This window comes from Ochlerotatus camptorhynchus, unplaced genomic scaffold (assembly GCF_037179485.1).
Source record: "Ochlerotatus camptorhynchus isolate MF236.1 unplaced genomic scaffold, CSIRO-AGI_Acam_v1.1 ptg000516l, whole genome shotgun sequence".
NCBI lineage: Eukaryota > Metazoa > Arthropoda > Insecta > Diptera > Culicidae > Ochlerotatus > Ochlerotatus camptorhynchus.
The window spans coordinates 60,573-132,661 of record NW_027041000.1 but is presented as its reverse complement, the minus strand read 5'-3'; the positions used below and the strand labels follow the sequence as shown (position 1 = coordinate 132,661).

Below are 72,089 nucleotides of genomic sequence, written 5' to 3'. Positions count from 1 at the left end.
ATAAATTGCTGTTTATTATTACGTTTCTGTTCGTTTTATTTTCCCACCGATAACCCGGCGTGGTTTGAATTGATTCCTCCTTTTTTCGTTGCTTTTCCGCTATACATACAAACAGTAGCAATGTGGAGGACATGGGCACGCGCAGGGGCACGTGCCTTATCCAGCTTGAAATTATGGCTATGGAATTCAAACAAAATCCTGAAACACCAAAAGCTTGTAAAGTTTGATGAATATTCGAAGTATAGCAGTGATTTTACGAAGTTTGCTATTTCCTCCATCACAAGCTTTGAGCTGCCGTTTGGAATGGGAAAACCCAAAGTGTGTTTTATTTCACAAATTCCTTTCGAAATTATTGCTTTCTACGGTGACCAAGAATGAAATCAAGCAGGAAAACAATAATAACGCTCTGGGCTTGCATCCAATGCGTTGACGTCTTCAGTGAAGTTTTTTGAATTACAATTTGTTGGATAAGAATAGTTCATGTTTCGGCCGCAAAGATGGCGCAGCGATTTAAACTTTTTTTAAATTCACAAGATAGAGGTCAGCTGTACTGGGCAAAGTTCTCGAACGTAAAATATATTATATGAAAAATTGCCCAAGGCATAAAAGTTGCACATCTTCAAACAACTGAGATACACAAAGTTTTATAAAATTTGTCTGAAATTCACGTTTTCAGTATTATATATTCAACATTCGTTCAAAAGAATACTTTTATAATTTTTCATTGATCGGTACTGATCAATTAAATCTTTTCCACATCAATGTTATTATTTTTAGAGTACTTAAAACTATGTATATATCAAATGAAGTTTGAACAAAATACATGATTTTCTAATAATTTTTCTAAAATATGCGTAAAATGTCAAAACACACATTAATTTCCTCAAAATATCTCAGATAAATATTGTGATTTATTTGAGATATTTGGATTTGAATGAATATATTTTATTTAAACAAATGCAGCTCATAATAGTTCTTCCGATCTGTATTGAGGTCCCCAACAACTGTGCCAACGAATTTGGTTATGGTCTGCCTTTGTGCAAATTTGTGTACTATGGGGATCTGGTTTTCATTCTACACACTATTCCCTCCTGCCTTAGAGTTTTGCAGATCTGTGACTTCGAACAACGGAACTTTCTGGACACTTCCTTGTTGTTGAACATGTTGAGCAGCTTATTATTCATTATCTTCGTTAGACGGCCTCTACCTCTTGTAACTAGCCCGGACGATCCGACTTAAATATACGTGGCTCAAGCGCCACACCAGAAGAGAGACCACACGTCCAATGTTATTTAGCCCGGATGAGGCTCTCCTAAGGGCGAGTCCACGACTTTCTATGAAAAGGGTTTACGGATCGTTCCAGACAGCTTCCAACTAAACGACCAAACGGAAATGCCCCGTGAATTCACACTCAAGAAAGTCATTCAGAGAAATGGTAGAGCTCATGCATATCCATATCATATGCCATCAGCCACACCAAACCGACCATCAAACGCGCTGCCCACAAAAGCAGACACGTCCCCTCGAAAATGCAATCAAGAAATGTATAAGCACAATCTTCAACTGGAACGTACTTACTAAATCAACATATCAGGGAGCGCGTTCCCGATGCTTCCACGCAAAATATTTCTTGTAGTATTTTAAAGTAGGACTATGTCTGTGATTTCTATATGGAGGTACATTCTGGGAAAACCAAGAATGGAACATGTAACGAAATCATGGAAGATTTTGAACGTTAATAACTCAGCTGCCCCTGGACCAATTTAAATAATTTTATCACCAATCGTTTAGAAATATTTCCACGCATCTATAGTATTAATTTCGACTGTTAAGTTTAATAATAAACTATTGAAAAAGTGATAAATGTCAAGCATTGTTAAAAACGTCGAAATAACTAACAAATCCACCAATTACGTACATGCATATGCTGTTTCTCCAACATAGTTATCAGTGAATCGTTTTTAGACAAAACATGTCGATGTAGCACTGCTGCTTCCCCAACACAGTCATCAGAGAGTCGTTAGTAGACGAAACAAGACGAAGTGGCATTCACCTCCGATCTTCGGTCGTGTGTGAATAGGGAGAATGTAATTGCGTAACATTTAGCACACTCATCGCCATATTCAGAACAACACGCCCCTAATGACCACACAACATGCTCTCCAGAGTTGTAATCTTGTGACCAAACTTGGAAGCAGTGGTGTAAGTGATTTTGATCGACTCTCTTCATCGACTATCTGTTTCGTTAATAACTCGACAGCAAACACATTCATTGATACGTTCGATGTTCAGGATGATTGAAGAGCATAGCAGAAATAGTGCGAAATAGGCCATGGTCGTCAAAGGAGGAAATCGATTAAGAGAATTGACTTTCACCTCTCTGCGTCTAAACCCCTTAATTCAGTTGTCTTCATAGCAATGAAAACTAGCATCGCACCGTTTTTGGTTCTAGGGTTACTCTTACTGGTTGCAATTCTGCTGTTCGACATTTTCGAAGGATCACCATAAAACATGAAATTACACTATTTTCTAAGGATGCCTGAAAGCTCAATTATTCGATTAAAGATAAATCGTAAAGATGTTTCCAGCTATTCAAATAAATATATCGAATTTTCATTTATTCAAGTGCGTAACCGACATCCCTTATTATTTCTACTACTAATTTATCTCGATAGATAGAGAAGAACCATGACGTGAAACAGGGTCATAAATTCGCCGCAAATTCAGCGTCTTTCTGCTAAAAACTAATATTTACCAACATGTTGAAAGAAGGAGTTTAACGAGAAAAACTAAAAAAGGGAGGAGCTTTAGCTGGGTTGGCACTGATATTCTGCAGCCTTTCAACCTGTTGCAGACACCAGTTCAACCCCTGTAAGGCAGCAGTCGGGCCAAGACTCTTGCGGTGGAAGAATATGGGATTGTCCAGTCAACATTTGACAGTAATTTTTTACCATCATATCAACTAGCAGCTGAGATATAAGTGGAGGTGCACACAATTTCACTCGTAATTAATATTTTATTATCACAACACAACAAAATAAACTATGATGTTCGCCATATCAGACACAGATTGAAATTAATTTCAAAGCTAGGTCCCGTATAAATCACAAACACCAGTCAGCCTCATATTGCACAACAGCTGCACGTGAACTTATAGTTGACTATACTAAAATGAAAACGATACAGCGACAATAAAGTTAATATTTTGACAACAACAACTCTCCCGAACACAAAAGCTGTTGAGCGTTTTCCCAAACATTCGATCGTATTGCATTTCCTAGCCACTCATACCTTCTTCTTCCTGACTTTTAACACTGTGAGCGATTTGCTTGTTCTCACCCTGTGTTCTCTGAAGCACTTGCACAGTTATAAATCGATAGCCAATGTGACACTCTGTGCCCAGGGAAGTCGTAATAATTTCCAGCCCGAAAGATGTTCTAAACTGATCCAGGAATCGAACCCACCGCCTGCGGCTTGGTTATACCGTACCTTAACAGACTAGGTTGTATGAGGCCCCACATACTTCCCAGTGTATACACAGCACACTATATCACTAAGCACTACAGTACTCTACACAATATCATTGCTACACATTTCAAGAACGAATTCCATCGAGGTGTTTATCTTGAATGCACATAAAGTTTCTAAGCGCTGTGTCAACATACGGCATGTGACATATTTTTGATATGTGGAAACCCAAGCTATGCGGTTTGCCTTACAGTAGGACCGGTTGCCATTCAAAGAACGAAAGCAAGTCGGAAATGCTCCCCAGAAAATGGCATTCCATAGAAGTTTTCAAGGCACAAAGCTTCCTTTTCCTTGTCGAAAGTGTAGGTACGTACGTCGTAAATTTCGCAAATTGGAAGAAGTAATATGATGACATTTGGGAAAGTTCGAAGAATTTTCGTTATTTTGGAATCCTAAGCCATGTGTGTGCATGGTTTAAATTTATAAGTTTAAGAACGAGAAATTTCCTACAGAGTACATAAATCTATTCTTACGATTTCAGTAACTACATATATAGCATCTAACTCTGAGCTGCAGAAAACTTATGTTTTTAAACTTTCTGACTGCTTGAATTTGCTCTTCATAATAAACCTTAATTAACTGGTAATCTATAAGGAAAGCAGGGAAATACATCAGTACAAGTATTGGAATAAGAATAGGATTGAAAAATAAATTGTAGGAAATTCATCCAGCATCTAAAGCAGAAAAAATAGCTATTGTAAAATGATCACATAGCTGTCGATGTCGTTAGTAAAGGTGAAAGCCAAAAAAAAATTCTGCAATGCAGAGCTGAAATTATGACCGAAAATTTGCCTAATTTCCAGTTGAAAAATCAACAGAAAAATTAAGACAATACTGGGTCATCAATGATAGGTCCTTTTCACATATTACGCAATAGATGTTTCCACAACCAGCGTACGCAAATTACACTCTGGAATCGCTTACCGATGTGATTGCTTCTCTTCTCTATCTGTGCAAAACAGTCCGCACTTGACATCAAAATGCATTCCATAAGCTGTGTGCTGTAATGGAACCTTGACATTCTTTTTCCCATCATCTGCAGCATTGATACTGAAAGGATGATTTCATGAATAACCCAACACGATTCATGCGGAAAGCTCAAAGGATTTCCTATTCTGGCCCTTGGCATCATTCGAGCATAACGTGACTGGGTAGCTTACGGATTCGAAATCTGGTCAGATTGAGACGTCATTTTGCAGCGGATAAGAGGGGAATTGCTCTGCAGCAGCATAAGTGGAATACCGTTCGCACTGATCATCATCGAGCAAAATCTGTGTTGTTAATGTTGAACGTTTTTTGAAAAGATGGTGTTGGTTTTATTCGTTTTTTTTTTTTTTTTATCTCCATTGCCAGAGAAAAATATTATGTACACTCCCTGTACTAAGTTTGGGGTCACCCTTTAAGCAAACATGTAAGTGTTTGTTGATCAACTCTGCCATTTTTCAACCGATTTTCGATCTTTATAGGTAATTTGAAAGGAATTAACTTAAATTCAGTTCATAAGTTAATGGTTTAATATATTTTACAATTGTTGTATACTGAAACTTCTCTTAAAGTATCAGCATTTTCCTAAATTCACACTGAATATTGATGACTGATTCGATGCGGCCAAATTTTAAAATGAAAATGGTAGTAGAACCCTTATTCAATACCCTTCGAGATACGTTTGAGAAAGATTAGTTAAAATTTTTAGAATATGCTTCAAATAAATAAAATAGTTTTTCAAGTTGTCTACGATAAGTGTGGGATCACCTCACAGTACAATTAATCGCTGTTGAAGATTGCTTGAAATTTTATTATAAATATATGGACAAAGATGATGGGCCACATAGCAACAAATTAAGATCCATTCTTTGTACTACAAAGAGAACTAAAATTGTACAAAACATTTTTTTCCTCTGTTCGGGACTGCGCTGCGACCAGAAATTTGATCTATTGTAGTATATCCCGTGTCCTTAGTTTAGTGCATGTCGTATTACTCTATCACTATTGAGAAATGATGAAGTATTCGATTTTTTACAGAGTTATCATTCTCGCATTTATCGCAAGAATCCGACTCTAATTGAAAGGTCCCGCTCTTTATACCCTTCGGAGTGTTGAAACACCCTCTAAAGGCACGCCCCTTTGTCAGTCAAAATTGGATTCCTTAGCAACAAAATTAAGGAATGACACCGATAATGACCATGCATCAGAACCCAAGTCTTAACCCTCCGTTACACTTGCCAAACTTGCCACTTACAAAAACTTGCCACGTGGTGAGAAAATTCTTAACTACTGTCTACCAGCCAAAAAGTCTTGACCCTCTAAACAACTTTCAAAAAGACAGCAACTCTCTAGCTGATCAAGATCTAGAGCTGAATATGCGAGAAAGGCACGTATATACTAGCACCACATAGTGAGAAAATTCTGAACTATTGTCACCCAGCAAAAGGATCTTGACTTCCTGAAAAACTATGCCGAATACATTTACTTTCTATCTGGACCTAGAGATATTTTATATGCGAGAATTTCACATGTATAGTAGCGCCGGGAAGTGAGAAAACTCGGTACCACTGTCCACCTGCGAAAAGGCCTTGATCTCCTATGAACTATGCGCGAGACAGTACCTTTCTATCTGATTGGGAACTCGAGATATTTTATATAAGAATTTCACGTGTATACTAGCATCGCGTAGTGAGCAAATTCTGAACTATTGAGCACCAAGCAATAGGCTGTAATCAATTCAGTCAAAGCCCACGTAGTATGCGGTTTCCATTTACATTTTCCCTATAATCCGCATTTTTTAGGTGTTTACTGTTATCAAAATTAAGCTTGTTTAGATTAAAACAAGTTTTTTGAGGAATACTCGTTGGTTTCAGATCGATTGGTAGCTCGGCTGCAAAATGGCAATGGAAAACTCATGTGTGTTGTACAAAGTACAACAGCGCGAGTAACGGAGGGTTAACCACTTCAAACTAGGGAACAACGAATAGAAGATTAGGAATCACATAGATGATGGTTGCTGCCGAGTGAACAGACGATCGCGTGACACGGCTCCTCCTCATTGTTCATCATCAGCAGTTCTTTCGGTCGATACGTCGTTGACTTTGTAAAGCAACCGTTTAGTGATGAGTGTGTAAGTAATGACCACGTTTTGCGTCTATTGCTGCCATGGAAGCACTCTACCCCCCGTTGGTGATACTGACATACAATGAAACCTCGTAGACTAAATGTGACGGCAAGGAGCACATGAGGGTGGTACCCAACAAACAATAGTCTATTGAAGAAACGGCTTCTTGGGCATTTTATTCAACTGCATGCTTAATAGTACTTGTACTATTTTTAATAATAACTTCTGTTCAGGCTTTGTTCACACAAATCTGGAGAATTTGTTCAACCACAACATTGAACTACTGGTGTTGTATAAGGTATGTCGAGAAGGTTTTTATTCGACTTATATGAGTTACGATAAAATTTTTGATTATTCAGCGTTTATTAGACATCACTGCTTCTTTAAAACAGTGATTGCTCTGTATACGCTTGATTCTCATGTGAAGTAACGTTTAATTAGACATTATTATACACAGAGTTGTGACCGATCACAATCACGATCGCCAAACAGCTGATGGTAGTAACGCTTTGTACATTCCTATCAATGTGCTCGTCGAAGCTCTCCCATGACCCATGACAATTCATAAAAAAGATTCAAGCAACAATTTTGGTTTTATGACGGTTCTTGAGACCACGATTTAGACTTGTAGCATGCTTTAAAACCTTGATAAAACTTGCAATGCTACTTGGGATGTATGAATTAGGATCTAGGACTAGCATATGCAAAAAGGTAGCGGTGTGGTTCTCTGGAAGATTTAGAACATCCACAAAAGGAGACAATTCGCGTAAAAATCCTAGTTTTATTTGCACTTTCGTGAGGTTTTGAATCTTTCCTGAATTTCATTAATCTTTTTGAAGACCTCGCATTGTTTCTGAAGCATCGCAAAATTCATGAAATTCTTGAAATATCCCATAATTCCTTTGAATTCCTTGAAATATCGTGAAATTTTCCGTTAATAAATGAAACTGATATGAAGATCTCTAATCATCTACGAAGTTCCGAGAACTTTCCAAAATATAATGAAACTACCAGAAAATCTACATACCCTGAAGGTCTCTAGACGTTCTTGAAGATTTCTGAACATTTTAAAAGATCGTCGCTGAAGTTCCTGCATTTTTTTTTTTTGCAGTTATTTAATTTGCATTGAAAACCATGGAACTCCCTTAAAATGATCTCACATTTTTCTGATGCTCATGTAACATCTCTTATGTTTCTGAAATTTAAAGAAAGGCCATGGTACTTTGATGAAGTTTCGGAAATTCCCTAAGTTTCTTTGAACTTCTTAAGTTTCCTTGAAATTAGTTTAACTGTTCTTAGTTTCTCTGATCAGTCCTTCTGCTCTCGAATAATTCCCGAAGTACTCTCAATGTTATTGAACTTCTTGGTATTACCAACAGTCAATTCGAAACCAACGATTTTAAATTGGCTCACTACTTGACTAGCCTATTGGTCCCAAGCAAAACGATTAACGTATCCCATTCTAGTTTAAATTCCAGTACTACACTATGTTTGTTTTGATTCGCTATGAAAGTTTGACAGATATAATGAGGGGTTCGTAGATTTTCCAATGTTTCGAGGGGTGCATCGATTAGCTTGGGACCGAAGATAGTACCAGAGCTGAGCCAAAATGTTGAGCTCGTTTCTTCGGGACCTTCTGGTCTTAGAGCTACGTCTATGGTATTACCATAGAGGTAACTCTAAGACCACTGGGTCCCGAAGAAAATCATTATTATTTTTGGCTCACTCAGTACCAGAACAACGGTCCCAAGCAGTCCCAAGCTATTTCACTCACCCCTGCATGTTCTGCATGAATCCACACACCCCTGATGTTATCTGTCAAACTTTCATAGCGAATCAAAACAAACATAGTTTAGTAATAGAATTTCAACTAGAATAGGGTACGTTAATCGTTTGCTTGGGACCAATAGGCTACTAAAGTGGTGAGCCAATTTAAAATCGTTAGTTTCGTATTGATTGTTGGTATTACCCTGAACTAAATAGAACTGTCAAAAATGTTCTTGAAGTTTTTCTGAAGTTTATGGAATTGACTGAAACTTATCGGACCTTACCCATACAAATCTTTGAACATCCCTTCTTTATTTTATTTCACATAACTTTGTTTTCTTTATTTTCACATAACTATGAAGTTATTGGGAGTGCCGTTAATATCTATGAAATTCTCTAAAGCTCTCTAGTCTAACTTCTTTGAGATACTTGGAAGTTCTTTAACATGTCAATTTTCCTCAAGTTATCTCCACATCTCTGAAATTATTTTGACTTCTTTAAAGTTCTCTGGGTATCCCTGAGTTTCTCAAATTTTCTTAAAAGTTCCTGCAGTTTCCTGAAGTTTTTGGCACCACTTTGAAAATCCTGAAGTTTGCCTGCTGTTCACCAAAGTTTCCAGAAGTTTTCTGAACTTCCCTTTTGCTCCCGCAGCTTGCCTATGAAAGTTCCTAAAATTCTCAGTACTTCTTTTCGTTCCTCAGACTCTCCTGAAGATCTCTATTGTTTCCTGAAGTTTACGGAACTTCCCTTATGTTATTCTGATGATGTTCCTGGAATTGATCAGATTGACGGTGACGAAATCGAGGTGGTCGATGAGTTCGTGTATTTGGGTTCACTGGTGACCGCTGAAAACGATACCAGCAGAGAAATTCAAAGACGCATTATGGCAGGGAATCGTGCCTACTTTGGACTCCGGAGGACGCTCCGGTCGAATAAAATTCGCCGCCACACGAAGTTGACTGTCTACAAGACGCTGATTAGACCGGTGGTGCTCTACGGCCACGAGACCTGGACTATGCTCGTGGAGGGCCAACGCGCCCTTGGTATTTTCGAACGGAAGGTGTTGCGTACCATCTACGGTGGAGTGCAGATGAATGACGGAACGTGTAGGAGGCGAATAAACCACGAATTGCACCAGCTGCTGGGAGAACCATCCATCGTCCACATTGCAAAAATTGGGCGACTACGGTGGGCTGGGCACGTCGTAAGAAAGCCGCACGACGACCCAGCGAAAATGGTTCTAGAAAGCGACCCAACAGGAACAAGAAGAAGAGGCGCGCAGTGGGCAAGGTGGATCGACCAAGTAGAAGGCGATATGCAGACCCTTCGCAGACTACGAGGTTGGCGAAGTGTGGCCATGGATCGAGTAGAGTGGAGACGACTTCTTCGGACAGCAGAGGACAACAAGGCCTTAGTCTGATTGGTAAGGTAAGTGCATAGGGAGCGATGCTGATGTTGATGAAAAATGTCGATGATCCAAAGATCGATCCAAGATCGCCCAATCCTATAATACAAAGAATTCACCACTTTATTCGAGCACTTAAAATGACGTTTACTACTACTTGAACTTTGAAATAAAACATTATTTTGAGATTTTTTTTTCTGAAACCACGAGAAAAGTAGCCATCATTTGTGCGTTTCATAAAATAATAGAAATTAGTTGGTCCAATTTTGTGGAATCGCTGGTTGAAATTCATTCCAAAACTGGTTGAGAAAGTGGTCAATTAAATTGCAGTAAATGTAACTGTAAATCGATGTTACCGAATCGATTCTAAAATTGAATATGAAATCGATCCTCGAAAACATCGAAAGAATAAATATCGATTTTTTTTTATGTTTCAATTACGCTTCTACCGGTGGAAACTAATGATTTTAAATTGGCTCACTACTTGACTAACCTATTGGTCCCAAGCAAAACGATTAACGTACCCTATTCTAGTCAAAATTCTAGTACTACACAATGTTTGTTTTGATTGGCTATGAAAGTTTGACAGATATAATGAGGGGTTAGTGGAATTTCCTATGTTTCGAGGGGTGCATCGATTTGCTTGGGACCGAATAGAGTACCAGAGCTGAGCCAAAAAGTTGAGCTCGTTTCTTCGGGACCTTCTGGTCTTAGAGTTACCTCTACGCTTCTACTATCAGATGAAATATTCCTTTTCCTGTTATTTTAGTGTATGTGTGTGAGAATTTATTTTAATAAAGCTAGTTCACAAAAACAATTGCACTCTATGTAACTATTGACATCAAATTAACAAAATATATTGCAAATCTTCAACCTTTGCTCAATATCTGATCTTTCAAAAAAAAATGACGATGAAATTAAAATCGCTTTAGTTTAAATAAATACATATTTCTGGGATAATGAAATACCATTTTGTTAATCATTTTTTAATCTGATTAAGTGAATAATCTGTCAACGTCAATATTAAAAGAGTTGGGCGATTTTATCATAAAGGTAGCTCTAAGACCAGAAGGTCCAGAAAAAATGTGCTCAACTTTTTGGCTTAGCTCTGGTACTATCTTCGGTCCCAAGCTAATCGATTCACCCCTCGAAACATAGGAAAATCCACTAACCCCTCTGTTTGTGCATCGTCGATTATTTGTGCCACTACCCTACCCTGTACGATTATAGAAAACAATATACAATACAATAAAACAGTGTCTTGTATGCCTCCGCCATGGCAGGACGACGAAGCAATCGGTGCGTTTTAATTCTATCCGTCTTCGTAATTATCACAAAAATCAACACAACGTAGGGATCCCGCTCGTGCGCGATCACCCTCATTTTATCTTATAGCGAATCAAAACAAACATTGTGTAGTACTAGAATTTCGACTAGAATGGGATACGTTAATCGATTTGCTTGGGACCAATAGGCTAGTCAAGTAGTGAGCCAATTTAAAATCGATAGTTTCGTATTGATTGTTGATTTTATTTTCTCCATTGGTAATTTAAGCGTTCGTTTTTTTAAATACCTTATAAAAAATTTAAATGAAAACAAAATTAATAGGGTAGAGCGCTACTTCGTCGTAATCGCCCATTTATATTCTATCGATCAGAAAAGATCAATAATATCAATGATTTCACCGTGCACAAATCAATAATACATATGTTTGTTCCGACGCCTAAGCTCATTAGCTACAACATAAATCCAAACGAAGTGACATACGACTAACTGGCGAAGAAATCAATTAAAATAATGTGATTCGCTGTAATATAATTTTCTTAGAAGCTTATGCCATCAGCCACCAGACAGGCTGGTATTTTTGTTTTGATTTGAACAAAGTTGATTTTGTGTGAAATGATCTTTGACCGTATGCAAAGAGTGTATCATTTTGTCATTTCAGGTTTGAGTAGAGTAAAAGAGATAGAACCAAAACATTAAAGTACATTTAGTGTTGCCGTGTGATACACAGCAAAAAAAGTTGTTGAATATTACATCGAAACTGCTGCAACCAGGTCAATCCATCGGTTGTGGAATATCACATTGTACGATGCACATCGATTTTGCGAACAAAATTACATCCATTGATGTAATATTGTATCTGCTTTTTGCTATTACATCATTATTTCATACGTCGGCTTGAATTACGTTGATCGATATTACATTTTTTTTGCTGTGTACAATCCAGTAGTATTGTTTCCATGTGGTACACTGAAAAATTGCAATCGCAGGTTCTTCTTCTTTCCTTTATTTAATGTCGGTCTCTGTTCCGCAATCTAGTGCCAATCCCCGACGGACATCGATTGCCATCCATTGACGGCAATCGAATGTGCAGGAAGGCAGCTTCCACACCTGCGTAGGATATCGCACCCATTCAACACACATGGGCCGGGACCAACGGCTTTACTTCCCTTCCGAAGGAAGACGTGACCAGAGATTTTTATGCCTCAGAAAAATCCCACCGACCTCGGCTGGGGATTGAACCCAGACCCATTGGGGTGTTAGAAAGCAGTCACGCTTACCACTACACCACCGGCGCCGGCTGCAATAGCAGGTTCGTCACCAAAGTTTTCGAGCCGCTCCATCTGTCACTTCGTTTGTGCTATTAGAGCGCATTGTATGAACATTTACGCTCATTGTCCCCAAAACAAAAGAAGCGCTCCTAGCAAATCTCCTTTTTCTACGTTTATCCGCAGGACGAAGAAATCTAATGGTGTTTCAATGCGTTAGGACGGAATTGAAACTCGTAGGACGAATTTAGAATCAAGAAGCAGTATTAGATTTTGAACAATATCTCAACAATTTGTGACTCTTTATCAAATCCAACGGTACGTATGGAAAGGTGTATAAATTCAGAAGTCATCTTATACCCCGGACAGACTATGGCTTATATCATGTAATATAGGCTAGCTTGCAATGAGCACTCATACATCTAGTTTTCACTGGAAATCCTATGTATGAGTGCTCATTTCAAGACAGCCTATATTACATGATATAAGCCATAGTCTGTCCAGGGTATTAGACAGAAATATTCCATTTTCTGATTAAACCCGTTCAAAAAAGAGGTAAAGTGCGGGGTGTGGTTAGCAGGACGGAAATTAGATCAAAACCCCTATCAACTTTAAAAATTGATTGTGTCAAACATCGAACAGAAAAAGACCGGATGTAAAAAAATCGATTTTACTGGGCAAAAAAATCGATTCTGTAAAAATCACATCGACATCGCCCATTCTAAAATGTAACAACATTAACACAAGTCAAAGAGAAACGATCCATCACCTTATCGATTAGAATTATCAAGTTTCCGAATGCGGAGCTGCATTCACCTGCGCAGCAGATGTATCTAGTCGGAAACAGTAACGTTGTCACCGTGAAATCCTGGTTCTGTCGAATGCAAGTGCCTAATCTATCGGAGATTATCGTTTACGGCTCTGGCAGGAAAATTGAGGATGTGAATTTGTTGAATATTGCATATTGCTCTGCTCGTATGCACCTCTACCTGGAGTTGGTTACTAAATAATGTAAGCACTGAAATGCATGCATTGTTCATATTCATTATATTCAATCATGGCAATTTAGTCGTACGAGTCCCTTTCAGACAATGTCGTGTTCCATTGCACTTTTGCTTTCGGTGGTCTGGCTGCTCGAAAAGCTCCAGCAGCTGCTGAATAAATAAAACATAAACAATTTGAGCTTCTCACATGTCATGCCGTGTCTCTCTTCATCATGGAAAATGCATGTCGTAGGTGTATAAACAACAGACTGGTTCAAAAATGTTGTGATTTTATCTCCATAATCGTGATCCTTCCTTAATTCGAACTTGGTTGATAATTAGCACGCTGGTTATTTATTCATTTACAACATTGCTAAAGACTAGGCTTGCTAATAGATAACAGTCGATAACATCTACGTTAACGTCTGCAATGCAAAAAGGCCATTTCAATACAGAGCTGGAAAAGGGTCTAACCGCTTTTTTTTTTCCTTGATTTGTTTTCCGTCGATCTTGTTTTACGTGCTGAGCAGCTCCCACACCTGAACCCTACCTATCGACCCATCAACTCATGAACCGGGGACCAACGGCTTTACTTCCCTTCCGAAAGAAGGCGTGATCAGAGATGTTGTGCCTCAGAACATCCTGGCGGTGCCGACTGGGATTGAACCCAGGCCTGCTGGGATGAGAGGTAATCACGCTTACCACTACACCACCGGCGCCGCTAACCGCTTTTGTAAACTATAACTTCTCCCGATGATTTCTAGGAATTCAAGACACGCCAACGCAAACCACCATCACCATCGGGTAGGCACGGTGTCATTGTTAGAATAGCTTTAAAACCAAAAAATCGGCATTCACGAAACCTTCACCATTTGAAAGAGGAGGCTTTGGCTCGTCATTTTGACAGTATTGCTTAAATTTTTCATTTCGGACACTTTTCATACAACATGAAGTGCCGTTCAGAATACGCCTGCTGTAGAATTATTTCGCTCTCGGTCTCGTTTTAACATACACGGTAATAAAAAAAACCCTAAAAATAGGTTTAAACTACTCAAATTGAGTATAATGCTTAAAGCCTCCCGGTGGGTAAAAGTTTAACTGACAGGTAAATACATTTTACTCTTAGGCTGAGTAAATATTGCAATACCTAGCTTTGAGTAAAAAAAACTTGTAATTATGCCCTTATCATAATCATGGTGATACCAAAATATTGGGGGCAAAAATACATAAAAAACTAGCTTTTCCAGCACATGCGTAATTCTCATACATTGCATATTAATAATGTGTATAAACGGTTTTTGCTAAATATACTTATTTTATATTATCCAAAATAAGCAAGTTCAAAACTACCCAACGCTAACTTTATCAACTATAGTTCACGTTGCGTAAAATAAACTTAAAATTTGATGAAAATTTTCTCCACAAGGCATGTTGGTGTTTTTCTGTAGGTCTGAGTTTTTGATTAGTTGATTTTTTAAGTATAGTTTTATTTTAACAACATTGACGTAGGACTACGTCTTTGATTTCTATATGGGGGTACACTTTATGAAAACCGAAAATGGAACATGTAACAAATTAAGAAAGATTTTGAACGTTAATAACTCAGCTGCCCCTGGTCCAATTTCAATAATTTTATCACCAATCGATCAGAAATATGGCTACGCGTCAATAACAATGCTTCGAAATGTTGATTTTTTACAATAAACTATTGAAAAAACTGGTAAATGTCCAGCATTGTCCAAAAGCGTTGAATTAACTAACAAATCCACCAATTACCTACCTGCATATATGCTGCTTCCCCAGCACAGTCGTCAGAGAGTAGTAAGTAGACGAAACAAGTCGAAGTGGCATTCGCCTCTGATCCTCGGGCGCATGCGAATAGGGAGGATGGAATTGCGCAATATTTTGCACAATCATCACCATATTCAGAACCACACGCTCCCAACGCCCACACCACTGTGTGGTGGTGTCCGGTCGTCGAAATTAGTAGCAGCAGTAGCAGTGCTTTCGGCGTGTGGCGTTGAAAATTGTTCTCCAGTAACAACGAAAGGCTACCTGCAAGCAGCGAGCTGCAGAGCCCACATAAGCAACCATCAAAGGAGGAAGAAGCTGCACCGCTATGCTATGGATCGAAATCAGTAGCTCTTCGTGAGTCGCTGCGGGTCGGTCATCTATGCCAAGCGTGTCACCCTCGCTCCAAACGACATACCGCTCGACAGCCTCATTCGTGTTGAACACCCAGCTCAGAATTACTCAACCATCACTACAAAACGGTCCTTTTCAGGGCCACCAAAAATTTGTTAAAGAGTATTATTTGGACATTGGTCAAGGTCATCAGTTCCCGCAAGCAGCTTGCTATCAAGGCTCAATCTGTCTATAGAAGGTGTGGAATTGTAGACCTGAATATATTGATGCAATCAGTTTTTCCTCGGCTTTCATTCCGCACGATTCGTTTCTTTCGTTTAATCAATCACCCTTGTAGTGACGTCGAAAATAATGTTTCAATCGACGCTTACATATGAAATTTGTGGATTATAGAATTTTTTGTATGTTACCAAAATTTATGAATAGTTTGCCTCTAAATGTTGAGATAATTTATTGATTATTAAATTATCACATTGTATACCATGAAAAAGCAGCCTGTTTGTGAGTTTTTGCCTGTTATGTTGTAAGGAGTTAGCATAAAAATCAAATCGCCAGCTGATATTTCCCGGCGACTTTACAAATAAATAGAATCAAACAAAATCATCATGCAGAACGAGCTAGGATTTGTTTTACTTCATATTTCACAAAATTGCTTTCGAGTGTTAAGACATCGTTAGCGTTAGCGTTAGCGTTAGCGTTGTTATGATATACTTCGTAGATTAGATACTATACGTCTCTTCTGAAATTCTCAGTTAGACTACTTTCAGGAATAATGCTGAGGAGTAAACATTGGTTCCAATCTAAACAAGAGTAACAGAAGCATGACTGTCGCTATTCCCGGCCACGCCCATCTTTACCATAACTAGGGATAGGGAAGGAAATGTTGATGTAGTACTTACTTAACGAGAGGCCACCGACTTCGAGTGTTAAGACATCGTCTCCCGCAAAGTTTACATTTTTCCCTATACCAACACATACATCAGGGCTAGATAGATCTCCACAGGATCTATAGAATCCACGCAATTTAAAAAAAAACCAAAATGCACAGCATTACGAAAAGAGGTCAGGTGTCGACCAATAGCAGATAGATTTTAATTCTAAACAAGCCAAACGATTGGAAATTTAGCTACCAATCTGCTAAAATGAACACTTAATTAATTTTCAATAGGTCACTATTGAAAAATACCAAATGTCCAACTGTTGCAATGGTGATCAAAATTATCACCGAATGTCTGAAAACAGCGCATTCCCTAACACAGACTTAAAAATCGAATTCGATGCGGTCCCACTGAACTATGCTCATTCAACCACTGTAAGTGGTGGTGTCCAGTCCAACAGCAGTATTAGTAGCAGCAGCAGCAGCAGGAGTGCTTTCAACAACATCAACAACAACGAAAGGTATGAGGTACCATAGAGAAGGAGGAAGAAGTCCCACCGCTAAGCTAGGATCGGAATCAGTAGCTCGTCGTGCTCAGCTCAGCATTACTCAATCATCACTACAAAACGATCCTTTTCAGGACCACCATAAATTTTTAAGAGTATTATTTGAACATTTGTCAAGGTCATCAGTTCCCGCAAGCAGTTAGCTATCAAGGCTCAACCTGGTCTCTATATAAGGTGTGGAATTTTAGGCCCGAATGTATTGGTGAGATTAATCATCGTCCGACCATTTTCCAGAACACGCTGGTAAGAAGTGTTAAAAATCCATATAGAATTTGAGAGAAGTGGGAATAATTCGCTTTGGGTGTATATTAGACTGATGCAAAATTTGACCTTTACGCTCCACAGTGCTTAAATGGTTTCAAATCGGGTCCTGATTAGCCTCCCAAAGTTACAACTCATTTGGTTAGAAACAGACTTCGCACAATCCATTTGAAGTTTACATGTAAATTACTATGGGAAATCTCAACTTTTGTTCATTGCCTTCTAGTCTTTTTCCATATTAAGCTACGAAATAGTTTGATAGCCATTCTTATAGAAAATTTTCTCAACTACAACTTTGCTGAAGATCGTTTCTATGTAAAAAAAGACAGGAAAAAGTTATTAATTATTTAAGAGATTGGTAAACTTATGACATGATCAAGCAGCTGCCCTGTAGGCAACACTATATTTTGCAGTGTGACATAGTAGCCATGATTTTTGTGTCCTATTCAACGCCCCAGAAACACCAATGTTACCTGCTGAGCAGTTGATTGAGCATGATCATAAGACATCAGCGCATTGAACCATTGATAACTTTCGATCCTTGCATTTAATCAAAAAAAGTCTTCAGCAAAGTTGTAGCTGGGAAAATTTCCTACAAGTAAATTTGAAAGCTTTTGAAGCAGACCGATATGGTGAATTATTAGATAGACATGAGCAAAAATCTTGGTTTCACCATAGTAATTCCCATACAAACTTCAAATGGTTTGTGCCATCTCAGTTTCTCACCAAATGGGTTCAAATTTTGAGAGGTTAGTCAAGACCGATTTGGAATCGTTCAAGTATTGTGTAGTACACTCTAGTGTATATCTTGTTAAAGCCAATAAAATCAAATTTGTGAGAAAATTAGCTCCCACGAAGTCCCTCCTTTTTTACATATTCTGCACAAACGATACTTTCCGCCCCGCCCCATTCATATAATTCGGAAGGAAATCCTGTGAGGGGTAAATTGAATTAATCTTTAATAACATGCATTAAAAATTCATAAATAACAAAAAATTCAAAATACACTTTTTAAAGTCGGGTAGATGAATCGAAAATACTCAAGTTGACAGTCCCTTGGACCCTCTGCATCAATTTCTCTTTGAAATAAATACTACAAATTTGATACGCTTACAAATAAAAAACGCAAAGAGCTAAGATAATTGACGATTGATCAATTAAAAGAACTAAATGTTCACATTTGTTCCGTCCACTAGCGGTCCTACGTCAAGCTTCCGTTCGTGCCCCTGGACACAGACCCTTCTACTTTTTTCTGGATTTGGCTGAGCTTCCAGCGGGCGTAGCAGCGGTTGTGCGATAACCGTTCGAGTTTACAGCAGCATCAGTGCTGTTTGAAATTACGCAGATTTTCTGGATTTGGCCGAGTCTTCGGCAGATTTGGCGAAGCCTCCGGCCAGCTATGATACAACTGTTCCGTGCGAGAGTATTTTGTAAGTATGATGTTATTTTAGCAACATTGATTGATATGTAATTCAATAATCAACTTCTCTCTAGCAGTGAGCCAGAATGCGCTTTCATCTCGCCTGCGGCGGTTTTTCCAGATTTGGATGAGCTTCCAGCAGGTCGAGAGTGGTTGTGCAATAGCCGTTCCAGTTGTCAACAGTCAACAGCTTCCACTTTCCTTGCGCCGGATTTCCTGAATTCAACTGAGCCTCCGGCAGCTTTTGATTTTGAAATGAATCTCAGAAGAAATTTTTACAGATTAATATCTAACATCAACCCTTTGAAAAAGTCTTCTATTGATCATTTTTACCCCCTATAGTAATCTAATTTTACCCAATACTGGATCTTCTTCTTATCATTTTTACCTACCAGTAAGTTAATTTGACTCAATGCTGGCTTTTTTTGTAACTGCTTCAATTTACCTAGTAGATTGTTTCGCCAATTTACCCAAAATTGGGTATATCTACTTTAACTCAAATTTACGTTAATGAACGATAGTCAAAAAGAAGCCAAATTTCCGTGTATCAATGCATTATCTATCTCGGATGCCTATGTTGGCTTTTTTGGTGCGGCAGTGATGTTGTTCGTTTTTTTTTTGGCTGCTGTGTTTCATTTTTTTATTCATAACATTGAAAGATTTTTGTTTTCACTTTAACTTTATCCACTACAGTCACTTTTTTCCGAGTCTTTTATATAAACAAAAAAATAGAAGAAAAGATTGTTCCAGACATCCCGATGAGAAATTTAAGTAATAATGTCAAAAGACGGGAAAAGTCCCGTCTTTAGAATGGAGAAGGTTTCGAGAAATGTTACTTTTTTTGGGAGCAGAGCTCTCCGTTACGGTAATGTCCCAGGTCCCTGGTCTAGAACCACGGGGACCAACGGGGTGGACTATCCACCAGCCTCTTTTGTTGGTTTACCTCAAGACTCTTCCCCAGGTTGACAAAGGCATGCACAGTGGTGCAAAAGACCAAATCCATGAACTTTTTTCATTAGCACCTTTCACAGAGATTTTTTCAATAGGGTGTCTTCAGAAGAGTTTTAGATCTAAACTTCACCACAGGTGGTGCTGCAAAATCTAACTTTTTAGTTTGACCAGATAGTCTTAAGTTTGATATAAAGTCTTCAGCTAAGTTGTAGGTTGCTTCATAACTAAACACTTTGTAGAAAACGCCATGTCTGTATCTGCTTGCCATTTTCAGTTATGAAGCGTTTTTTATAGAAGGGCCTCAAAAATCCGTTTTTGGTAAATATTTCCGAAACTGTTTGTTTTGCATGACTATAATGTTCTGCAACTTTTTAATGATCAATAAAATACCCAACTTTGCTCAAGACAAAAAGGTTCTATCTACAAAACATAAAATGTTATAGGCAATATCAGCTCAAAAATAGTCAAATTTCAAGCATCCACTAACTTCAAAGAGGCAAAAAGGGACAGAAGACTCCTCAATATGATGAAACTATAGTGAAAATACTATCATTTCCTCTAACAGTCATTTGTATCCCGTTGCATCCATGTGAGCCGACCAATGTTTTATTAAAACAGCATTCTAACCACCCACCATGTTTTGTTTGTTTATTTTTGACATGCCAAAGCAACCCATGATTGCCATTGTCATTGAGCGTTTTGGTACAAAACGTTCGTTGCATTTGCGTTCATCAGAGTAAAGCCGGTTACTGTTCAAAAAATTCTGATTCACGGATCTAAAGATGTGGAAAGCTTTCTAGTTCCAATAGGCCAATTGTCGGAACAGGCGCAAGAAAGTCGTAATAAAGATTTATACCCCGTACAGACTATGGCTTATATCATGTCTAATAGGCTGTTTTGCAATGAGCACTCATACATAGGATTTCCAGTGAGAACTAGATGATATAAGCCGTCTGTACAGGGTATTAATATTTGCTTCTATTATTCTACGGCTTGTGTGTCTCAAAAGAGCCCTAAGTTCCTGAGATCAGCAAGGATTCTTTTACGCAGTAACAACTTCTCTTTACATCCAACACTTTGTGGTATGAAGATAAAGGTTTGCGTTGCGCTGAACGGCCACCTTTACGCAATCTTTCCTATTGATTGTTCGTCAGATTCAGATCCATGACAAGAGCTTCATTATTTGTAAACGGAACAACAGATTTAGAAACTTAACGTTGCAATGACGACACTTGCGTTGCTCTTGATGGACTCCTTTGTGTAACATCTTGCACAATAGTCCCGGAATCGTGTTTACCCTCCTCTCTTAGTTTCATTTGAGTATCATTTGCTAACTCAGCCGTTGGATATTTGTTCCTTAAATCCAATGCCTTCCGTCTTTTTACAACTTCGCTGCTGTCTTCGAATGCCAGTAACTTTCTGCCACGTTTAGCAGGTGAGGATGACGAAGGAATGCCATTAATACTTTTCGAAGGAAGTTTAAACGGGCTGGTAAAGTAATCGTTGCTACAGGGTGCGTGACGAATTTTTGCAGTAAATCTCAAATAGTAATTTCTCATGCTTGTGCATCATGATTTAGAAATATTTGGCAGCACTGGATAGCTTATACTGTTAGGTGTAAGATTTAAACAAACAATGTTGAGTAAACGTAAAGATGTCGAAACAAGAGAGCAATCTGTCAGCCGTTGTCGCTTTGTTGCGCGCCGGAGTATGCATGAAAGAAATAATTCGGTCGGTAAATGTGTCTGAAAGAACAGTGTATAATATTAAAAAAGGCTTGGGAAAGTGATAAGACGGAGCACCTGCTCATACTGCTAATAAAGCACAGAAATGGCTTACGGAAAATATTTCGTAAATTTGGGAGGAAAAAATTTGCAAGCAGTCCCGATATCAATCCGTTGGATTATTTTGTATAGGGCGTCGTCCAACGGGATACCAATAGAACCCCTCACACCACACTTAAGTCGCTAAAAGCTAAAATCAAACAGTGATGACATCTATGGATCGAAACATTTTTAAACGTGCATACTGCAGTTTCCGGAAGCGTCTAACTACAGTCGTCGAAAGGGAAGGCAATTTTTTTGAATAAATTTACTTAAAACTTCCATATGTTGCGAAGGAAAATAAATCGCACAAAATTCATTGCTAGAATAACTAACTGGTGTATTTTTTCTCAAATATGCCATTTACTGCAAAAATTTGTCACGCACCCTGTATATACTTTTTCTTCGGTTCGGTTATGTTTTGCCATAGCTTTTTAAAATATTTATGCATCGATAGTACAATTTGTTTAGCTTCTATGACAGCTGCTACCATGAGCTGTTCAATTCCATAATGAGTGAAAACTTCGTTGCAAACGGAGGCAACCTTTTCATCTCCTAAGGAGTTTTTCCAAATTGAAAACAGCTTTCGTTTATCGATTTCAACTGAAATAGAGAATCGATAACCTCATTTTAATGTTGTTCAGTATATTTGACTTGTCTGCTTAAAAACCATTCCCCAGCAATAAAACACAAAAATTACATGAGTGCAGAATATCCAGAAAACAAAACACGCAATACCAATCATATAAGTAAACAATATTTGACTTACCTTCTGTGCAGTCAAAATTTTCAGAATGTTATTTGCAAACGAATTTTTACTCTGATGAACGCAAATGCCAATTTCAATTGTAACAAAACGCTCGAATGACAGTTTAAAAATGGCAATCATGGGTTGCTTTGGCATGTCAAAAACTAACAAACAAAACATGCTGGGTGGTTAGAATGCTGTTAATACAACATTGATCAGCTCACATGGATACAACGGGATATAAATGACTACTATATAAAATGATAGTCTGCCCCTTTTTCCCCCTTTGAAGTTTGTGGATGCTTGAAATTTAGCTATTTTTGAGCTGATATTGCCTATAACATTTTCTGTTATGCAGTTAGAACCTTTTTGTCTTGAGCAAAGTTGTGTATTTTAATAGTTATTAAAAAGTTGCAGAACACTATAGTCATCTAAAACAAATATTTTCAGAAATATTGACAAAAAACGGATTTTTGAGGCCCTTCTATAAAAAAACGCTTCATAACTGAAAATCGCAAGCAGATAGAGACATGGCGTCTTCTACAAAGTTTTTAGTTATGAAGCAACCTACAACTTAGCTGAAGACTTTATATCAAACTAAAGACTATCTGGTCAAACTAAAAAGTTAGATTTTGCAGCACCACCTGTGGTGAAGTTTCGAACTAAAACTTAACTTCGTTCAATGGGTCTTGTCATTTATAAAAACTTTTCTGAAGACACCCTATTGAAAAAACCACTGTAAAAGGCGCTAATGAAAAAAGTTCATGGATTTGGCCTTTTGCACCACTGTGGGATGGTGAGGCTGATCAGGGCGCAAATAACACGCTACTCGGTCTTCTTTTATGCACTTTTTATTCAGGGTTTTAGGTTGCTTACGAATGTGGGTATGTAACGGGGCGGGCCTCGTGCTGGTCACTGGGTATTACCAGTTGCCGTTCCCAACGACATAATAGCGATTTAGCGATGTCTCTGGACGCTCACTTGGAGGGTTGATCGCTCCGACGGTCTAGACAGCGATCGGTGGCTCGACACTGAACAGCGGAGACTTGAATTAAGGACAATGGGTCCTTGGGTGGAAAACAATGGGAGGTCTTATAATAGGGAAACTACTGGGCTTGTTGTGGTAGGTATGTTACCTGATTCTTTTGACTGGCATCGTTACATCGGAGAGAGAAGTAGTTCTCTTTCATACAAAGGCGGGTCAGCTTAAGGTACGTCCGAACCTTGTTTCTCCATGCGGCATCCTCTCGCTGTGTTAATAGTCAATCTTCCAAATGGTTGATCGCTTCCTTGATTGATACGCTGGGAAAAAACACTGTGACGTCGAAAGATACCATAATCTCGTCCTCATTGATGTCTCCTGAAGATTGTAGTTGCTGGGTGTTACTAACTGCTTTATTCTGGAACTTATTCGGCATACTCTGGAACTCTATGACTAGCCACTTCGCTAGTTTGTGGGTGGGGGAACCAACTGCAGACACGATCTCTCGCATTTCATTCCCCGGTTTGTGGACTTTGGGGAGACCTTTGATCCTGGGTTACCTTTGGAGACCTTTGGATTCCCGTAAACGACCTGCTCCATCTCCTAATATCGATTTGCACTCCTTCAGTGCTTTCTCCAAGCGTTTCACTATGTTCTGTAAGGGGTCTACTCGAAGCTGTCTATACGGTCCGTTGTTAATCTTCGTTTTCATCAGATTGTCGTAATCGTTCTTGTCCATGATAACGATCGCGTTGCCCTTGTCTGCTTTCACGTAGTATACTGCTTTACTTTTCAGCTCCTTTACAGTCCGAATTTCCTTTTCGTTGGAGCGACTTTGTTCCTGTCCGCCTTTGATTATGTTCGATGTTCTCCTAACCGTATTCTGTGATGATGTTGGAAGTGTCTTGGTAATCGATGTTTCTACATCAATGATGATCTGCTCCAAGTCGGGCTTGGTTGTAACCGCGTATCCTAGCCGTTTGTTGAGGTATGTCAATTGTTCTTCCGTGAATGCGGTCGTCGATCGGTTGACAACCAACCCATCAATGGAGTGAACCTTCGGCGTCGTGGTGATGGTTGAAGGGATCTGCTCATCCGTTCGGTGTGTCGTCCGTCTCCGTTGTGACTCGTGTCGTAGTCTGTTAAGCTTCCTATCCTGCAGCTTCCATTTCCTATCCGATTCGCATTCCTCTGCTACCTTGGCTCTAGACAGAAACTTTTGGAATTCAATTGGATACTCCTTGGTCAATTTGAGATGTAGAGAATAACATTCCAAAATCTGCATGTCCAGTTTGCTATATAGCCGTCTGATGCTATACTTGATGAACTCTGCTTCCATCCTCTTTACTACGCTGGTTGGGGTGGATGTCCATACCTTACTCCTATGGCTTATAGGTATAACCTTATAAGGTAGTGGAATTAAATGGAAATTACTAATCCTTCTCTCTCTCTCTTTATACAAGTATTCCACTAAGACGCCCACATTCATCAGGATTCAACTTTTTAGTTAATCCATTTGAAAATATATAAATTCAAGCTGGTATTCTTCCGATCAAACTTCACAATTGTCACATCCCGTAGAGCCACATTCCGCGTTTTCACTGAATTTGCCTTCTAGAGCACAACCCTGGTATATCTTGCGGCCCTACGGTGCTGCAATTGTGAAGTTTTATTTAGTGGACACTAGTTTTAATCCATCTATTTTTAGATCGATTAACAAAAAAAAAATGAACTTAACGTTAGTTATCAATATTAACAAGAATGAACGAAGCTCCAAAGAGCGCCAAGAGCTCCTGCGCACCAGTGAATTGGTACCAGTTAAGCAAATTCTAAATAAACGCCTTTTAATTGCAATTTTAACAATCCAAACTGATGGGATGGGACAACCATATAAACTAACATCGTAGAGCGGTTGGAGTAAAACTCTTATCTTTCTGAATCAGCTTAATGGACATATGTCTATTTCCACACAGGTAGTGAGTGGGAAAAGCTTGTTCAACTCAAATTACTAGCTCACGTTCATTGTCTTGCTGTTCATATAGTCGGGCACATATGCGTCGTTAGACGGGAACGTATTCGTATGCAAAGCAACTAGACGCTCAGCTGTTGACAAGTTGTATGCGATAAGCACCTGCGGATGGAGTTCATAATACGCTCGAATGCGGTTTCCTTTTCTGTAGGTTACTGCTGCGAAGGAGGGTGTTGTGGAGCTTTCGTGCGAAAAAAATGTTACTGGAAAATATGCAAAAGTTCAAGAGGAACGTATGAATGTCACCGCTTATTCTGGTAAGTTGAATGAGTACTCATTTCATGTGGTTTAATTTATTTTCAACATGCATGAAATGAGCGAAAGTTTAGGTTTTTATATGAATACATGGTATAAACAGAGATAGAAGGATCTTGCTTAATGTTGTTGTAGTTGCTTAATGCTTATCCTTGACAGATACGCATATTTCGTCTACAATGCTTAGTGGGCTAGGAGTGAATTCTAACAGGAAACAATATTAATGCTCTGGGATTGCATCCAATTGAGTTGACGTTGAGCTTCTTGACATATTTAGTACTATACTGTGGTGGGTAAAAATAGTTCAAGTTTTAGTCGCACAGCGATACCAACTTTTTTATTTCGCACGCTAGAAGTTTGCTGTTTCGGGCAAAGTTGTATAACGTACAATTTTATGAAAAGCTGTTGAAGACATTAAAGCTAAAAAAAATTCAAACCATCCCAAGTAAGCCCATGAATAAATTATTTATTTATTTATTTATTTATTCGTCAATTAATTAAAGCGTAGACTGCATATCAACATTAAGACTTATTTTCTATGACTTCCGGGGGTCTGAAACATATGTTTAATTCTGTTGAGGGCATATTTAGGTCAATCATTTCACAATGATGATTATCATTATCATCATCTGATTTACTGGTCCAAATTTTGCGTAATTGGTCCGATGGCGATCTACTGCGAACAAGTGTCGATTGCGTAATTGTCGGGAAGGTGCATACAAATTTAACCTCGAAAATAGATCAGCTGAGTCAATGCGTTGCGAAATGATATTGTTTAATAGAGAAATCTTTGCGAAATCCCGACGTTCTTTCAATGTTTGAATGCTGATCAACAAGCATCGTGCTTCATATGACGTCTAACCTAACTTGCGTAGTGCATATAATAAAAACTGTGTTCTAAATGCACTTCCACAGTTATTAATTGAGAGCTTTCGATACCAATACCAATACATGAATGTGTATATTGTGTGGCAAGCACAATGATACTCTATGCCCAGGGAAGTCGAGAAAATGTCCAACCCGAAGAACCCGGAGAACCAGAATATGACCACTATACTCCAAAATATAGTTTCCATATTAAATACGCTTTGATCTCTTGATTCTGAACAACATAGAAAAAATCACAAGGTTCTAGGACAATTTTTATAATTTGGCCACTTTATTGTTCGTTCCGAATCCTCCTTCAGGTCAGTAGAGTTTCCCTGAGGGCGTATATGGTGTCTTTACACCATATGTACTTAGTACTATCAATTTCCAGTAATATACGTTAAATAAAGTGTAAAATTATGTCGATAGATAGTGGCATTTCCTACTTTACCGGTAACTCGGGTTGATCCCGGCCCTCTATCTCGGTACGCAAATTTTTTTTTTTTTTTTTAAATTCTTTATTAAAGAGATTTTTAGCCTTAGGCTAGTTCATCTCTAACGGTACGCAAATGTCTCCGGCCAATGAGACTACCACCAATCGATTCAGCAGAGATTTTTTTTTCTTTGAGAATATGTACAACATGTTGACTGAAACCGTTTGGCAGCCGAAAAATTAAATTTAATTGCGGTTTTGTCAATTTTTGCCCACTGTGCACCGGCAACGCTAATATAGGTCATTTGAACGGTAATGACTGAAATTTAGTTCGTAGGTAACTGGTATACAGCCAACTCTCCACAACTCGATATTCTATATCTTGATATTTTCTATAATTCGATGGATTCAGTGGTCCCTTCATTTTGCCATGTATCGTACTATCCATAATCAGATATTTCCACAAGTCGATGCCTCCTTTGGTTGATGCTCTATGTAGTGTTATTTTTATTCTTTAACTCGATATGTCATAGGCATTGTTTCTGAAGTGATTTTGATGATAAAATAAAACGTGCTTTGGATACATGATAACTGGTGGAATACGATGAAATTGCCACACACAAAATTGATTCGCAAAATGCGAGTTTTCATCCGATCCTACCTATCGACCCATCAACTCATGGGGCTGGGGCTTGGGACCAACGGCTTTACTTCCCTTCCTCCGTGATTCGTGATCAGAGATGTTATGCCTCAGAAAATCCCGGCGGCGCAGACTGGGATTGAACACAGGCCTTTTGGGGTGAGGGGCAATCACGCTTACCACTACACCACCGGCACCGCTAATATAGGTCATTTGAACGGTAATGACTGAAATTTTGTTCGTAGGTAACTGGTTTAATATACAGCCAACTCTCCATAACTCGATATTCTATATCTCCATATTTTCTATAACTCGATGGATTCAGTGGTCCCTTCATTTTGCCATGTATCGTACTCTCCATAATCAGATATTTCCACAAGTCGATGCCTCCTTTGGTTGATGTTCTATGTAGTGTTATTTTTATTCTATAACTCGATATGTCATAGGCATTGTTTCTGAAGTGATTTTGATGATAAAATAAAACGTGCTTTGGAAACATGATAACTGGTGGTAATATTGAGTACCCAAGACCAACAGACCAGATCAGAAATTATTTCTGGTGTTCTCGATTAAATGGCCCGTACCTTTCATTCATACCAAAATCTAATATGGGATAAATCAAATCGGGTTTATTTAGTGCTAAGAGCGATAAAACTATGTTCCTGATGCTCCCAGAGACGTGATCAGCGTTGCCAGACCTATAGATGTAATATTACAATGGAGTCGTTTTTTACGCGGTTTCTGTCAAATACCCCACAATATTGGTATTTTTGGAATCGGAGTGACCTGTAGGAACCGGAAACCTTTTCTGACAACATTTTGAATTCCAAGAGGGCGGTATCCCGTTAGAGAAAAACTGGGAAATACTGTCAAATACCAAACAATAGGGTATTTTTGGAATCGGAGGGATGTGTAGGGACCGGAAATCGATGTCGGACGCCATTTTTAAATCCAAGATGGTGGCTTCCGATTACAGAAAATCAAAAAAAAATTCTGCTAAATACTCCTCAATATGGGTATTTTTAAAATCGGTGTGACTTTAAGGGACTGAAAATCCATGTATGACGCCATTTTGATATCCAAGTTGGCGGCTTCCGGTTAGAAAAAACTGAAAAATACTGTCAAATACCCCACAATATGGATATTTTTGGAATCGGGGTGACGATTAGGGAGCGGAAGTCCATTTCTGACTCCATTTTGATATCCAAAATGACGCTTCCGGTTAGAGAAAAACTGGGATTTACTGCATTATTACCCACAATGTGGGTATTTTTGGAACTAGGGTGACGTGTAGGAACTATTCTGCTCAAGCAGGTCGAGTTGGAGAAGGTGATGAGGTGGATGTCATTAAATGAACTTAACTCCACCGTTTACTGATACTCAATGAATGTTTATTCATAAACTCTCTTAATCGATGTTTACATACTGGTTAAAACAAGGGAAAAGACAGAGACAGATAGAGGTGCCTGGTAGCGCGTTTATGTATTTCGACGTTATTGAAGGCGATCACCCATCGTGGGTAAAAGCTGAGGATAGTGTAATTTGGAAAAAGGCAAATGTTCCTAGGAACTTGCATCGTTGTCAATTGCACCACAGGCAATTGAGCTTGGGTATTCTTGTCAGCGTTGCAAGACCTTGAGTGTGGAAAATGAAATGATTTAAGGGGAGAATACACTTTGATTTTTCAAAAAAATGCATTTTTTTGGCTCAAAATGTTCCTTGGGATGTATACTTTAATTTAGAAAAGACTCCAAGTCCGCCAGAATATTCCTTAGCGCTTTACGAAGCGATTTCCTAAAACATGTACCGGCGCGCTGAGAGAGCATTGAAATCTTTAAACGCGTTTATCTCGAAACGGGGTTTTTCAAACTGGCGTGAAAAATAACTCTAACCAGTTATCATCAAATTCGGATATCGCCTAGGTTTTCTTGTTCAAAATTAAATTCTGCTTAGAAATACGTATCCACATTTTCGATTTTGTCAAAAATGGATTTTTAATCCACGATTTTGTAAGCGTTTTTTAGGGTAAAAAATGGACTTTTTTTTTCCTAAGGCCACAACATTTGAAAAAGTTAATTTAAAAAAAAATCGGAATACGTATTTCTAACCCAAATTTCATTACTAATCAGGATTTTTGTTCGATTTATGTTCCAGGATCACATGGAAAGGAGTATTTTCCCACGCCGTTTGCCGACTTCCGCGCGAGGACGCCCGCGCGTCCTGGTGCACCGGCTACGGGGAGACGCCAATCGAGTTCAAAAAAATACAAATTGCAGTTCGAAGGATGACTAATAAATGGGTTATAACATATTTGCCCTCCCTGAGTGTTTTATTGCTTAAAAATATTAACGAAAATGCCTTACTTTTTGGACGTTCAAAGTGTACTACCCCCTTAATTGACATCTGTTTTCAAGATGTTTCCTAAATTGTTACGCACTACAGAATCCATGTCTGAATATATTTTGAAATTCAAGATGGTGGCTTCCGGTTACCGACAAACTGAAAAATACTTTCAAATGACCCTCAATATGGATATTTTTGAAATCATGGTGACGTGTAGGAACAGGAAATCTATGTCTGAGGTCATTTTGAGAACCAATAACTTCTTTAAGTTCTATAAGTCGATATCGAGTTAGTGGACATCGAGTTGTGGAGAGTTGACTGTATTTACAAGATTTTCTCTTACCGGAAGTGCCGTCTTGGATTTAAAAGGGGTGTCAGATATGAATTTCCGGATTCTACCCGGCACCCACATTCCAAAAATACCCATATTGAGGAGAATTGACAGAATGTCCAAGTTTTACTCTTACCGGAATCCACCATCTTTGATTTCAAAATGGCGCTATACATCGATTTCCGGACCCTGCACATCACCCCGATTCCAAAAATACCCATATTGTAGGGTATTTGACAGTGTTTCCAAGATTTTCTGTATCTGGAAGCCGCCATATTAAATTTCACAATGGCATCAAACATAAATTTCCAGTCTCTAAACGTCACCCAGGAGTATTTGACAGCATTTTTCAGTTTTTCACTAACCGGAAGCTAAAATGGCGTTAAACATGGCTTCCAAGAATACCCATATTGAGGGGAATTTAAAAAGAATTTTCCAGTTTTTCTGTAACCGGAAGCGGCCACATTGGATTTCAAAGTTTTGTCTTACATAGATTTCCGATCCTTCCACGTCAACCTGATTCCAAAAATATCCTTGGCCTTAAAAATGGCTTGCACAGTTCTTTTATTTTACTTTCTTTCATATGCATTCACAATTGCTTCACGCTTATTGAAAAAAAAACAGTTATGAGCACTGTGGAAAAACTGTGATTTTTAATGAATTCGACAGATTTTTGATACTTCAGTTTTGCCGTCTGAGAAACGTTTGAAAAAAAGGGCACAGTTTTTGCAATTGATATGCTCTGAGAAATCCAAAGCTTGTTTATAGAGCCAATAACTAGAGAAATGAATTTAATACGCTGTATAAAATACAGTATAACCATAGAGGTAACTCTAAGACAAGAAGGTCCCGAAGAAAAGTGTTCAACTTTTTGGCTCAGTTCTGGTACTCTCTTCGGTCCCAAGCTAATCGATGCACCCCTCGAAACATAGGAAAATCTAGAGTCGGTGCATAATGAGTCACGCCAAGAGAAAAACAGTTGCACTCGCATCACGGTTTTCGAAAGATTCCTTTTCTTTTCACTTGGCAACAGAGGACTTCTGCATCAACTTCAAATGACTTCTAGCGAGGAAAAAAAATAACGGCTGTAGTACATCATTAAATTAGTGATTTTGTCAATTTACCTTAACGAAAAATAGTAGAAATTCTCATAACTGACCATTACTAAACGTATCGCATGACAAATGTAATGCTCACTGCGTGTTTATGATCATTTCTTCGATTATATTTTATATTTAATTGCAATACCTTTCGTAGACCTTTCATAGCATCGTAATGTTTGTTTACCTTGCACGATAGGTAGCCGGTTTGACAGTTCAATAGGTAGACTTGGGTTCACTTTTGGCGTGACTCATTATACACCGACTCTAGGAAAATCCACGAACCTCTCATTTTATCTGTCAAATTTTCAAAGCGGATCAAAACAAACAGAGTGTAGTACTAGAATTTCGACTTGAATAGGGTACGTTAATCGATTTGCTTGGGACCAATAGGCTAGTCAAGTAGTGAGCCAATTTCAAATCGTTAGTTTCCACCGGTTGGTATAACCATGCAAATATGATATCCATACAGCCTGGGTCTTTGCTGTGAGCGCAACCCCCCAGCAGACGGACCACCATTTGAAAGCTCTTTTAATGTAGTTTTAGATGCATTTGACCTCGTCTGCACCTATCTGCATCAATGAAAGATACACAAGTCCAAAGTATGAGGAAAATTGAAGATAATTTCTCAATAACTCATCGTATTCAAAGGATGCAGGTATAGTATGGTGTAGAATACACAACTTTCTTTCAGTTTGACAAACAACTTTGTAGAACATAGTGAAGACCTAAAATAAAATAAAATAAGTGTTTTGGTAAAAAAAAAGGGTTTTTGGGGGCCATCCTTAAACAACTTTCTCTATTTAGATTTAGGTGAAATACACTGGAGTCGCTTTTTACGCGGGTGATACGTTCCGCGTAAATTCTGGAATCCGCGTAAAAAAAACCGGGTAAAAAAACCGCGTAAAAAAACGTGTAAAAAACCGCGTAAAAAGCGACTCCAGTGTATATGACTTTTATGTCTACAGAAAAGTTGTTTGTAACAAGTTTTACTATACTTTGCTCAAGCCCTTAACCCTCTATCTCGACATTGTGAAAAAATAAATTTTTCATCTCACTTTTAAAGGGTATTAATCACAAAATTATTGTCATCCAATGAAACATGTCATACCCATCAACTTTGCCGAAGGCGTCATTATTCTAAATCGACTCTCCACGGTGCTATTAATTCAGAGCGTCAAATTGAACTTTTAAACCACTGTGCAATAGCGAGATTGCCGCGTCGACGAGTGCCTAATCATTATGGACCGTATATCAAACTGCAACAATCAATTTTAGGGATACTTGATAAAACAACATACGGCATTTTCAGAGTCATCATTTATAAAAAAAATTATAGTTAAATTTACAGATTTTTTTAACAATTAAAAATTAAAACCCAAAAACAAATACACCGACCAATCGCGGTCCTACGTCAGTTTCTGTTCGTGCTACTAGGTATAGGCTCTGCTACTTTATTTTATAATCTAGGCTCAATCGCATTAACTTTACGGAGCCAATAATTCATTGTTCATTGTTTGCAACAAAAGTAACTTAATTCTATGTCTAGTAAGAGTTGGGCCGAATACTCGCGACTTACTCGAAGTTAGAGGGGTATATTGTCGAAGGATATGATCAGGGGAAGAGCTTGAGGTGAGGTTTCGTTGTCTCATCAGAGTGTTGTCACCAGTATGAAAGATATTGCAGTTCTAGTATCGTCAGTAAATTGGACCGGCTATGGTGACCAGTGGGCGACGGTGAGATACGGTGGACGGTATGGCAAACAGATCCTAAGGACCCTACTTGGGCGCCAATATTAAATGATTTATGTATAAATGTAAATATGTTGTGTATTAATAAAATTATTTTATTGTGAAGTATCAGTTCAATCTAAAACCCATGTTTTGTGTAAACAACGACGGCCAAAACATTCCCGTAAGACACCAAGAAGGACAGGATACTGGATGGACCCCATTTTCACCCCAGGCAAGGTAAATGGTTAACCGGAGGCTTCTACCCCCTACAACTTTGTGGGCTGGATGGACTAACAGTCTTCTTGCAACTTACAAATAAAAATTATCATTAATAATTCCGAAAAATAGTACATGATGCGAAATGAGCATTTTCAAGCTTGCTCAAAAGACATGCTCAATCATTTTAGTCAAGACTATAATACTCTACGACGTCAAATCAAGCAAATGCTATTGTATCACGTGGTAAGTCCACTTGACAGTACGTGAGCCTCGGTTCAGCATCAAACGGCATAAACGAACGCGACAGCTGAAGGACCACGGCACGAACATCAGCGACGTACAACGGAGCGTTCTTATCTCAAAACACTGTACGTGCTGATGTTGAAAATGACCTGAAAAGACTTCTCCCTCCCAGTCTGATGCCATTCCCGCCTTCTCGTCTTCGTTGATGGAACTGCCACCGTAAACATATTGTTCCGAGGGGAGATGGTTGGAATATTGTATAGTTCTCGTATGAAATCACAGTTGAGACACACATTCACCATACAGACAAATCCCATGGATGCAGCTTATCACTAAACATGTCAACAGCATGCCCCAATCTCCCCGAAGGGGACGAGATGCAGTCACCAGTCAACCGACGAGGACAACGTGATATTCCCATGATGGAAAGCAGCGAATGCGTGCCACACTATTCTACTATGTGCATCCAAACGACTAGGGACTAGGTACATTCCAATCTACAGCAAAAGCCGCCCCGGAGTGTAGAGGTCCAACTCAACCAAGCAAATTCCTCTGGTTTGCTCGGAGATAAAATACACCGGGAAATGCATCATCGTTCCGTCGTGATCCTGGACAAGTCGTATTTATGCAAGGGAGGTATATCCAATCTGGTACCAATTCTGGCATTTTGAATTTGAATGAAGAAGTTTCATAACTGGTACACCTACCCTACATGTCTTCTATTCATCCGTATGAATAAATATGATCCAACTAGGGTATACGTCCCTAACCTCGGTCTAATATGCAGCCATCGATTACGTTTTTAATCATAACTCATCAATGAATTTACCTGCAAACGATATTCTACTGCTAAATGGTATGCTTAGATATGCTTATCATGTCGTTTGCTATCAGAAACCACGAAAAGTTGAAAAACTTACTTTTTTTAAGACAATAACTCACGAGGGAAATGTATGTAATATGGGTCTATTGTCCCCAAATTGGGTCTATTTATGGATGCAACTTCGTCCTATCTTGTTTGATCCTCAAAAAAACGCTCTTGGTAACGTTTTCTGATGTATTTTTTTTTTATCACTATCACTGTTAACTTAATGCTCTTCATTCCTCAAAACATTTCTTAGAGAAAATTTTACGAAAACTACATTAAATCACTCAATTTAAAAATTAAAAATTAAAAATTTCGCTTATCGTCTTTTGACCGCAGAATATCTAAATCAGAACATTGTGATGTTCATTATACAGGTTTGGCAGAAAAAATCTCCCTTCCTGTTCGTTCCTTATCATCCAAATGCAAAACAACATTGTTGACGTTACTCTTATTGCTATATGCTGTCAAATGAATTTCATGGGCCATAGTTAGGAACATAGAAAAGAAATGTGTCCCTAAAGTTGGGTCCATGTTTTACTTGTGAAAACGTTGTTAAACAATTAAAATAAACATAAAATATTCAAACAGCAACTGTAAGTTTTACGTCTAGTGTGTATTATCAGGTAATTCCAATCAATAAATGCCATAATCAGGCCATTTGATGATCGTCAGTCAACCTTCCCATCTTAACCTTATAAGTCATGGCGGCTAAAAACTCCGAACATTGTGATATTCTCAACCAGTTTTATTACTTACGAGAGCTGAAAATGTATTGAAATGTTGTGATATAAATTGATTTGTGTGTGGTACACATTTATCAACCATCAGTGATCAATATTTTCCTTATTTTTTGTGTAATATTCCTTAATTAATTATTTATTTGCGTGATAGGCCGAATGAAAGGACTAGACCCACATTACATACCGTAACCCTATATGCGAGATGAGTTGATCCATCAGAAAAGTGGTTCTTGTATTGTCAAGGAACTCAATGGACGAGAGCGGCGGTAGCATGCATGGGAGGTCTAATATGAATGTGAATCCAGATTATTCTATCCTATGCCATGCTTTAGAAATTGAACCACATTTAATAGATGGGTGCTATTTATTCATCATGCAAGCCAATATGAACCGTTAATTTACCCACATATCAACAGTGTACCCTTGGGAAGCAATTTCAAACTTGCTTGTCAACGTGAATGGCTGAAGAAACGATGAAAGAGACGTCACTATCAATCCCCGATTGCCACGGCATGAAGTCACAAATACATAAAACGCATAAATCTATATTTTGCTGTCTACGAACATTGATTCAGCGATGGTGAATTGCTGATGCAATGAAATATTGCTGTAAAAATGCATCAACTATATTTTATAGAATGACGAACCATCGATTCCACGACATGAAAGTATATTCAGAACATTCGTTATTCGATTTACTAGGAGAAAAGGAACCAAACGCTCAACCGACCAAGGAATCATTTGATAATACAAATTTTTTTTTAAGTATAGATCATTGGTGATTTGACCTGGATGAGATAACGCATATCCATCAGAAAAATAAATCTCAATATTAATCACAAAAATAAAAAGGATTTCTTTCTTTATGTTCTCAATTGAGGAATGTAAACAGCAAAAAAATGTCAAATACATGGAGCCTTATATTTGTTCCCAAGCTTACATAAATTTAATGTTAATCATTAAGATAAGTTTAAGACCTCAGCTTCAATGAGAAAAAATGCTGACCTAATGTTTTTTTAGTCATTTTCTTAAAGCTAAGCTAGTAAAGTTGCGAATAAATAGTTCAAGTGAGTCGATTTAACTCATCCCCGATCTGGTGGTCAGTTTTCAAATGGCTTGAAAGCGAACAGAAATAATGATGGATTGTTTTTGTAATTTTATCTTGGGGCATGCAATACCCGGTAATTACGGCGCATTGTGTTTTAGCACATAACATACACAGCAAAAAAATAATTTTGATATCACATCAAAGTGGATGCACTACAATCATGTCGAAAATTTCATGTAATTTTTATGACCACATAAATAAACAAATGCAGTAAAAGCAGCGTAATGTCAGTTCATGCATTGTATTAATGATAATTTTGTCCTTTTTAGCAAGTAATATTACACCATATTTTCGACATGATTGTAGTGCATCCACTTTGACGTGATATCAAAATTATTTTTTTGCTGTGTATGTGGAACTTCATGCAAAACTGCTGACTAAAAGTTGACCCCTTTTTTGTGTTTCCTCTGTGGTATAACTGGTATAGTTGGACATCGATCTGTCAAAATTAAATTTTCGTGAATCGACACTGAGTCTTCATATGGGCCAATATCTTGTAATTCAAAGTCAATCCATGTAACCCAGCAATTATATCAGCTATGGGGACTTTCTTTATACACAAACATCGTGGTGGCTTACTTGAGCGAGTTTTCATTCTCAAGAAATTCGTGGAAAAGTCAGTGTTTACGTTTGTGACATTGGCCCTTATGAAAAAAAATCAGATATTTGGTTGCTTGCTCAGTACACGCTATCTAAAAACTACCCAAATTTGAGTAAAATCTACCCTGATTGGTCAAAACTGAATCTATCAAAAAATGGGTAAACTATATTGGGAGTGGCAGGTTAACAATTGAACAATGTCGGTCGGATAGATGCCAATGTTGCTCATGTGTCAGCTTGTCACTCCCAACATAGTTTACCCATTTTTGAGTAGGTTCAGTTGTGACCGATCTGGGAGGATTCTACCCAAATTGGAAAAGTTTTGAAATAACGTGTAAGTATTGGCGTTGACGGTGACTTTCTAGCTCTTTACTCCTAGAGTCGGTGTATAATGAGTCACGCCAAGAGTGAAGCCAAGTCTACCTATCGAACCGTCAAACCGGCTACCTATCGGGCAAAGTAAATAAACATTACGATGCTATGAAAGGTCCACGAAAGGTATTGCAATAAAATATAAAATATTATCGAAGAAATGAGCATAAACACGCAGTGAGCTTTAAATTGTCATGGGATACGTTCGGTAATGATCAGTAATGAGAATTTCTACTATTTTTTGTTAAGATAATTTGACAAAATCACTGATATAATGACTTACTACAGCCGCATTTTTTTTCTCTCGCTAGAAGTCATTTGAAGTTGTTGTAGAAGTCCTCTGTTGCCAAGTGAAAAGAATGGGAATCTTTCGAAAACCGTGATGCGAGTTCAACTGTTTTTCTCTTGGCGTGACTCATTATACACCGACTCTATTTACTCCTATTGACGAATCCAACTTAAACTAATGCGCGCCTGGTGACAGGAATAAACACTATCCGACGGTGATCAGCTAGTGACAGCCCTTGGAAATTTCATTATTTTTATGAAAATTTGTTAAATTACAGTGCTAGTTCGTGTAAATATGCTATTAAAATGAATGAATCTTGTTCAAAACCTTAAAAACTATTGTGATATGTGTCGATCCCAAAATAAAAATTACTAGTTTTCAAATAAAATTGAAAAAAACATGATGAGGTTATGGGCATGGTTATGTTAACAGCCATACCACATCGATTAATGTTGATATGGAGACGTGACCAACAACAACGTGCTGGTATATGATTTGGCGGATATGATTTGCAACCATCGATTGAAGCATGCAGGAATTTCGTTGTTTTATCATGTTTGTTCTACGATTTTTTTTTTTATTTCAATAATTTAGCACTTAAATATCTAATTCTACTTACCATAGAGATTCTACTTATACCAGAGAAGAAAGAGTTTTCACTCGGTTATATGGTGATCAGGCAAACTACCCGTAAAAAAAAGAACCACAGAGGTACAATGAAATGTATTGTAACCATACAATATAATTTATTGCATTTACAATAAATCGTATTGTCCACAACGATAAAATAACCATAGAATTTATTGTTTCCACAGTAGTATCTATGGTAAATTGGATAATCTACAATAGGACAAGGGGGTTCCCGAATAAAAATTAACCATACAAAAACAATAGAACCTATTGTTACAATACATTAAAACCTATTGTAGCAACAATAAATGTCATTGTCAAAAACAATAAAAATACAATAGAACTTATTGTTATGTACACTATAATCTATTGTTTATGAGACATTTACAATAGAAAAGGGGGGTTGTTAGTTACCGTAACAAAATCAATTTTTTCTCAAACAAATTTAATCTCATTACAATAAATTTTATTGTTTTTTTATTGTGCGAAATTTTGATTCCATAGAATTTGTTGTAAACCTATTGTGGTGACTATTTGATTACCCGGATAAAAATAACCATAAAATTACAATAAAATACCAATAAAATACAATAGATTCTATTGTTGACAATTAATCTTATTGCAATTCTATTGTATTGTCCAAATAATCAAATAGTCACCACAATAGGTTTACAACAAATTCTATGGAATCAAAATTTCGCACAATAAAAAAACAATAAAATTTATTGTAATGAGATCAAATTTGTTCGAGAAAAAATTGATTTTTTTATGGTTACGGTAACAAACAACCCCCCTTTTCTATTGTAAATGTCTCATAAACAATAGATTATAGTGTACATAACAATAAGTTCTATTGTATTTTTATTGTTTTTGACAATGACATTTATTGTTGCTACAATAGGTTTTAATGTATTGTAACAATAGGTTCTATTGTTTTTGTATGGTTAATTTTTATTCGGGTATTTGGACAATACAATAGAATTGCAATAAGATTAATTGTCAACAATAGAATCTATTGTATTTTATTGGTATTTTATTGTAATTTTATGGTTATTTTTATCCGGGTTGTTATGTATCTTAAGCATAAAAAAATCTCTTTTCTGGAACAAACTTGAGCCATTTATCATTAATTTTATTGTTTTTTATTGTTGAAAATTCATACTATATGGTACGTATCGTACATCTATTGTAATAGCAATATTTTAAATTTACTTGTATGATATACACACAATAGGACCGATTGTTCGAAAAAGATTTTGTTGTGAATGTTTATATTTTAGCGTATTTTTTTTCCGGGTATCCAATGCCGTCTGCGACACAGGCACTTTTGGTACTGCCTTTGTAGTCCCGCTCGTCTGAATCTACCAAACCAGGCGTGATAACCTCCTAATGGTTTCGCAGCGGATTCAGCTATAAGAAAGATGATGTTCCTGCGGATGGAACAATATATTGTTTTGATTGCTTCAATATGTAAAATTGTTCTAACAACTCACCTCAAACAGCAAAATTAATTGATTTAATTCAATTTCCGATGGGATGATCCTTCGGTATTGCATTCTCAGTTTAAATACTGTAAGAAAATTGTTAACATTATTTGTTTATGTTTTGCTGGGAGCAACCTATTTTTCATTTTGAAGAAATCTCATTGATTTTGCATTTAAAAATAAGGATTTACTTACCATTCTTACCAGCGCTACTTTTCTGTTCATATTTGCTTTCTGTTATTGAATAAAGCAATTATAATAACACGTAAAACATAGGTTTCTTATCACAAACTTGAAAATATATGCAGTTTGACAGATGATCTCAAGTTCATCACCGCTACGATTACAGCGCCGCGGTGGCCGGCATAAACTTGGATTTGTCAATCAGCGCTGCCATTTATACAGATTTATCTGTATTATACAGATTTTTTAATCTTAATACAGACCCGATACAGAATACAGATTTATCACAGATTTTTAAATTACAATACAGATTTATACAGATTTTTATAAAATGCTTGAGAAAAAAAAATCTATATCAAAATAAGTTATCAAGCAGTTCTCACTAATATCAATATATGTTATAATTTTGATATTCTTCGCATATCTTTTAGCTCTCATTTTTGTTCTGTTAGCCATCAACTCCTTCAAAATGAAATCAATTTGAGTTATCAGGAATAATGAAAACAACATAATTCTTGTTTTCATTTTGTTCTCACCCTCTGCTCGGGAACCTATCAAATTTCCATCGACAATAATTAATCATGTTATGGTGTTTTTGACAGTATTCACAACCAGAGGACCAACCGCTTTCGGATGCATATGGAGCTGGTAGTAAACGATTTGAGATTGTATGGGGATTTACAGTATTAATTCCCGAATAGAAATTTACATTAGCCCAACGTTTGATTTTGATGTCTACATCAGCATCGAAATCAAATGTATGCCTGATGTCAAACATTAGAAAACATTATGAATTAGTTGTATTTAAGCAACGTAACATGGTGTATACATCAGAAATTTTGGAACAAAATTTTGCCATTCTAATGTCGGTCTGACGTCAAAAATTTCAATCTCTTGACATTAGAACCAAACGTTTTAAGGATGTTTTCTGATGTACATTACGTTAGAACTAAACGTTGTTCGGATGTTTTTATATGTAAACGTTTTCTGATGTTTTCTAATGTAGATGTTTCCCGATGTTAGAACCAAACGTTTTCGGATGTTCTCGGATGTAAAAAACGTTAGGACTAAACGTTGTTTAAATGTTTTTATATGTAAATGTTTTCTGATGTTTTTTAATGTAGAAGTTTCCTGATGTTAGAACCAAACGTTTTTGGATGTTTTCGGATGTAAAAAACGTTAGAACTAAACGTTGTTCGGATGTTTTTATATGTAAATGTATTCTAATGTTTTCTTATGTAGATGTTTCCCGATGCTAGAACCAAACGTTTTTTGGATGTTTTCGGATGTACACAACGTTAGAACTAAACGTTGTTCGGATGTTTTCAATTGTATTTCCTGTTTGTTGTTCTCTGATGTTTTCAGATGTACAAAACGTTTAAAGTAAACGTTGTTTGAATGTTTTAAAATGTAGATGTTTACTTATGTTTTAAGTAGTATAACCACTAGAATCTTACTTTTCAAATGCTTTCAATTATATTTACAACACATTAGAATTAGTAACATAATCGTGTAAACACTACACACCATTGTTGTTAGATAACATCATAAAAATGCGTACATAACTGTCAATGCTGAAGCTCCCGTTTCCCACCAGTCAGTTAACTGACCTTAGCTAACCTAATGTCATTGCGGCAACTCTCTATGCGGCAGGGGAACTATGCCATTAGCGCGCTAAGAGTTATTAGACCACTGACATAGGCGCCAATTTGTAGGTGACGAGGCACTTGGTGACATTACAGCGAGCTTGACGATTGTTGCAGCATTTTTTAATCAAACTAACAGTTAAGGTGTGTAGTGTTTACAAGATCATGTTTCTAGCACTAATGCTTTGTACAATTGAAAGCATTGGAAAAGTTAATTCTCATGTTTTGCACAATCAGAAAACATAAAATTGTACAAAAAAAATCATCCATTCTGGTAGACTATCTCTTAAATGCATACAGAATAGCCATTGCGTAAGCTCCCGTTTCCCACCAGTCAGTTAACTGACCTTAGCTAACCTAATGTCATTGTGGTAACTCTCTATGCGGCAGGGGAACTATGCCATTAGCGCGCTAAGAGTTATTAGACCACTGACATAGGCGCCAATTTGTAGGTGACGAGGCACTAGGTGACGTTACAGCGAGCTTGACGATTGTTGTATCATTTTTGAACGAACTACCAGACAAAGATGCCTACACAGCAAAAAAAAATGTAATATCGATCAACGTAATTCAAGCTGATGCATGAAATAATGATGTAATAGCAAAAAGCAGATACAATATTACATCAATGGATGTAATTTTGTTCGCAAAATCGATGTACATCGTACAATGTGATATTACACAACCGATTGATTGACTTGGTTGCAGCAGTTTCGATGTAATATTCAACAACTTTTTTTGCTGTGTAGTGTTTACATAATCAAGTTTCCAAATCTACAGGGCCACCCACATTAGATCCGGATCTGGAGCGATGCAGCAAAGTGACAGCTAAATATATTGTCTAACTATAAAATTTACGACAACGCAACGCAAGCAGATCTAATGTGGGTTACCCTTAAGGCACAGACAAACAGACGTAACTCTTTGAAAAACTTGTTCTTGAAAACATAGTATCTCAAAACATATAACCTCAGTAGCGACATCTCTCTGGCTTCTCGCGGAAAACAAGCTTGCTCGCTAGCTCGTAAACAATATTGCATAAAAGTTCTATAGAATATATAGAAACGTCAAAGTGATCCGATGCCAGCGCTGCGGCGAGTAGTTCGCGGAACTGATAATATTCAAATCAACCGTTAAATGCATGAACGAAGATACACAATGAAGAGTTACGTCTGTTTGTCTGTGCTTAAGGCCTGTGGAAGAGTGAAAACTGGTGGCCGCGTGAAACTTTAGGGAAATTCCCCAATAATTTGCAAAATTTAGCAAAACACAAATGCTCCGTCCATGTGTCGAACCACAAACGAAACTCGTCAGTTGGTGGGGATTGATGACTTCCTTGGTTGCTTTGGTGGTGTCATGCCTTCCTTCGAAAAGAAGCACAGCCGTGGATCCTGGCCCTTGAGTTGATGAGTCCAGGTCTAGGTGTTCAATTGCCTCCCTAGCGTAAGTGGTTGCCACTCGGTTGCAGAACATAGAACGATAGAAAATAAACAAGAAAACAAAGCCAAATTGAAGATTAATCCAGGGATTTTGCAATAAATATTTAGATGAGCTAAGACTAGAGAATGCTAGAGAAACTGAAAGACTATCAAAGCAAACTATGCACCTAGATCCAAATCTTTTCAGAAAACTTATCAATACGCATAGTTTGAACCGATGTATAAACATCATGCAGACATTGTTGTCTTTGAAATGTCTACGAGCCAGGTAAAGGGCCGAACCCAATGACACCAGGACAGCGGCATAGCGGTATAGGGGTAAATGTACATTTTAAGGTTAGTTAGAAGAACTACTAGAACTTCAGGGTAGTTCCATAGAGGTAACTCTAAGACCACTGGGTCCCGAAGAAAATCATTATTATTTTTGGCTCACTCAGTACCAGAACAACGGTCCCAAGCAGTCCCAAGCTATTTCACTCACCCCTGCATGTTCTGCATGAATCCACACACCCCTGATGTTATCTGTCAAATTTTCATAGCGAATCAAAACAAACATAGTGTAGTAATAGAATTTCAACTAGAATAGGGTACGTTAATCGTTTGCTTGGGACCAATAGGCTACTAAAGTGGTGAGCCAATTTAAAATCGTTAGTTTCGTATTGATTGTTGGTAGTTCTATAAACATCAGAAAAATACCAGATTTAATTTAATTTAAGTTAATAATTATTCTGAACCCGCATAAACGCGAACCATAAATTGACCTTACCTAAAATGGTTAAAAATTGTTTATAATCCCTGCTAAACTTTAACTGAAATGGTTATGGAACTTTACATGAACGTTTAATGATAAAGTTTCAACCTTATGTATTATGGTTTTTTGGAACTGGACCTTACAAATAATGGGTTGTTAAGAACCATTACCGTTCCAAATGCTTGTTTTCTCCATACATTTTCGGAAAGAGAACTATATTAGAACCTTTTAACTTATGGTTTGAGAACTTTAATGGTAATGGTTATGGTAGTCAGTAAGGTCCACGAATGGTTTTGTAACATCGATCAACTTTATGTGGAATATATCGCGAATTGGTTGCCTGTAATTTACTGATTACCAATTCACGTTATATTCCACGTAAAGTTGAGCGATAATACAAAACCATTAATGGACCTTACTGACTACCATAACCATTACCATTAATGTTCTCAAATCATAAGTAAAAACGTTCTTATATAGTTCTCTTTCTGAAAATGTATGGAGAAAACAAGAATTTGGAATGGTAATGGTTCTTAACAACCCATTATTTGTAAGGTCCAGTTCCAAAAAACCATTATACATAAGGTTGAAACTTTATCATTAAACGTTCATGTAAAGTTCCATAACCATTTCAGTTAAAGTTTAGCAGGGATTATAAACAATTTTTAACCATTTTAGGTAAGGTCAATTTATGGTTCGCGTTTATGCGGGAAGACCTACAACTGAACAGAAATTCAAACGATGTCCTTTTGATATTCTTTGAATAGTTTAAATTGATCAGGTATTATTCTGAGAACCTACAACTGATCAATAAATCAATCGAAACTTTTCGGATATTACTACAAGAGATCAAAATAAGCAGGAATTGTTTTGAAGACCTACAACTGATCAGAAATTCAAATAAAGTAATTTAGAAAATATTCGAAGTGGTCAGGTTGATAAGGATTAGAAATTAAAATCTTGAGATATTTTTCGAAGAGGTCAAGTTGATCAGGAGTTATTCTGAGGACCAACATCTGATAAAAAAATCGAATTGAAGTCGTTTGAAAATTTCTTCAGAACGTAGAATAATCGGAAATTGTTATGAAGATCTTACTACACCGAAGGTCGTAGATCTTCAGAGAAACTAGCAGAACTTTAGGGAAATTAAAAAAAAAAACTTCAGAGAAGTTTTAAAAAACTGAAATCTTTAGAGAAATCAAAAGAAAATCAGGGAAGTTCGTAGATCTTCTGAGTAATTTACAGCACTACAGTAATGTTTGTCGTCGTTTCGAGAAATAATCACTACTTTATGGATGTTCACAGATCTTCAGGGAAGTTTGAAGATCTTCAGAGAAATTAACAGAACTACAATGATGTTCGTAAATTTAAAGATAATTTTTTAGTTCCTAAGGGAAATTTATAGAACAGAATTTCAGAGAAGTTCGCAGAACTTTAGATAAACTCACAGAACTTCAGGGAAGATCACATAAATTTAAAGATCCTCGTACATCTAAGAGTTATTTTCAGTACTTCAGGGCAGTTCACAGAGCTTTAGGCAAATTGGCAGAACGTCAGGGAAAAATACTGAATTTCAGGGAAGATTGTTGATCCTCAGAGAAATTTGCAGAACTTAAAGGAGGTCTTCAGATAACTTTTTATTGCTTCAGAAAAAAATTGCAGAAATTCAGGAAAGTTTTGTAGACTTTTAGAGAAATTTTTAATATTTTAATGCTTCAGGGTAGTTCGAAGATCTTCAGAGAAATTCACAGACCTTCAGGGAGTACACAGAACTTCAGGGAAGTTCGAAGATCGTCTAAGTAATTTGCAGATTTTTAGGAAAATTTAACATAACTTTTACTTAACTTTAACTAAACTTTAACATAACCTTAACTTAATTTTAACTGAAATTTATTATAATTTAAATTTTAACATAACTTTAACCTAACATCAACTAACCATATCTTTAACTTCACTTTAGCTTTAACATAAATTTAACTAAACTTTAACATAACCTTAACGTAATTTTAACTTAAATTTAGCATAACTTTAATCTAACATTAACTGAACTTTAACTTAACTTAAGCATTAACATAACTCTAAATTAATTTTAACATAACTTTAACTTAATTTTAACTTAGCTTTCACATAACTTTACCTTGAACATTACTTCAACTTTAACTTCCCGAAAAAAAATTACAGTGAAATTTTCAGTGGAAACAATGCTCTAACATTCATATTTATTGTCGACAATAAAAATGATTGTTATAATGTTGTACTCTTCCGAAAACGGCAAAACTGCTACCTAGATGTACAATGAATGTACATAATAAAATGTTGTTACAATAATTTTTATCGTATTTTTCATTTATTTTATTGTTAACATGATTCGATAATGAACAATAATGAACAACTCTATTACAATAAAAATTGTTGTTACATTAAATATTGGTGTATTTTCATTGTGGGTTACTTCACGAACAATAAAAATAAATCTGATTGAAGCATGCAGACTATGAGAGGGTCAGCAACACTGCCAATGTAACTAAGATAGGCGCTGCTCGTATGGCTCTGGCTTTGACAGTTCGTTTGGCTCAAAATCAGGCAGTCCGCGTCCGCTCATATCTTATCCTAGACCCTCTCTAAAGCTTAATGGAGACCTTTTCCGTGCAGTCAACCCTAATAAAAATTGTATGGTTAATTTGCTTAACGACGTGTTCTGGGTATCATCCAAACCATTTGTGAAATAGTTCAATGATTTGGGTTATCGTTCGTTTATGGTTATTTTTTATTAGGGAATAATCATACAATAATAATAAAAAACTCCACCACTTGAAGATGTCAGAAAGGAACTCTCAGGTGGAACGAGGGGGACGACTCTATCTACGATGCAGAAAAGATTGTGTTTTACTGTGGCTAGCTGCACGCACGCTGAGTAGATAGAAGGAAGATTTATGTCGATTTTGAAGATTTCCTGCAAAAAGATGAAGCACGATGCAAGTAGATGGGAAAAATGAAAGATGATTTTTCGAAGATTGATTCGCTAGTATAAGATTTTTTGATCATCTAGAATTGAGATTTAGATGTGTCGCCCCCCTCGAGGTGGAAGCATATTTCATGGGCGATTCTCTCCAGTCGAATGCATTAACTTATCAACGGCGCTCAACCCCCAAGGAGACGTGACCTAGGGATATCGAGCGCAGGGGAGTTGGCCTGTATTTCTCACAAGTTCCGGATCGAATCTCGATCCATAACCAGTAAAAAAAAGGACCACCCATAACAGACATGCCACCCCCTTCCCTTCCCGGGGCAATGTTTTATTTTTTCGATTTATTTTTAAAATCGATAAAGTAGATCTGTCAAGCCAACACATACACTCTAAAGTACACTGTTATTTTTTTGATCAATAAATTCGCCAACCAACAGTAAAATAACAATAATATATTATGTTATTGAAAAAAAAATTATATGGGAAAATCACGAAAATTTCATTGTTAAGATACTTAACAACCCCCCTTTTTTATTGTAAATTTTCCATTTACCATGAAATTTACTGTTTTGTACAACATAAATCAAGGTAAATTTATTGTAGACGTAACAATATAAATCATTGTTAAAACAATAATTTTCGTCTTATTGTTACATTGTTTTTTAATGTATTTTTGTTGTTATTTTTTTTCGGGTTAACTTGAGCATAACATAACATAACTTTAACTTATCTGTAACATAACTTTAAGATAACGTTAACGTTAACTTAACTTAACTTAGCATTAACTTTAACTTAGCGTTAACTTAACTTTAACTTATCTTTAACTTAATCTTAACTTAACTTTAATTTAACTTTATCATAACTTAACCTTAACTTTAACTTCTCTTTAACTAAACTTAACCTTTTTTTACTTAACTTTAACATAACATTAATTTAATTTTAACTTAACTTTAACATAACTTTAACATAACTTTAACATAACTTTAACCTAACATTAACTTAACTTTAAATTAACTTTAGCATTAATATAACTCTCACATAATTTTGACATAACTTTAACTTAATTTTAACTTAGCTTTCGCATAGCTTAACCTTGAACATTACTTTAATTTTAAAATCATTTTAATTTTAACTTCACTCTAACGTAATTTTAACTTATCTGTAACATAACTTTAAGATAACGTTAACGTTAACTTAACTTAACTTAGCATTAACTTTAACTTAACTTTAACTTAGCGTTAACTTAACTTTAACTTATCTTTAATTTAATCTTAACTTAACTTTAATTTAACTTTATCATAACTTAACCTTAACTTTAACTCATCTTTAACTTAACTTTAACTTCTCTTTAACTAAACTTAACCTTTTTTTACTTAACTTTAACATAACATTAATTTAATTTTAACTTAACTTTAACATAACTTTAACATAACTTTAACCTAACATTAACTTAACTTTAAATTAACTTTAGCATTAATATAACTCTCACATAATTTTGACATAACTTTAACTTAATTTTAACTTAGCTTTCGCATAGCTTAACCTTGAACATTACTTTAATTTTAAAATCATTTTAATTTTAACTTCACTCTAACGTAATTTTAACTTTACTTTAACTTAACTTTAACAAACTTTAACTTATTTTTAACTTTAACATAACTTTAACCAAATTTTAACTTAACTTAAACGTTGTTGTTAACTAAATTTTAACTTAAATTTAACATAACTTTAATTTAACTTTAATGTAATATTAACTTAACACATCTTTAACTTGACTTTAACTTTATAATAACTTTAACTTAACTTTAACATAACTTTAACTGAACTTGAACTAAACTTTAACATAACCTTAAATTAATTTTAACTTAAATTTAACAGAACTTTAACCTAACATTAACTTAACTTTAATTAACTTTAAATTTTATCTTAAATTTAAAATAAGTTTACCATTAACATAACTTGAACTTAACTATAACCTAACATGAACTAAACAGATCTTTAACTTAACTTAAACTTTATAATAACTTTAACTTATCATTAACATAACTTTAACTTAACTTGAACTAAAGTTTAACAAAACCTTAAATTAATTTTGACTTAAATTTAACATAACTTTAACCTAACATTAACTGAACTATAACTTAACTTTAAATTTAATCTTAAATTTAAAATAAATTTAACATTAACATAACTTGAACTTAACCTAACATAAACTTAACATATCTCTAACTTAACTTTAATTAAACTTTAACATAACCTTTACGTAATTTTAACTTAAATTCAACATATCTTTATCCTAACATTAACTGAACTTTAACTTAACTTAAGCATAAACATAACTCTAATTTAATTTTGACATAACTTTAACTTAATTTTAACTTAGCTTTCACCTAACTTTACCTTGAACATTACGTTAACTTCAAAATTATTTTAATTTTAACTTTAACTTAAACTTAACTTTAAGTTAACTTATACTTAACATAACATAACATAACGTTAACTTAACTTTAACGTAACTTTAACTTAACGTTAATTTAACTTCAACTTAACTTTAACTTACCTATCACAGAACTTTAACTTTAGTTTAACATAACTTTAACTTTAAAATAACTTAAACTTAACTTTAACAAAAAATTAACTTTAAAATAACTTAAACTTAACTTTAACTTTAAAATAACTTTAACTTAACAATCTTTGTACAATTTCACTGGTTTAGATCAATCACGGAGTGCAACTATCGATACGTGCAGTCAGACTAAGCTAAGCTAAGCTAAGCTAAAATAACTTTAACTTAACAATAACTTAAACATAACTTTAACTTTACTTTAACATAATATTAGCAAAACTTTAACTTAAATTTAATCAAATATAACATAAATTTAATTTATTTTTTGCTTAACTTTACCTTACCTATAACATAACTTTAAATAAAGATTACCATAACATTAACTAAGCTCTAACATAACTTTAACTTTAAAATTACTTTAACTTAACTTTGACACAACTTTAACGTAACTTTAACTTATCTTTAACATTAATTTAACTTAACTTTACTATAAAATAACTTGAACTTAACTTTAAATTTAAAATAACTAAAACTTAACTTTAACTTTAAAATAACTTTAACTTAACCTAAACTTTACTTGAACCTAACTTTAACAAAACTTTAACCTAAATTTTACCAAATCTAACATAAATTTAATTTCTTTTTAGCATAACTTTAATTTTAAGATAGCTTTAACTTACCTATAACACAACTTTAACTTAATTTTAACATAACTTTAACTTTAAAATTACTTTAACATACCTTTAACATAACTTCAACTTAACTTTAACTTACCTTCAGCATAACTTTAACTTAACTTAAACTTTAAAATAACTTAAACTTAACTTTAACTCTAAAATAATCTAGACTTAACTTTAACTTAAAAATAACTTAAACTTTACTTTAACTTTAAATTAACTTAAACTTAACGTTAACTTTACTTGAACATAATTTTAGCAAAACCTAAATTTTACCAAATTTAACATAAATTTAATTTATTTTTAGCATAACTTTAACTTTAAGATAGCATTAACTTACGTATAACACAAATTTAACTTAAGTTTAACATAACTTTAACTTAGCTTTAACTTACCTTTAACATAACTTTAACTTACCTCTAACAAAACTTTCACTTACCTTTAAATTACCTTTAAATTAACTTTAACATCCCGCATAAACAATAACCATAAGAAGCGCCTAACCACCAATTCGGGATATCATCCCAACTTTATGCGGTATGGTCGTACCATCTATGACATCGTTAGTGTATGGTATCCGTTTATTAGGGATAACTTTAACTTAAGTTTAACAAAACTTTATCTTTCCTTTAAAATAACTATAACATAACTTTTTCTCTTACATAACTTTAACTTAACTTTAAACTTACTTTAACATAAATTTCACAAAACTTTAAATTAACTTTAACTCTACCTTAACATAAGTTAAACTTAATTATAACTTAACTTTAACTTTAACATAACTTGAACTTAACTTTATCTTACACATAACTTTAACTTTACTTTATCTTAACTTAAACATAACTTTAACTTAACTTAAACGTAACCTTAACTTAACTCTAACTTACCTTTAACGTAACTTTAAATAAATTTTAACTTTTACTTTAACATAAGTTTATCTTACCATCAACATAACTTTTACTTTAACATAATTTTAACTTAAATTTAGTTGTTACATACTTAATTTAACTTAACTTTAAATTTTACTTAACTATAATAAAACTTTAACTTAAACATAAACATCGGGATCCGGTATCGGAATGCGTTACATCAGTAAGGATGCTTAACTCAGCCGGATTCCTCCTGCGGATCAATTTTGGAAAATAGTTACATCAAAATTGATCCGTTGGAGGAATCCGGATGAGTTAATCATCCTTGTTGATGCTTTGCATCAGTCAATTAAATCCGCCGGATTCCTCCAGCGGATCAATTTTTGGAAGAAAAAAAAATACATCAAAATTGATCCGCTGGAGGAATCCGGATGAGTTAAACATCCTTACAATAAGGATGCTTAACTCAGCCAGATTCCTCCAGCGGATCAATTAAAAAAAAAAATAATTACACTTAATAACAAATTGTTCAATACTTACCTCTATTCCCGAACACCTCCGGAATTATTGGAAGCAGGCGGCTGAAAAAAAAACAATTACAAAATAATCAAAATTTTGGATCTGTTTGTTAGAATTTGTAATTATTTTTCAAAATTGATCCGCTGGAGGAATCCGGATGAGTTAAACATCCTTGTTGATGCGTTGCATCAGCAAGGATGCTTAACTCAGCCGGATTCCTCCAGCGGATCAATTTTGGAAAATAGTAACATCAAAATTGATCCGTTGGAGGAATCCGGATGAGTTAATCATCCTTGTTGATGCTTTGCATCAGTCAGTGAAATCCGTCGGATTCCTCCAGCGGATCAATTTATGGAAAAAAGTTACATCAAAATTGATCCGCTGGAGGAATCCGGATGAGTTAAACATCCTTTTTGATGCGTTGCATCAGTAAGGATGCTTAACTCAGTCAGATTCCTCCAGCGGATCAATTTTTAAAAATAATTACACTTAATAAAAACTGTTTAACACCTACCTCTATTCAATTTCCGTACACGTCCCAATCCGGAATTATTGGAAGCAGCCGGCTGAAAAAAAAAATACAAATTAATCAAAATTTTGGATGTTTGTTAGAATTTGTCATTATTTTTCAAAATTGATCCGCTGGAGGAATCCTGATGAGTTAAACATCCTTGTTGATGCGTTGCATCAGCAAGGATGCTTACCTCAACCGGATCAATTTTTGAAAATAATTACATCAAAATTGACCCGCTTGAGAAATCCGGATGAGAAATTACAAATAATAACACTAAATATAACAAATATTTGAATACTTACTGTTGCTACTTACTGTTGCTACTTACTGTTGCTACTTACTGTTGCTACTTTCCTTCGCGGCTCGGGTGAAGGAATTTGCGGTGCGCTCCGTGCACTCAGCCATCTTGTCTAGTTTGTTTATAAACAAACCAGACAAGATGGCTGAGCGCACGACAAAAAAAAACACACCAATTTAAAAACGTCAGTCTTTAAGTCGCCCAATGTCAAATGACGTCACTTTGTCGCCGGCAATTCGTGTGTAAAGCCCTACAGTAAAAGTATGGACGTCTGTCAAAAGTTGTTCCAATCGAACCGTCAAAATGCACCGCTTTGCTCGATTGGAACAGCTTTTTTCAGTTTTGTGGTGTCAGTCGTCCATACTTTTACTGTAGGGCTTTATTCGTGTGGGGTGCTGTATTCGTACACGGTAAGAAAAAAGTACCCAACGGCCAGTTCACTTTTACCTACTTTTGACTAGTTTGTCTCCTTCTCTCCTTCTAATGTTGTCAAAAACGGAGGAGCAAAACCACCCAACAGGGGTAGTAAGTGTATTCGTATACACGGATGCGGTATACACGCTAACTTGAAAGTACTCATTAATGAGTAAAAAAAGACCCATTTTGAAGAAAAGTGGTTTAACTCATTGATGATTAAACAATTTTACCCATTAATGAGTATCTGTTACCCATTAATGATTAACAATTACTCATTAATGGGTAACAGATACTCATTAATGGGTAAAAAATTTACTCATTTAATGAGTTAAGCCACTTTTCTTCAAAATGGGTCTTTTTCAACCATTAATAGGTACTTTCAAGTTAGCGTGTACAGCACACTATAGCCGACGTTATGTTTAACGTACAGAACAAGAGTAAAATCGGTTTTCAATTGAAACGATAATAATCAATTAAAACACTAATTCAAGAGCAAATTTTCATTACGTCGAATGTAACAAAGGTAAACAAAGTCGAGCTATCAGTGTCAATCGATTCTCCTGCTATTACACTATATACTGTCCGAATATAGGATTAAATCCCATTTTTAAATTTATTTACCAGTCAAATTGCTTTTCGACGTAATCACCTTCCGATCAAAATAGTTTTCGATGTTACTTAAGTCACCCAATTTGTATGGAGATGCCGTTTGACTTAAGTAACAGCGCTGAGAAACCCGTGAAAAGTGTACGTTCGTCGTTTCGCTTTCTCATTATTATAGTGAATAAATCGAACTGTTTGTTGTTAAGATGATTTCGGTGGTCCTAAAATGATAAATGGGCTGCACGTAAGGAGACGTAATTGATAATTCTCCCGAATATCCTGGTAAATACACTTTGACTTAAGTAACAATAGGGGCCACCAAACGACGTATAATAACTTTTGACTCAAAAACCAGTATTTTTTAGCATGAAAGCTAGCGATTTGCATTTGTATGATTAAAACCCTGCTAAATATGTTAAACATTGCTATCACTATGGGATTATTTGTGTTTAATTGGAAATAGGAATAAATTTTCGGTCATCCAAACAAAACTTTATTTTTCTCGGATCGGTGCGAATGTTACTTACGACATAATGAAAATTTGCTCTTGAATTAACTCTTGCACTGTAACGTCACCAGGGCATTGTTTTACATACAAATAAACATTGCCCACAGGGCATGCCAAAACTTCTTTCCCACTGCGAAAAAAAAAACTGTACACGGTCAATGAGATCAACGCAAATTTGAGTACAGTGTACTCAATATCGAAAAAAGTGCAGGATGAGTAAATTTGCCGCATGTTTTCCGCTGGAAAACCTCAAAAATCTGCCCTAAAATAAAAATTTACGCGAATCCAGAGAATCCAATCTTTGCTTTTCTCATATTCGGAACATGAGGGAAATTAATTCAAAACTGAGTTCCTGCACTTTTTGCGATTTATGAGTGAACTAACCTCAAATTTGGGTCGTTCTCATTCGCCGTGTAGTGCTGACTCAGGAAAAACAAACTTTGCATGCGGCGAGAGACCGAGGGACAACAATTTACATCGTTATGAACTTTGATTCTAATGTAACGTTTGGTTCTGTTGTCATTGGATGTATTCTGATGTTTTATGCGTGCAACAAATTACATCGTGATGATGTTTGATTCTAATGTAACGTTAGCTTCGGTTGTCATTGGATGTATTCTGATGTTTTATGCGTGCAACAAATTACATCGTGATGAAGTTTGATTCTAATGTAACGTTAGGTTCTGTTGTCATTGGATGTATTCTGATGTTTTATGCGTGCAACAAATTACATCGTGATGATGTTTGATTCTAATGTAACGTTAGGTTCTGTTGTCATTGGATGTATTCTGATGTTTTATGCGTGCAACAAATTACATCGTGATGAAGTTTGATTCTAATGTAACGTTAGGTTCTGTTGTCATTGGATGTATTCTGATGTTTTATGCGTGCAACAAATTACATCGTGATGATGTTTGATTCTAATGTAACGTTAGGTTCTGTTGTCATTGGATGTATTCTGATGTCAAATTTTACATCGTCAAGACGTTTGATTCTGATGTAACGTTTGAGGCTAATGTATTTTTATGTATTTGGACGTCACACTGACGTCTGAATACATTAAGATTACAGCAATACACGTTAAAATTTAATGTATTGAAGATGTCTGCTGATGTTTCCTACATTACAATTTCTATTCGGGTTGAATATTTCCAATATAAGCATGTATGTTAAATACAAGAAAAGTGCCCGAGCACATTAAAATGGTACAAATACAAGTACTCGTAAACATTTTACTTGCATTGAAAATGTATTTCGTAAGAAATTGCGGATTTTCTGATATTCTCCATACTGCAAAAATGATTTTACCAGCACTGGCGGGCGACATCTCTCGACTTTTCGGTGTAACTACCACACAAATGATGTAATTAATTGTATTCATCTATATTAGAAATATCAAATAGTAATGAACTCGTGCACTTTTTTGCATTTAAAACTGCTTATCAGGAAGATAATGAATAGAAACTAAAATCTCCATACATTTTCAAACGGCTTCATATCACTCTTATAAATAAGTACGGACGATATCACAAATGGCGCAATTATATCCCGTATGGTTAGTACGATAGCCCGAATAGGTGGTTAAGCACTTTTTATGGTTATTTTGTATGCACTGTATTTGTAAGACAACAAAACATGATTAATTAAGAAAAAAATCGTCAATACAGAAAATACAGATTTTTTAATAGAGTGGATACAGATTTTTTATAAAACCACCTGGCAGCTCTGTTGTCAATAGAGATTGCTAAGGTGTGATTGTGTCAGTGATTTGTTTTCATCGGGAAAAATTTCCGCTATTGGAAGATTGCCGTAAACGCTCGACGTAGATGTGGCCACTGCATGATGATGATAATGTTGACAGACTGCATATAAAATTCGTGAAAATTAGCGTTGAATCATAATTTTCATCAAGCCTGTGTAAAATCCTTCCAATATAACAATCGAATTGCAGAAGAAAACGTTTTTACGATCAGACTGATGTGCATCTTTGACTTTTCCAGTTGAACTTTCATAAGATATATTCATTTCATTTCACGGCTACATCAATGCTGCATCGTAAATATGATGGTAAACAGAAGTAAATTACTCAATTACTCAAAATAAAGATGATTTGTCATCTTGTTATCACTTTGAAGACCATCTAGCACCATTTTATAGTATGGTGCGTGTTGAGTAAATCAAGTTCCGTTGCGTTTTCCTTCGAAAATTGTGAGTATCAATCTGTTTACCTAAAAAAGGCTAAAATGAACATTTCTAGATAGAGCTGGAATTAGGGCCTAACAGCTTTTGTAAACAATGACTTCTCATGATGATTTCTAGCAATTCAAGGCTCACTAAGGCAAACAAACATCCTCATCGGGTATGGAAAGACTTCCCCTACCCGATGAGGATGTTGGTTTGCGTGGGTGAGCCTTGAATTTCTAGAAATCATCCAGAGAAGTCATTGTTTACAAAAGCTGTTAGGCCATAATTCCAGCTCTATCTAGATTTATCGAATATTAGCGTCCTATACAACCATTTTCATTATCACCAGCATGATACAATCTTTCCTAAGTAAATTCACTTAATTTCCACTTTCATCCTAGTGGAAATCGCACATATTCACCATTTTCCGAAAAATGCAGCTGCGCAGGAGGTAACCTCTCCCTGTGGGTGCAAACTTGTTATGCATAATTTTCCATGAAAACATCTCCGATCCATACCGAAATCATAACAGTTAGTTTGCAAACACGTTTTCTTACACGATTCAAGCAAAAGTATCCACCGGAAATTATTAGTTTTTCTTTATGGACCGATTTGCCCCAAAAATCGTCTGTTTTACTTGGAGAATTTGGAAACTATCCTCCTTCTAGTAGTTCTCACTTCGAAATGTAGGTGGCGAAATCTTGGAAAAGTTATGAGCGAGAGGTTACCTCTTGCGCAGCTGCATTTTTCGGAATATGGTGAATATGTGCTATTTCCACTAAGATGAAAGTGTAATTTAAGTTAATTTACTTAGGAAAGCCTGTATCATGTTGGTGGTAATGGAGAATTGGTTGTATAGGACGCCAATATTCAATAAATGTTCATTTTGGCCTTTTCTAAGCAAACATATTGAGACTCACAATTTTCGACGGAAAACGCAACGGAACTTGCTTTACTCAACACGCACCATACTATAAAATGGTGCTAGATGGTCTTCAAAGTGATAAAAAGATGACAAATCATCTTTATTTTGAGTAATTGAGCAATTTACTTCTGTTTACATCATATTTACGATGCAGCATTGATGGAGCCGCGAAATGAAATGAATATATCTTATGAAAGTTCAACTGGAAAAGTCAAAGATGCACATCAGTCTGATCGTAAAAACGTTTTCTTCTTCAATTCGAATGTTATATTGGAAGGATTTTACACAGGCTTGATGAAAATTATGATTTAACGCTAATTTTCACCTGAGTACTGCGGAGTAAATCGATTTCATTTTGCAAGCCAATGGAAAACTGCTTGAAAATTTGTTCAAGTTTAAAATTGTTTTGTTCTTTCTCAGTTGATTTCCGCCAAAATCTCTGAGCCAGGAGTGCTCGAGCCCCCATGACTCTATCAAAGTTTGTATACATACATTTTTCGCCAAAGTATGTTTACTGCAATTAAAAACTCAGCTGAGTCATAAAAACTATGCTGGTTTTTATACTTTCATCAATGAGCCCGTTGGTTTTTGTCTTCGAGCTTACAATTAAGAATGTGTTATGAAAAAGTATGAATAATTTTATGAGATTGCAATGCTTGACGAGAGGTAAGAACAGTAACTGAGTTTGTTGCTTCTGAATGTTTGGCTCCCGTTTGACAGTTCTGACTGGCTCCCAAGTGACAAGCACATTGAGTGAGTCCGCAGTACCCAGATTTTCACGAATTTTATATGCAGTCTGTCAACATTATCATCATCATGCAGTGGTGACATCTGCGTTGAGCTTTTACGGCAATCTTCCAATGAAGTTTTTTTTCCTGATGAAAACATTTTGCGTATACCTATGCGTGACGTTGTGTGCGTACGATAAACGTCAGCAATCTCTATGGTAAAATCCCGAAGGCTAGCGGATTTTGTCTTATCTCTTCACTCCACCATGGTACCAGTGAGCCATCCTCTCTTCATGCAAAGAGCTCTTTTTTATACTAGCGGTAGAACTTTGACAGATTCTTAATATTTGCAATACTTTTATATAAACCAGGACACTTGTTGCAAAATGATGCTGCTTTAAACTGTATGCATCAAACTCCGGTCGTTTTATTCTCTCATACACTATGAAATGAAATCAAAGTTTGATGCAATTGGTTCCAACAAAAAAATTTAATGGAAAAAGAAATGGTGCATACATTTATTATCTAAATTTATCATAGAGAAAGAAAATTGAAAAAAAAATACACGTGCAAATTTAAAGAAATAAACAAGTATTCGCTTGGAGTTTCTCAAATTTTTGGTAATAATTACAGAAAAGCAATACGCATCGCTTTCATAATTGATATGTAAACAGTTAACCCATGGCAGCTTAAAATTACGTTTTTAGGTGACAAGTCATAAATTATAAATTAAGCTTTATAATTTAAAATAAAGAACGATAGATATATAATAAAAAATAAAGAACGTAAATTATTATGGCAAAACAAAGACATGAGTTCAAGAGCGCTAAGAAGATATAGAATTACAAACCACATTTGAAATATTTTAATAGAATTGACTACCCCCTTGATCTCCTTTCTCAATTTACAGCTGGTATAACCAGTTTGACAGATCGATGTCCTACTATACCACTTGAAATCACTGAAATGGGGTCGATTTTTTATGACCGAGTTCCATATATGTTATGTGGTTTTAGTCATCCTTTACGTTTAAGTTTTAAATTAGTTCAAAATGCTTTCCCTTGTCCTCCCTCCAAATGATCAATAAATGTAATCCCTAATCTCGAGTAAGCCGCGAGTAATCGGCCCCCGTTCTACTAACATTAGTTGATAGATATGATATTAATGTAAAAAATATTTGGCTCCGCAAAGCTAACGCATTTGAGCCTTGACAAATAAATGGATTATTAAAAAAAAAAAAAAAAACTACGGTGCATACAAGATATATATTTTTTTATTTTGATCCTAAGCCACTTAGATTTACTGTCCAGCCATGTTATTTTTAAGTCAAGAATTCTTCTTAAGTTCCTTTACAACTTTCTTGGCAATTAGATTCTTTTGAAATTCTGTTCTAATTTTGGTTTTTTTTTAAACTCAACTCTCTTCTCAGAAAACGTCAAAACTCTCTTCTGATTTTTTTCCCTTCTTCTCCTCTATTTTATTTTTACTATAATCAGAATACGATGACTTTGATATTTTTATCGGAATCCCTTTTGAAGTTATTTTTGACGTAGGACTACGTCTGTGAATTCTATATGGGGGTACACTAAGTGAAAACCGAAAATGGAACATGTAACGAAAATATGAAAGATTTTGAACGTTAATAACTCAGCTGCCCCTGGACCAATTTCAATAATTTTATCACCAATCGATCAAACATATTTCTAAGGATTTGTTTCAATTAAGACTTCATCATAACGTCTATATTAAAAATTGCACGAATGTGCAACTGTTCCTATGATAATTAAAACTATCACCGATTGCCTGCGGAATCGATTTCCCTACCACAGATTTCAAAGTTGAATTCCATCCGGTCTCACCAAACGGTGTTTATAAAAACACCGCTTCGTGAGTGGTGGTGTTCTCCAGTACACAACGACAGGCTCCCCACATGCAGCTAGCTATCAAGGCTGTCCATAACCGCTGCTCGGATTCAGTTCCAATCACCGTGTGTGTTGGTGTCCGGTCGTCGACACCATCATCATCATCATCACATCTAACGGTCGATGCGGGAAGCACAATTGACGGCGATGAGATGAGGAATATAGAGAGAGGGACAATGAGAATCATTGATATGCGATACGAGATTAAGGAGAACATAAACAAAACTGATTGGATAACTAATGATAGTGTTGTTTGAAAAACTTTGGATTTATATCGTAAAATTACAGTGAAATAATTTACATTTATGAGATAAATTATTTATAAAATACTAAACTGTTATATAACTAAACGCAGAAATTAAATTACAGGCTAGATATTATAACTAAAAGTACTCTGTTGTGACTAGTTTAAAAAAAAAAACAAAAACGGAGACTGAATTGTAAGTAGAAAGCCTAAAATTTATTAGAAAACCTATTATAAAATAAAACTTATTTCTAGCTTTAAGCTGATACACACTTATTGCTGAGTGGTTTATTGCTGAAAGAACTCCGAGAAAATGTGTCTGTCAGATCACGATTGTACACACACGTATCTTTTGGACGGGTCGAATTTGCTTGACCACCGTATAATTTGGATGGCTTCCAGTTTCTCTTCCACTGCCCGCTCCGCTCACGTTGATATGAGAATGAAATTTAAGGTTTTCCATAAACCATTAAAGAAATTAATAGCGAATTCGTTTATTATTCAGTTCCAACCTGGATCGGGTATCAAGATTGGGTCTGCTTGTTTTCTGACAAACGTCAGTTTGCTCGTTTGTTTTTAAAACCTAGCTCAGGTTGAGGTTCGCACTGACAAAAAGTTCGGTTTCGCACTGGGTTGGAACTGGTTCCAACCCCGATAATAAACGAATTCGCTATAAGAATGTAAACACAATCACAAAAGTCATTAGAACTTCAGGGTTGCCAAACTTATGAGTCATTGACACCTTGATTGGTACGCTTCGGCCTACTTCGGCATGTTAGGCGCAGCGCTTTGCACAGCTATCGGAACTGCAAAATCTCACGGAACATAATAGGGTGTGCAGAGTTGAATACCCCTTTCACTTCGCTGCTTGTATAGCTGATCACGTCAGATGTTCGAACAATTTGTGCAAAATCAAGTTTTTTCTCTCAATCTGGCACAACTATTGTTAAACACACAAATTACAAATCATTTTAGAACCGACCACTAGGAGCGCTGCTGTAAATAAATTGTCGGGATTCTCTGGATTTGAATCACTCTTAAGTTCACTTTAAGTTCGATTAAAAAATTATGTACTACTTTAAAAAGCCTTAATTACCTCATGTACTTTTTTAACGCTACGGTTCTGAGTATTGAGTGCCCTAGCATTTTTTTTTCTTTCAGAGTGCGTTTTACTTCTTTTCCCTTATAGTATTGTCAGGAATAAACTGCGCTTTTTACGTGGCGTATTCGTGGCGGATTTCTTCAACCCGTACTTTTTGTTTCAATCAGAGTATTGAATAACAGCAGCACAGTGTAATGCTAAGAAGTTCCAGTTTCCGATTCTGTGGGCATGAATGCAGCTTCAGCTTCTTTCAACGCGAAAACTGGCGGCAAAATCAATAATAGAAGACGTTAAATTGGAAAAGTTTTTCCGTCAATGCAAATGAACCACCCCCGTGTGCCTTTGCTTTGACTTGATTAAATTTGATACGGTCTTTGATTCCCACGGGATGAAGTAATAAAAAGGATTCAGGAGAAAATTCAGTGCGAAAATAGCATAATTTTTTTTCTTTGCATAATGTTATATATTATTTTTTTTTTCCTTTTGAGCCTACCTGGTGTTCTTCAGCACGGTGTAACAAAGTAAATAGTTTGATGTTGAATAAACGGAGTAAAACAAAGCATACAGCACATTTTATTCTTTGAATGCAATTTCCAACCATGCAGATGTCACCCAACTTTATTCATTAGACAAAGCACAGTGGCTGCCAACTGCAGGTGACAGAAAAATGTCTTGCCTTACTTTCCAAAGAAACGGATTAACACCACATCGACCCGAAAGCTGCACCGGGTACATAATTCATGTAGCGACAAAATTACTAGCTTTGTCCCACATCAACTCAGCTAACAATTGTACCTGTTTCTCCAAATGTGAAAGCCAACAGACGTGCGAGGAACTTCCTTCACAGCATCATCGGAACCTACCAGCGACTCCACTCTGCACAGACGGATATGCTAGGTCCTAGGGCTTGAGTGTGTGTTTGTATGGGTCGTGTTGCTGCACAATGGAACAGTGAGCAAACACTTTCCTCCGTTTTCTGCTTTCCACTTGACACTTTGTAAATTGCATAAACTATTTTCCTTCCAATTCGTTTTCCTTTTATTTTGTCGCACCTCCACGATGCTCAAGCATTTTTCACTTTTTTTTTATTTTACTTCCCATCCCTAGCCACATGAAAGTCCCACTTTTACGCCAACCGTGACATTATTCAGTTAAAGTTTCGTTGAGTGCAATGTTGAAATATGGCTATTTTTTTTTGTCCTTCGGTCCTAAAAACGTGGGCGTTATTTTTGTAAGGCTTTACGTAGAACGATTCTCGCTTGCTGTTTAACCTATGTATAACTGCCAGGTAGGTGGGTGGGGTTGTTAACGATACGATGGAGGAAAGTAAATTTACTTTAAACTTTTTATTTTTCCCACCGTGCTGGTGAAATAAATACCGCACCACGGCAACTGTTTATTTTTTTAAGTCAAGGACATTTATCAAGGAACCACGGTTGCGGTGGATGATGAAGTGCTCACCAAGTTCATCTCTTCATCAGAAAAGAGTGTTTATACGGAGCTGAAGGGTAATTGTACCAGTTTGTATGGTGTTTTAAAGCGTAATAACATCGTTTAAATTGACCAATCTGCAGCTCAATACTGGCTCTCGTGCAACTTTTTGCAATTCTTGACAGAATAAATCGGCGATATTGTACACAAGTTTGTTGTTTCTGCAATTTGAGGCTCAACATTATACGAGGAAGTTTTAAGTAATGGCTATTGGTTATCAGCTTGCACAGTATATAGGGTTAAATGGCTCTAATCTATCCTATGGATCTAAGATTGGGCCCATCGCAAAACATTTGCTATTTATCAATTTTATCTAGATGAACGCGTCATTATGACGGTACTTATGGATATTTTTGGTCGCTATTGAAAATTTAGTCGATTGCTGAATTTATGTATGGGACCACATTAGAGGCATAACCAGAGATTTTTATGCCTCAGAAAGATCCTACCAATCTCGACTGGGATTGAACCCAGACCCATTGGAGTGAGAAAGCAGTCACGCTTACCACTTCACCAATGGCGCTGGCTATGCACATACATTAGATATTTATTGTTTTTATTTATTTATTTGATTATTTATTTGTTTATTCAAGATTCATCATCAGGCTTTGTCGATGATGATTACTTAATGCATGAATGTATAGCACCAATGACTGATACATTATAATTACAACAGGTTTACAGAAAACAATATTTGTTTTTAGCTCATATCAAACAAGTCTTTGTAGCAACTCCTGTTGATGTATTCTATTCTTTGTACTCCTTAGTTAGCAAAGAGTTATGGAAAATTTTGAAATCTTTATTAAAACCTAGTAATTGCAAACCGCGGTCCATAACTTTTAATGGCACATTAGAACAGTCAGAAAAAATAATTGTAGCTAAGTTTAATGATTATTTCGTAGATAGCGTTTCATTGATTAATCAACTTTGAATTAGTCGTTGAACCTGACGAAATAAAACAGCCAGTTAATAGTAGTTGCAGATTTGAAGTTTTCACCCAATGACATTAGATGAACTTAGAGTTATTTGTTTTTCATTAGGAAAATCGGCTGAAGTAGATAATGTTAATGCTAGAGTTATTCAAGATTGCTTTCATGTCATTGGCCACATCTTGCTGGACCTTATTAATGAATCATTACAAACTGGACATGTGCCACAAATTTGGAAGAAATCCTTAGTGGTCCCTATTCAAAAAGTTGCTGGAACGATTACAGCCGAAGAGTTTCGTCCCATCAACATGTTGCACACTTTAGAGAAAATTTTAGAACTTGTTGTTAAAGGCCAGCTGTTGGAGTATTTAAATAGTAATAGTTTGTTGATACCAGAACAATCGGGATATCGGGAAGGTCATTCTTGTGAAACCGCGTTGAATATGGTGTTAGCAAAGTGGAAAGACAACATGGAGCGTAAAGATACGATTGTTGCTGAAAAGCGCTTTTGAAACAATTTCTAGGCCCTTATTGTTAAGATCAATCAAGCGCTTTGGAATTACGAGTACTGCATATAAATGGTTTGAAAGCTATTTGTCTGACAGAACTCAACGGACTGTTTTTAATGATTCTGTTTCCAGTCCCGTGGGGAATAACCTTGGAGTGCCCCAAGGAAGTGTATTAGGGCCCCTGTTATTTATTATGTACATTAATGACTTGCGACGTGTTTTACGATTTTGCGACATTAATCTTTTTGCAGATGATACTGTGTTATTCATTGCAGCTAAGGATTTAGATTATGCCGTTTTACACTTGAATGAAGATTTGCGTTCTCTAAGTAGATGGTTGAACTATAAACAGTTAAAATTGAATACAAGTAAAACTAAATTTATGGTAATTTCGCGGAATAGAGTAAATGAGAACGTCTCTGTTGTAATTGATGATGAGACTATTGATCGCGTTCGGGAGATTAAATATCTTGGCGTGATTATTGATGACACACTTAAGTTCAACTCTCACATTGACAATGTCATCAAGAAAATTGCCAAGAAGTATGGAATTTTATGTCGACTGAAAAACGATTTAACTATTGCCAGTAAAATACAGCTATACAAATCCATCATCTCTCCTCATCTTGACTTTTGCCCTTCCATTTTATTTCTGACCAATGCAACACAAATATCGAGATTATAGCGCTTGCAGAGTAAAATAATGCGTTTGATTTTGAGATGTAATAGATTCACTTCCTCAACTTTGATGTTAGACGCCTTACAATGGTTGTCGGTGAAGCAAAGAATTGTATATTTGACTATGGTGTTCATTTTTAAAGTAGTTAACGGTTTTCTGCCTCGGTATTTGTGTGATCGAATTGAAAAAGGAAGTGACTTTCATAGATATAATACTAGAAACGTGGTTGAAATAGGAACACCACATTTCTTGACTTGTGCTTCACAAAATTCATTATATTATAAAGGAATAAATGTTTTCAATTCGATGCCTAGACATATCAAACGTTCAGAAACACTTACAGAATTTAAAAGACACTGCATTTCACACGTTAAAACTGTCTTTTGAACAGTTATCCAGTGATTTTTTTTTTATGAATTGACAAATTATGTATCTTGACGAAGTTATCTCTAACGAATTATTTTATATGGATAGCTGTCATAACGATTTTTTAATAATTATTGTAGCACTGCAAAAACTATTTCTGTTCGCCACGAGGGTGTTGATGGATTTTTAATATTTGATTTAATAGTAGATTAATTTAAAAAAAGTAGTCTACAAAGGTTTAAGCCTCGCGCGCGTATTACGGATATAGAGGACTGAATTTAACATTTGATAAAAAAAATGCAATTTTGAAGCTTATTTGAAAGATACCTTGAGTTAGTAGTAAGTTTTCTGGCAAATGTTAGGGGTTCGTGAGCATTCCTGACATTGCTGAAAATTATGATAGCATCAGATTGCGGGGTTGCTAGTGTAATAGGATGCTTTGTTGATTGTTAATTAACTCTAGATTGCTTGTAATACTTATGAATATTTTAGGTGGACAAAAAGGCGAGCTAAGAGGTGGGCGCCTGAGCTTTTCCACATTTATATCGCTGTGAAGCAACTGTAAACTCTAGAGGAAATTTATATCTGTAACTGAAACCAGTTCGATTTTGTTTGCCAACCTGGTTAAAATGTCATATTTAATTATCTTAAAGATAAATCGTCCAGCTCAAACCTTTGAAGGGGTAAGAGGTGGGACTATCATCATCATCATCATCATCATCATGGATACACTTGTGATATCAGGCCACGGTGTCTTTAGTGAATAACTTTAAAACAAAAAAAATCGGCAGTCATTAAGCCTTAAATGCATGATTTTTTTTTTATTTCTCGGTGAATTTTTTTTCTTGTGATTGATATTGGGCTAATAAATACGGAACAAGTGATACAAAACACTTAAAATGTGATTCGATACTTTATTTTCCAAAAACAAAGGTGTGTTGCCAAATGGCAACACTATGCGTTAGACGATAAAATAATGACCTCACATTCAAACGCCAAACGCATACCCCAAGTAACATTTTAAGTTTTATGAAATACTACAAAGCAACTATAAAACAACATTCATAAAACCTTGGTCAAGACAATTTTGTCATTAATGCATGCACCAAAACCTCAGTCTTACAATATATCTAGTTGGCCCGCCCTGGAGAAGTTTCTGAAGGATGTATTCTCGAAGCTCTTCAAGATTGATTTACTGCAAAATGTTGTATGACGACCCAAGTAACATTTAACGTTTTATGAACTACTACAAGGCTTCTATAAAACAACATTCATAAAACCCTGGTCAAGTTAGCTTTGCCTTTATAGCATCCACCAAAACCTCATTGAGACTAGAATCTGTCTAGTTGGCCCACCCTGAAGAATGTTCTTGCATGCAAAAAGGTTATATGACGAATGCATTGAGAACCATTTAAAATCCTTATTATAAGTACAATAAAAGCCATTTAGCACCCACACTTGTGCCATTTGCCTTTGACACTTGCTAAGCGCACTAAAAATAAAGCATCAGTCAAGATAAAAAGGAATACATAAATATCTTCCGATTTTGCCAAATTAATTGTTCAAAAATTAATGTGTCAAAAATCCTCATAAATTTCTTTATTTAATTAAAAAAAACACTAAATTTATCGAAACTCATATTGTGGTCTATTTTAAGGTGAGAGATTAAATCGAATAATCCTTCGGAAAATCGAAAAAAAAGTCCGCCTTCGGAAAAAGTTTATTTGACTACTAATTTTTATTTTAGGAAACAAAGTTTAGTTATCCGTAATGTTAATCATTGCTCCTAGTCCAGACAATTGAATGATTTTCGTAATATCTATTACTGCTCATTGATGAACTGATGAGAATAAATTTATTTTAAAGCAATCTTGAAAAACGAAGATTGTAAAAAAGCAAATGGAATAGGGTTAACTACCTCATTTCCGGCCTGTTAAGCACAACCCGCACTTAGTCTTTCTTAATCAATCGTAGTTTAGCACAAAACGGAATGTTATTATTACTGATGGCTTCCAAATTTATTTACCTTTCCGTACGTACCGTAAGATTTGATAAAGAGAAACCAATCGTTGAGATATTGTCAAAAGTCTAACACTGCTTCTTGACGCCAAACTCGGCCTACGGATTCTAAACTCGGCCTAACGCATTGAAACGCCATTGAAACACCAATGAATTCACTTCGATCAATCTGCTGAAGATAAAACATGATTCGGTAGGAGCGCTTCTTTTGTTTTTGGGAATAATGGGTGCAAACATTCATATCACGCGTTCTCATTGACTTCGTTCGGTAGCTTACTAACTAAAGTATCGTATCAAACGCATAATTGACTTGTTAACTCTGAAATCATGGATTTATTTGAAGTTTTCTGCTCGATTGGCCCAAAATGGGCGATTAGGCCGAAGTAGTTCTGTACAATATTAACAATATGGCAATAGCATAAAGGGTGATACGGTCAAAATTTGGTCAATATCAACTTGACGTATTTCTTTCAATTTTGCATTTAAAAAACCTGAACACCCCTCATTTTGAAGGTGTGTGTGTGTAGAATGTTGCTCCTATTTTGATTTTGGAATTCACTCTTCAGTTGTCAAAATGCCGTCCAAGCAAGAAGAGCAGCGTATCAAAATTTTGCTCGCGCATCGCGAAAATCCGAGCTACTCGCACGCAAAGTTGGCAAAATCGCTAAAAGTTGCCAAATCAACCGTTACAAATGTAATTAAAGTGTTTGGGGAACACCGGAAGCCGCTGAGACGACAAAGAGAGTTGCCGGTAGTTTCAAGCGAAACCCTAACCTCTCTCTCCGAGATGCCGCAAATAAGCTGGGTGTATCGTCTACAACCGTGCATCGAGCCAAAAAACGAGCCGGACTATCGACTTACAAGAAGGTAGTGACTCCAAATCGCGATGATAAACAAAATACGACGGCCAAAGCGCGATCCCGGAGGCTGTACACGACGATGCTGACGAAGTTTGACTGCGTGGTAATGGACGACGAAACCTACGTCAAAGCCGACTACAAGCAGCTTCCGGGACAGGAGTTTTATACGGCAAAAGGAAGGGGTAAGGTAGCAGATGTTTTCAAGCACATAACTGTTTTGGCCGGATTTGGCATCTTGCCATTACGGTAAAAAGGCCATGGAGTGGTACGCCGCCAACAACGTGCAGGTGGTTCCCAAGGACAAGAACCCTCCCAACACGCCAGAGCTCCGCCCAATTGAGAAATACTGGGCTATTGTCAAGCGGAACCTAAAGAAGACCAAAAAAACTGCTAAGGGCGAGCAGCAGTTCAAGGCAAACTGGCTTTCTGCGGCGAAGAAGGTGGACAAGGTGGCTGTACAAAATCTGATGGCAGGGGTCTAGCGTAAGGCCCGGCAATTCGGATTTGGAAAAGCGGAAGCCTAACTGAATATTTTTCCTGAATTTTATACTAATTGAACTTGAAAAAGAAATTTAATTTGATTTTTTAAATAAACGATTTCACCGATTTACACGCGTTTTCCCTTGACCAAATTTTGACCGTATCACCCTTTAAACATTAATTTTCCATAAGCCATTTGTGATAAAGCTGTTTTGCTTTCATGAAATCGCTAACAAATGCAAAACATTTTAATAACATAATTTACAGACTGAATTGTTTTCATCTAAATTCATTTTGCTTGACCTATTCCGTTTAGTTTTATGACGGCATTAATGGTGGAAATGTTGCCTGGAAAAAGTTTCGTTGTGCGGTCATTGCAACGATGTTCTACTCCAGCGTTGGATCAACAAGTTGCGTGACATCGGTGATAAGGGCAATTCATCTGTTGGAAGCAGTTACTCAGGAAGTGAGTCTTCGTAACTTAGAACAGGTGGAAGCTCAATCGTTCCCGAAAAGTTTTCCTTCTTCCGGATGAGTTTCCTGTCAGCAGTTTTCCGCAGTCCCAGTTTGGCGCTGATGCTATTCGGATCATCATCGCAACGTTATTACTGCAGAAGGCTGCCATTGACAATATGCTGTGTATTCCCATCAATGTTAAGCGTCTCATTTGACGGCTTCCAGTGCTTCGTAAACCGCTTTCACTTCGCTCCTCTCAGTTGGCTGCTCTGTTGCAATTGACCGTTTTTGTCGGAGCTACCCTCCCTGAAAGTTCTGGAATTGGATTCCTTTTCTCTTCCGTCGACAGCATTGCTAGAATTATTACTCGATTATCCTTTGGCATTTCCTTGTGACTCTGCATTTGAATACCCCACCCGATTAAGTTGTTCTCTGTCTCTAGGCGGATCCATCTTTTTAGTTTTATTTGTAAACAGTGGGAGGTTTTGTGATACACTACATTGACACCGAAAAGCATCAATATATGCTTTTTGATCCCGTTTGAAACCGAACGGTTTCATAATTGCTTTTATAATGATTAAACACCTTTATGGATATTTTTGACATCAATAAAACAAATACCAATTGATTTACTGAACAGTTTTGTAAAGAGATAGAGTGCTGCATTAAATTCATCTTTAAAACTAGACTTTTTCTGATTTTCTCGTCAGACTTTAAAAGGTTTTTAAAACAGCATAAAGCTGAACTACTTATCAAGAATTTTTTGCACTGTTAAATGCTGTATTTAAACTAAAAAGATTGCTTATTGCCGTTATAAAACCACAATAAATCAGAGTGAAAGCCAAAAGGCTGTTAAATTGTTACTTGGGGAACGCATTGAGAACTATTTGAAAGCTACAATAAAAGCTATTTAGCAACAATAAAAATCCTTTCCGAGCCATTTTCCCTACCCGCTTGCTAAATCATCTAGGAAAGTATCAATCAAGATAGAAAAGGATTTATGAATCCGATCTAATCAAAATAATTAAAATAGAAACTGATGGAATAAAAATCTTTTTTTTTCCTTGATTTGTTTTCCGTTGATCTTGTTTTCCGTGCTGAGCACCATTGCTACCGACGCCAAGAAGGCAGCTCCCACACCTGAACCCTACCTATCGACCCATCAACTCATGAACCGGGGACCAACGGCTTTAAGTATAAAAATCATGATGAATATCCAAATTTATTACAATAGTTCTCTTTAAGTGGCCTAGTTTTATGTGCCTTATTAAATGTTATGTGAAATGTACGTGAAAACATCGAAAAAAAATAAATTCGCCCTCGTAAAACTTCGGTTTGACTTATTACTTTACATTGAAAAAAAAATTCCTCAGATCGAGCTTGGCCGAGATTTTTTTTATGATTTTCGCATTTAAATATTTGCTCATTGCAAAATTCAAGGAAATAAAGATTGAAAATCGAAGCTTTAAAAAAAAACAAGCAAACTAATTGTAACATGGCGGTGGCATAAAAGTTGATTTTTGGGGTCATTTGTAAAAAAAAAGTTGTTTTGCTTTCAAGAAAGCCTTAAAAAAATTCATAAGGTTTTAAAATAGCTTTTATGAAGAAAACTGGCCCCGAGCAGGAACCGATAGCTAATCGATAACAAATGCACATTTTAATGTGGTTTGATACCAGATTTTGGTATGCTTGTGGTATAAAATCTTGCTTTGTTATTATTCAGTTATCGAAATATTTTGTAAAATATCAAATGAATACCAAAATAACAAAATGTAATCTTTCAGTTTTTAGACAATAACACCTAAAAGAGCTATTTAATTGGAATTAGAAGACCTTCAAAACAACAAACTATGGTATTCAAGCATCTTAAAAAGCGTCTTTTATCCGTTTGTTATTGTTATAACTAAATTATTTATTAGTTCGTTATTCGTAGAATATATCTGAGGTATTATTTTTGATATTTTACCTCTTATGTCAGCCGAACTATTACTATATATAGGTTACCAGTTATGCTATTTTCATACCTGCATTTGGTATTAATATGTTATTTTTCCTGCTCGGGCAGGCTGAATTGTATTCATCTAAAAACATTTAGCTTGATCCTAACCCGTTCAGATTTATGGCAGCATTTATGGAGGCAAAGTTGCCTGCAAAAAGTTAAACGTCAAAGGTTGTTTATCTTTCGATAGTTGCGCTCTGGGATCCAGGGTTCTTCCAGGCGGTTTTCTCCCGATGGATTGTGAGCAGTTACTCTGATAGTTTGCGATACTGTTTTACAAAATTTCGCATTTAGAACAGCTGGAAGCGCAATCATTCCCGAAAAAGATCCCCTTCTTCCAGACTGTTTCAGAAGTGCACCATCCAACGATGCAGGGATGTAAGCTTGAATGAACTTTTCGAAGAGTTTATTCTTTCGCCGAATAAAATCGCTGCTATGGATCGGAAACCAGCTAATCTCGGCTAACTTACAGTTTCAGTGGTTTGCTGCCGGTTGTTATTTCGATTGTCATCTATTCGCAAGACCTGGAGAAGGCTGATATGTTTTTCGACAATGTTTTATGAATTTCGTGGGCCACGCTCACTTTACTCTTCTCCGCCAGATGGTCAGTTGTTGATGGTGTGCTGGTTCTTCTAAAAAAGTAAATTTTGCTGAAATCGACATGAATTTTTCATCCTACTTCGTCTACGCACTAAGCATAAAAAGCAAAAATTAATGCTTTTTGCTCTATTGCAAAATCTAATGGTTTTATGGTTGCTTTTATAATGATAGAACACGTTTATAAAGTATTATATCAAGACATGTATAAACAATTGCTAATGACGTTTATGCTTGAATTACAGAACAGTTTTAAGGAGGGATTGAGAACTGGTTTAAATTTATTTTTAAATCAAGACAGTTTTTGACTATAAAAGGTTTTTAAAACAGCTAAAAACTGAATTACTAAGCAGGAATGTTTTACACTTTGAAATGCTGTATTTAAACTAAATGGATTGTTCATTTCCGTTATAAAACCATCATAAATCAGAGTGGATGCCAAATGGCTACTGAATTGTTACTTGGGAGTGTTGCCATTTGGCAACATACTAACTTTATGTATGAAATGTGTGAAAACAATGTCTTTTGTTAGTGTGACAAAATGTAACTTTACATTTAGTACATTGTATGCGAGAAAACCCTTTACATCCAGGCAATTTACATTTTTTTCTAATCACATCATTGCCCAAAGTGATCGCTTCCATCGGTACAAACGTATCTCATCGGAACGTATCTCATCGGACCGCGACTTTTGTTTGTTCTTGATATTTTTTCTACTTTATGTGAAAGCCTACCTCTTTTTTTGACACTACTTGTGCCAAATCTACACAACGAATCGGCCAGGTCTGTTTGAAGGCAGCCAAATCCAGTAGTTTGGGCTCTTTTCTTGCGTTTTGCCTTGCAAAATTCAACGTCGCAAAAATCACCGATGAGTTTTCAGGTTCAAAAATTCATTGCATTATATTTTGGCGTTATTCATTGTGCATCAGGGGTTGGAAAACTAACACAACATGCATAGTCATGATATCAATTGACGTTTGAGTGGTTTTTATGAGTTTAAAGCTTGAATGATTTTTTGGCGTTGTGAGTGTGAGTGTGTGAATATGCATGAGAATTTCAAGCGTGAATTTTGTTTGCCGCATTCGCACGCGAGTTTATTCTCGCAGGAAGGCTCAATGAATGAGATTTGAGAATGATTTTCCGAACACTGCTCACCCCAATGGGTCTGGGTTCAATACCAGCCGAGGTCGGTGGGATTTTACTGAGGCATAAAAAATCTCAAGGAGCATAAGACATACAG

At 36.2% G+C, this 72,089-nt stretch overlaps 1 protein-coding gene and 1 long non-coding RNA gene across 2 annotated transcripts; both read right to left on the bottom strand.

Moving 5' to 3' along the window:
• Window positions 1-23,673: 23,673 nt before the first annotated feature.
• LOC135712918 (uncharacterized) lies at window positions 23,674-24,456 on the bottom strand. Its single transcript, XM_065236015.1, has one exon. The coding sequence runs from the start codon at window positions 24,454-24,456 to the stop codon at window positions 23,674-23,676; it is 783 nt and encodes a 260-aa protein (XP_065092087.1).
• A 17,965-nt stretch (window positions 24,457-42,421) lies between these two features.
• LOC135712905 (uncharacterized) lies at window positions 42,422-51,585 on the bottom strand. The gene is made up of 3 exons (XR_010518685.1): window positions 51,534-51,585; window positions 51,041-51,081; window positions 42,422-42,687 (listed from the first exon to the last, which is right to left on the bottom strand). It is a non-coding gene; the product is annotated as an uncharacterized LOC135712905 (long non-coding RNA).
• Between the last annotated feature and the right edge of the window lie 20,504 nt (window positions 51,586-72,089).

Excerpts from the sequence above, each read along its gene's own strand:
- LOC135712918 (XM_065236015.1), bottom strand. The coding sequence starts at position 24,456 with ATGGAAGCAGAGTTCATCAAGTATAGCATCAGACGGCTATATAGCAAA.